The sequence below is a fragment of the Oryzias latipes genome, chromosome 19, assembly GCF_002234675.1.
Source record: "Oryzias latipes chromosome 19, ASM223467v1".
Taxonomy (NCBI): Eukaryota; Metazoa; Chordata; class Actinopteri; order Beloniformes; family Adrianichthyidae; genus Oryzias; species Oryzias latipes.
In genome coordinates this window covers 3,575,734-3,639,318 of record NC_019877.2, presented here as the reverse complement: position 1 = coordinate 3,639,318, position 63,585 = coordinate 3,575,734, and the positions used below count along the sequence as shown (strand labels likewise).

At 39.9% G+C, this 63,585-nt stretch overlaps 3 protein-coding genes and 1 non-coding gene across 10 annotated transcripts; 2 read left to right on the top strand and 2 right to left on the bottom strand.

Moving 5' to 3' along the window:
- Positions 1 to 5,995: 5,995 nt before the first annotated feature.
- On the top strand, positions 5,996 to 6,097 carry mir338-2 (microRNA 338-2). The gene has a single exon (NR_107195.1). It is a non-coding gene; the product is annotated as a microRNA 338-2 (primary transcript).
- An 830-nt stretch (positions 6,098 to 6,927) lies between these two features.
- On the top strand, positions 6,928 to 20,340 carry LOC105356519 (class A basic helix-loop-helix protein 15). Of its 6 annotated transcripts, none has more exons than XM_011487881.3 (6): positions 6,928 to 7,439; positions 7,584 to 7,668; positions 9,932 to 10,583; positions 11,040 to 11,130; positions 12,505 to 12,697; positions 12,861 to 13,771. In XM_011487881.3, the coding sequence occupies exons 1-5, from the start codon at positions 7,412 to 7,414 to the stop codon at positions 12,687 to 12,689; spliced, it is 1,041 nt and encodes a 346-aa protein (XP_011486183.1). In that variant the 5' UTR covers positions 6,928 to 7,411; the 3' UTR covers positions 12,690 to 12,697; positions 12,861 to 13,771. The 6 variants fall into 6 exon arrangements, with proteins under 6 accessions (XP_011486183.1, XP_020567923.1, XP_020567926.1 ...); XM_020712264.2 differs by lacking the exon at positions 12,861 to 13,771 and adding an exon at positions 19,261 to 20,340 and having other exon boundaries at positions 6,995 to 7,439; XM_020712267.2 differs by lacking the exons at positions 9,932 to 10,583; positions 12,861 to 13,771 and adding an exon at positions 19,261 to 20,340 and having other exon boundaries at positions 6,995 to 7,439.
- Positions 20,341 to 21,632: 1,292 nt separating this feature from the next.
- tecpr1 (tectonin beta-propeller repeat containing 1) lies at positions 21,633 to 37,350 on the bottom strand. 2 transcript variants are annotated; one of them, XM_004080210.4, is made up of 24 exons: positions 37,217 to 37,350; positions 35,584 to 35,834; positions 33,978 to 34,160; positions 33,767 to 33,889; positions 33,572 to 33,691; positions 33,317 to 33,491; positions 33,141 to 33,241; positions 32,262 to 32,363; positions 32,034 to 32,176; positions 31,388 to 31,959; positions 29,018 to 29,163; positions 28,791 to 28,946; positions 28,407 to 28,556; positions 27,692 to 27,849; positions 26,821 to 27,051; positions 26,049 to 26,145; positions 25,807 to 25,886; positions 25,675 to 25,731; positions 25,414 to 25,588; positions 24,802 to 24,937; positions 24,300 to 24,392; positions 24,097 to 24,203; positions 22,711 to 22,830; positions 21,633 to 22,036 (listed from the first exon to the last, which is right to left on the bottom strand). In XM_004080210.4, the coding sequence occupies exons 2-24, from the start codon at positions 35,806 to 35,808 to the stop codon at positions 21,890 to 21,892; spliced, it is 3,597 nt and encodes a 1,198-aa protein (XP_004080258.1). In that variant the 5' UTR covers positions 35,809 to 35,834; positions 37,217 to 37,350; the 3' UTR covers positions 21,633 to 21,889. The 2 variants fall into 2 exon arrangements, with proteins under 2 accessions (XP_004080258.1, XP_020567735.1); XM_020712076.2 differs by having other exon boundaries at positions 35,584 to 35,816.
- Positions 37,351 to 38,414: 1,064 nt separating this feature from the next.
- Positions 38,415 to 62,918, bottom strand: baiap2l1 (BAI1 associated protein 2 like 1). The gene is made up of 14 exons (XM_004080209.4): positions 62,680 to 62,918; positions 61,974 to 62,049; positions 61,795 to 61,881; positions 54,803 to 54,864; positions 53,341 to 53,412; positions 53,117 to 53,251; positions 49,334 to 49,486; positions 49,114 to 49,257; positions 48,635 to 48,746; positions 47,699 to 47,912; positions 45,618 to 45,677; positions 45,366 to 45,522; positions 39,664 to 39,704; positions 38,415 to 39,564 (listed from the first exon to the last, which is right to left on the bottom strand). The coding sequence occupies exons 1-14, from the start codon at positions 62,728 to 62,730 to the stop codon at positions 39,492 to 39,494; spliced, it is 1,437 nt and encodes a 478-aa protein (XP_004080257.1). The 5' UTR covers positions 62,731 to 62,918; the 3' UTR covers positions 38,415 to 39,491.
- Between the last annotated feature and the right edge of the window lie 667 nt (positions 62,919 to 63,585).

Sequence of the window (63,585 nt, the reverse complement as noted above, 5' to 3'; positions counted from 1 at the left end):
AAAGCACTTTAAGGTGCTCTTCAGCAGGAAAAGATCGATAAAAAAAAGTTAAATTTGAATATCATTTGCAATCCTAAAAGAACAAAGAAGACTCCTAACTGATCTTTGTGGAACACCTCGTTCAATATTGCTGTTGAATTTTCTAGAGGCACAAACTGCAGCGATTTTGCTCTTTAGAAAAATACTTTTAGCCTATGCAGGTTTTGAAGAGGATGCTGCAGGTCTTCGGGTTGTGGAGACAGATGGGTCTTGTAATTCATCATGCAGGCACCTTAAGGGAAGTCCTGAAAATGGAGCGTACCATTGTTATGCGTGTGGTAAGTGTATCGTGAAGTATTCGTAAGGATAATGGAGGTTATCCGCACTCATGACGAATGGATGGTGCTGTCATATGGTGCACGTCCGCCGCACTCAGGGAACTCCCGGCCTCGGGGACCGAATTCCTGCATGTTTTCCAACATACCCGCCTCTTGCATGTTCTAATTGGTTGGACGAACCTCAACCAGGTAATCAGTCATGAGTAGGGCTTGGATATCTGGAAATCATGAAGACACACCGGCCCTCGAGGCCTGGAGTTGCCCACCCCTGCCAGTCATCAGTGGAGAACTGGGCATTTACTGCCCATTCGTACACGGGGTGTGCACGTCATATGGAAGTGCTAGTGGACACCCACACAAACTACTCTCAGATAGTCTAATTTCCTCATTTCTAATAGTCTGGCTACAGTAGGGAGAGGACACTTATCACGTGAACAGCACTAAAGGGCTCCTTGTGCAATTGCAAAGAATTTAGGGTAGTTGAAAAGCAAAAAAAAACGTACAACACGCCTACGTCTCACCTACTCCCCCCCTACATGTTGCATGACGGTAGAAATAAAAGTGTATGAACATTTTGGCTCTTTGGGTTGACACTTCCTCTGGGCTGCCTATATTTTGCTCATTTTTCCGCATGCCGGTATCCGCCCGCACGGACAGTTGTGACAAAGGCTTAAGATTCTGAAAGTCGAAGCCAATTTTCCAAACTGCCATGTTTTGGTCAGCTCTATCAAACCAGATAAAACTGTTTACATTATTTGTGATGAACGGACGTATTTGACGACAGCAGTATTCGATTCAATTCAACGCAAATAACTTTATTTATCCCAGAGGGACAATTTTTTTCAAGGTACAGACAGTAGCTTTTGAAAAAATAAACATTACGTAGACAATTGAAAATAATCAATACTATAAATCTCTGATTATTTGCCACCCCTATACTAAAAAACATAAATACAAATGTAAAGAAGTAAAGAGAAAAATTAAATAATGCAGATAAGCTGTATTTGTGCTGTGATGTCAACAAAAGTATTAGCTTGAAAACATCAGATCAACATTAGTCATATAATTAGATTTGTCAACATGACTGTTAGCTAAATAGTTACCTGAGGATTTTTAGAGAAATGTTTACATCTTTGCATTAGTTTAATTTGACAATTGATTAAAAATTAGGGCTATTTTTAACCTCGAAAAGTGAAAAAAAAAAAAGTTTCTGAATTGATTTTAATGATCACAAATAAATCCACCTTTATGAGCCTTAAACCTGTGTATTTGTCATTTAAGAGTCACAAACCCAACAAGTTTAATCAGAAACCATTTGCCTCTAAATGATATTCCTAAAGAAGGAGAGGAAACCTTTACGGTCATGAATAGAACAGCTATTTTAATTGCCTGCTTGCTGCAGGAGGTTTTATTTTAACATTTTACAACAAATATCAGATGCACAGAGGTGCTCCAGCTTTTTTTTTTTTTTGGGTAACACATCAGCAACTATTTGTCTTGGAAGCTGATACATAATAATGTCATCAGTTTAAACTTTACGCCTCTCTGGATGCTACACTAAATCTATTAAATCCCCTGCTAATGTCTGAAATGTTTGGCTCAGTGAGTCAGAGTCAAATCGAGGATCTCCGAGGAAACTCTCTGCTCCTCCTTTACGCTCAGGCACGGCTGCTTTGACAGCTGTTTTAGTCGGACCGACTGCGCTGCAGGCACGCTCTCAAATTCAGCAGAGACCCCCACTGCCTGGACGGCAGGGACTCGATTTTTTTTGCAATTCTTTTTTCTTACTGCACCTTTGAAGAAGGAAAAATGGTGCCCCTGCCACAAACTCCTCCTTAGGGATCCATCGCCTCCTAACTCTTTGAACATCAATGGGAAGCAACTTGGGGGAAAAACGTTGGCTCTAAAGTTTACAGATTTTAAACGGCGTTGGCATGGCGTGCTCGCAAAAGTGGCGTTCCCTTGTTGCTAACAAGTTGTTACCAGGATGTTATGAAAATTCAAGACATGAATCCGTTGCTCAAGCAAAACAAAACGATATGACATACAATATAAGGAATGCGGGCGTGCACCAAAAACCCCTGTTGCCAAGGAAATCAAAAAATTTACTTTTGCCGATTCTACTAAAAATGACATGCAACCAAAGAAAGTTTTTAAAAAGTGTTCCATAAATTTGTCACGTGCAGCTCTGACCAGAGTGGATGAACGGAGGGGCGTGTAGCATCTGCTCAGCCAGTTAGAGGAGGTTAAATGAGGGCCGCAGACGAGGGGACAAGCAGTGCCTGCACGCCACACAACGCCGCTCTGGGCTTTAATATGACTTTTTATTCTTTTTGCCGGTCAGTACAAGTTTGAATTATCTCTACTCTTCACCATGCTTGCTTCATAACCAAACTCCAACTCTGAGTCATTATAGTTTTGACGTAAAAGTAGCTGCATTTAATGAATACCAGGGACCTTCACAAGCCAGCGATGGGATCAGGAGGTTGATGGGGTTCCCACGCTTTTGCAGTAGTTTCAGCAAACACAAATGACAAAACTAATGCTTTTTAAAAATAACAAATTCAGAGCAGCATTTAGAAATTGTTCATCTTACTGAGATTTTTAAATGAAGTTTTCTTTGAGCAGTAGACAAAAAAGACGTGCCTGATTTCCCATGCAGATATATTTGTGCGCTGCGTATATTCTGAGAGCACAGAACTCTTCTCTCCTACTGAAACAGATCTGTGCATACGTCTGCTCTGGACCGTGCATGATCCTTCAAGATAAGCTCCCAACACCCGAGACCTCTGGAGGAGTCCCTCAGCTGCCTCAGCCTCTGAACATCAAGCACATGTATGCCCATGTCATTATGTCTGCACAGGTCAGAGGTCACGGTCATGCTTTCTGACTGTGAGCCAAACTCCCATGTAAAGCACATACCCTCTCACACATGCCCATGTGTCTGGTGGTTTGTTAGGCTTGTATTACTCTTGAAATTTCATTTCATCCTGCTTAGCTGCTCGTTGAGCTGCGGTCTGATTACAAGCAGGCTAAGGAAGGTGTGTTAACATAAAAGGCTCCTTGTGCAGTGACAGACGGGCGCAGGCCTTTCGTCACTGCTTTTAGGACCATAATTGTTAAAAAAAAGTGCTCTGAAATTGTTAGGTTAGGAACACAATTAATGACAGTGAAAGAAAAGAAATTAAAAGTTGTTCATTCGCTCCGATTTTTCTACTTTTGGCAACGAAAAACTTGTGGCCAGTCCTTCACCTGCCCTCTGCTGCCATCATGTGGTGAAAATGTCCTTTGAGTCAGTAGACTAGAAAAGAAATCATTTTAAAAATATGGTTAAAGTAACAAATCATTTTAAAAAAATGATTTGTATATATATATATATATATATATATATATATATATATATATATATATATATATGTGTGTGTGTGATTAGTTATGCAGTCTTTTTTCAGATTTTTTGATGCTTTATCAAAAAATATTTACTTACTTAGTCGATTATGTCATTTTTGTTTTCCTCCTTTTTTAAATAAAAAAACAAAAAGATAATAAATTCAAAAAATCTAATATATTTGCTTATTTATTCTACAAAAACACACATATTTGTACTTTAAAAGCTCGGATATTACACCTAATCCCATGTTTGACATTGACAATTTTACTTGATCTGGTAATTTTCTTTGGACACATTTCTTAATCCTGAAGAACCCAACAATTTTCTCCAGGGCTTTTAAAGTTAATTAAACTTTAGAGAGCAGCAATAAACAGCAGTAAAAAAATAAAGAAAGAAAAACTTTTTAAAAAATTGAATAAACAAAAAGAAAAAAGAAAAGGCCATATTCGACCCTATGGGTTCTCTAGGTTTCATACAGAAAAACTGGTTTTAATTGAAATTTTACTAATATTGTGCTTCAGAAACGTATTTAAACAATAAAAAAAAATCATAAAAAGAATAAAGACAACAATCAAAGGACTTTGCTTTGGGAAGGCATTGTACAGATTAAAAGACAAAGAGGGTCACAAATGTGAAATGATGAACCATAAAAGCCATAAAACACTTAAAAGCCAAATAAATGAGTCAATTACACCAGGTCCGCTTTGCCAAAAAGGCATTATTTTCAGTTCCACACAATAACGAACCAAAAAATCTTGAAATTTATCTTAAAACAAAATAACATATATTTCCCTACATGGCTCCTCCCACTGTCCTGCTCCATACATGCTCAGATTTAACCTCTTGTTTGAATCATTTTTATCGACAGTTGGACTTTTTACAGTGCACTTGTTTTATGGACATCTGTGAAAACTTCAATCCTTTTTTTTCAAATCTAGTTTTAGGATTTTTTTTAACAAAATTCTTTCTGCATGATAAATTAATGAATTTAAGCCTCCAGTTTAACTTTAAATAGGATGTTTTGGCTGCCACCAGTGTGTTACGTCTTCTTTCTAACACACATCCACTTCTCCCAATAAGGCAGCAGCCCTGCTCCATCAGACAGGCCCTCTTCCTCAGTCGGAGCTCGGGCGGAGCAGGTGGGCCGCTGTCAACAGACGCTCAAATATACTTGGCTGGTGATTTGAGAGAGATTATTCATTTATGTCACCAGGCACATCCAAGACTTCTGAAATTTACTGCTGCTGTTCTGGGTCATCCCTCCTTCCTTTGGAGAAAAGTTTAAATGGATGTGTTGGTGACACTTTGCAAGACTTAGCATGCTTATGAAACAAAACCCTGCAGATTTTTTGAGGGTTCATTGAAGCTGAGGCCACACACTTGCTGTTATCTCAGCCCTTCTTCTCTGCAGTGCCGTGTCCAAATAAAGGCTGCAGATATTGCTGCCATCGCCCTGACTGGAAGCTGCCCCATTCCACTGGCTTCAGAGTTTAAAGGCTACAGCTCCATTCCTCTTCAAGGCTGCACGCCGTGTATTTGGCATGCTCAGAATAAGCCCAATCATCTCCTATTACCCTCCTCTCGTGGATTGTTTGGTGTCACTTGCTCTTTGCCGGCTGGATTTGATGATTCTGCGCCTGCACTGGAAATGGATACAGTACTTTTGGCATGTGGTGTGTATGTTTCAACTCAATAGAGCTGGAACATCCAGTCATGAAGGTTGAGCTGTTTAGTCAGCTCTATCTTATTTATTGTGCTCTGGCGGTGAGGATTCTGTGGAGAAATTACACCAGCTCAGTGAATAATCGCTCCCCTACAGTTAAAATTCTAGCAGTGATGGAGGTAAACTGTCAGGGTTTCAGCTGGTCAGGCAAGACGGCATCAAATCCAAGTGACATTAGTCATTCATCTGACATTTGGATGCAGAAGTTGCCTCCGTATCAGATTATAGGGACGTCCGGACAGATTCATCCATCAGTTCCAGTGAAAGAAACTGCACAAGTCTCTCATGTTGAGACAGAAGCTCGGCTCATCCTCTTCAGTACTGGAAAGTTACCTGTCATTAAACATTGCTCCATAAGGGGTCACGACCTGCTAAACCTTATGGATCCAAAGATGCTCAAGAGGACAGCTCTACGCAAAGAACATGAGTGGAGGCACCATCTGTCCATCTCTTCTTTTTTTTTTTACTCAGCACAGAATGTGTTTTTTATTCCATTCACCTCTCCTCCTCCTCCTTCTCCTACGTTTCCTTGACCCGACTGAGAGCCAGAGATGGACTGAATGGTGGTGTTGTTGTCTCCTGGAAACAACATCCTGATGCTGTCTGGGTGTGGAAAAGCAGAACTCCAGCATCAGTGATTTTGTTGCTGGGGGAGAGCAAAATCTGCAAGAAAAGTACAAAATGAAACAGTTTTTTTTTTAAAGAATCAGCGAAACAAATATCTCAAAGATGTTTTTTTAGGTATTGTATATCATAGAAAACACCCAATTACTATAACTTAAATCCGAAAGACTAAAAACAGTTGCTATTTGTCGTTTAACCAATAGAGGGAAGCACTGTTCCCTCACCTGGCAAAGCAGAAGGCAGGACTCAAAAAAAGAGAAATTCAATCTTAAAACTCATCACATTCAGATGTCTTCTTTTGTAATGTAAAACTACACATTCAACTTTGTTGTCTGGATGTGTCGCATCTGCTGTATGAGTAATTAACCCTTATTTTGTTAAACAGTAAGATGTTTTGGCAGCTTTATGAAGTGTTTTTGGTGGATTGAGTGCTGACTGAATTGTATTCGGGGTTTCTTTTTCTTTTTTTTAATCTTATGCCCTGCACCCATAGACATAAGGTGAATAAGAGGCGACCCCTGAAGGGACATGCCGAAAGGTGAACCTGGGTGTGACAGTAACTACATCAAAGACTTTCTACATTTGGGCAGAGCCATCAGCTTCTGTTTGTTGTCTAGATTTATTCCAGACACTCTATCATTTAATCTTAAAAATCCCTGTCTGAACATCTTTTGATCTATTTTCAAAATGTTTCCAGTTTTCATTTAATTAAGATGCCATTTTTTGCCCAAAAAACCTCCAAACAAAACTTGTTTTCTAGGGACATGGTTTCTGTGGAGTGGCAGCAGTATATTCCAAAGTTCACCTCTGAGTTGTGGGTTGGGACTAATGCGTGGAGCAACTCCATCCCCTCTTCCCCTCCCCGACGCTGAGAGCTCGGAGCAGGGAGCGTGTGACGCATTTTCTTTGTCCTTTTCCAGATTGTGTTTGTTCGTCTCCTCCTGATTCACAACAATTATCAGACATTCTCCGAAGTTTCAAGCTTAATATGTCCTCCTTCGTCAGAAAAATGCAACCAAGAACACCATTTACATCAGAGTGGGTCTTCAAGATTTATGTCAATGAAATCTAAAGATGGATAAACAGTAACGACAGCGGGGGTGTCGATGAGTTTGGCCGCTGTGTTACATTAGACGGGTGGTTATCGATCGCGCTCTGCTGCAGGAAGGCCACCAGCTTTCCGGGAGAGAGCTGGAAATGTGAGCTCTTCGTCCTTTCTTTGCCCTCACATCCTTTTCATCCTGGCTTTTGCTCCTGCACTTTTTGCACCCCCCCACCCCACCCTATCCCATTTGCAATGTGTCCCCTCTCTCCATGTGCATCCTGCCTTCAGAAAGCTGGCCCGTGTAGAGGAGCATGGCTGCAGCAGAGAGAAGAATGCACGGTGAGTAGATGAATTTGCTGCTGTATCTTGTTGTGGTTGCAGAGACGTTGTGCTGCAACACATCTTACAGCACTAGTCGTGATGCAGCAGAATTTACAGGCAGTGTCTGCTAGTTTAGATGCATGCTCTTCTCTATTTTTACAGAGCTGAAAAATATTAACGTTGGAGCCACGCTGGTCATTAGAAAAGATGGTTTGAGCTGGTTTTCCGGACACAAAATCGCCAGAAGGTATGGTGCAAATTACAGCTGTGAGTGTCTGCCTTTCCGTTGTGGAACCTTTTTGGTTGTTTGCTTAAGTCTTAGAACCTGTTTTTTCCCCTGAGCCCCTCCACCTGTTACACAATAAGGTGTAAATGTACCCAAACGGAGCAGATTACAAGCTTTACGGCCTACAGCATGCATGTGTTTGTGTGTCTTTTTACATCCTTTACGTCACGATGGCTGTGACTCAGCTCCTATCTTCCTTTCCTGAGTCACTCGCCCAGCGGTTGCTTGGTTACCACAGACCGGAGAAAGTTTCCTCTTGCGTCTTTGTCCCTGCAGATGGACAGGCTCTTATATTTATTCAGGCGCAGGAGTGAGTGGCCGGTATTGGTGTGCACGGCTGCATTTGTGTTTCATCAGGGTTAGTGCACCCTGTTGTGGAAAATGGACGGCATACTTTGGCTCATCCAACCATTCCAAGTGTGGCCAAAAAAATCCGGAAGCTTGAGCTTGGAGAGGACATGTCTTCACTCAGTCCTTTAACAGCATGTTGCTTGTTGTGTTTCTTTTTACTCTACATTTTTAAGTATTTGAGCTTCCTTAAGTGTTTTAAATTATGATACACCTGCTTTTACGACACAGTGGAGCTTCTCCCAAAGACTTTCCAGTGTCTTAGAAGCACACAGAGGTCAAGAAATCCTTTTATTTTCAAAACACACAGGCTAAATGTGGCTTTTTTGCAAATTTTCAGACCAGCAGGTTAAAATAAAGAGCTGCACAGATACTTTTCAGACATCTTAACACAGAAAGATTGAAATCTTTCAATTTTAAAAGTTAACCTGGTTTGTCTTAACTAACCACTCCGATTATCTTTTGATTAATGTTTGATCTATTTTCAAAGTGTTTCTAAGAAGTGTAATTTCTTGGCTAATTTATATTTTATTTATATACGTCCTCCATCATCAGACAAATGCCACAAGAACATGTTAAAAACACTAAAAACACAAGCCTGTGTTACACAGCCACCATAAACATTTTGCGCATTTTGCACAGATGAAATTGGGTCATACATGAATATACGGGCAAAAAATGAGAAAAGTTGTGGTCACAAATGTGTCACGAATAAACCACGGAAGAAGTACGAATAAACCACGCAAAGACCACGTAAATTAACATAGAAAATGAACCGTACGTGATTATTCCATATGCGGTTCATTAGTGACTCGTGCATCAATTATGTCATTTGAACGTGCACCATCACATGTGTAATATAAATGTTATACATCTGTGGTACATGCGTCTGTTAGATATACGTAAAAAGGTGGTGGAAAGCCAAAAATTTGCGTATGCATCTTGCAAAAATCAGGCACAGTTGCTCAAGATTTACATAATCATTGCGTCTAAACTAAGTAAAATATGCATAAACTGCAAATTTTCAATCAACCAAAAAATTTTAAACAGCTCAAAACCGAATTTCACGTCGGCAGAAACCTTCGACGGACATCTGCGCACATCGACGAATCACGAACGCCAGAAATACGAAAGATCTAATGTGGAAACTGGGCAAAACACCGCCTTTATGCCAGAAAATGTGGCATATGAATGAAAAAATCCTCAAAGACACTGAGCCACTTCAGGCGGGTGAAAACCCTTCTCTTTCTTGAAATATTGCCACCCGCTGGTCATGAATGAGATTATGGTAAAAAAAAAAAAAACGAACATGGACAAAAAAACACTGCTCGCCTCAAGCAAAATTAGACCATTTCCAGATGGTGCAGTTTATTTTTTTTTGTTCAGGCAGAAGCCTTTTGCTTTGATTTAATGTGCAAACCCTTCAAAATACTGCTGATGGTGCTAGTTATCTCTAGGGGAATCAATTTAGGTAAATTAACAGCAAATGGTTATTTTTATCGTGCTCAGAAAGTCTTTATTGGTCGGGATCTTAGTCAGTCATGCCCAATAATTTAAAAACAAAAACCAAAAACCTACAGTTGGAGTCTGTTTTTAGCAGAGTTGTACTTAATAATTTGCAGTTAAAGAATAAAATGTCAACTTTTGATCTTTTTAATTTGCTTTGAGAAGCATGTTGGCCCAGTTTTTGTGTTAAGTTGTATTGCTAAGTTGTGGCAATACAAGGTTTTGAAATCAAGACTGATGCATGAAGCTGCTGCCTCATGCCCCCCCCAGTCATCCATATTGCATGACGTATCAGACTTATAGTGGTAATTAAGCTGATCATTAGCGTGTTTGAAGGATCTGACTGAGTTGTTGTGAATCCCACATGCAGGGAGGCGGAGCCTTGTTGGTTGAAGTCCTCAGGTGAGACGGTGCAAACCGAAGAGGGGGAGCAACAAACACTCAGCTGCGCCCTCATTCTTCATCCCGACAAAAGAAACGTAAATAGGAGGCCGTGGAGACATACGGATCAAACACAGTGCTCCTGCTTTCCGTCATCTTCTCACCGTGGTTCTCAGAAAAAGCAGATCCAAGAATCAGTGTTTGCTTTTCCAGATCCAGTTCTCCCAGAATCCCCAGAAACTCAGAAAGGACACTTTTTAAGTGTTAAAAACGTTTCCAGTGTGGTTCCCAACAACTTGAATGTGTCAAACACACAAAACTCCATGAATAAGAATATAATTAATGGGTGCATCATTTTATGTGATGACTGGGAAGTTTTTCAGGATTGGAGGAAATTCACTGGACACCAATGGACCATGGATAACATGTTTGTATCAACTCTAAAGCCCTCCATCATCCAAAAGTCTTTAAGCCCTATTACTGAAGATGCTGCCAATGGAAATTTAATAAACCTTAGAAGTCATCTGCAAATCTGTCCAAATTCCAATGATCCAGACGAGTCAGTAGAGCAAGATGGAAACATAAAACGGAAGAAAAGCGTGTCCTTCGATGAAGACGTCACTGTGTACCTGTTTGATCAGGTACTTCTAATCCTTCTGCACTATGAAATCCTTGTCAAAAAAATTGTTATTTACCCCTGTTGGAGGACTTTTAAAAGTTTCTTTTAGATAAAAGTATGAAAGGTTAACTCAAAAACCAAAATAACAATCAGCAGAAGTCAGAGTTGCTTTGTAGTTTGAATCCAATCTTTCCTCCAAGGTCCCTCCTGTTGTTTTTATCTAATGTCCAACATTTAATATTGGGATTCCTCCAAGAAAACTTCAGTTTTACTTAACCAGGTTTCCTATGAATTAATTTGGATTGAGCTTCTTAAACTGACCGCTATTTTCTAAACTTTTTGGGTTTTTCTCATCTGTAAGTGTTTATAAACCTTTCAAGCTTTCCGTCATATTTAACTGTTTAAGGGTGGAAATAACTCTTGACCAGTATTGGATTATTCAAGCATAACAGTCTGTTGTGTTTTTGTTTAATGTTAGGAGACTCCAACAGTGGAGCTTCACTCTGGGTCCGACCCGTTTCTGCCATGCAGCTGTTTTCATCAGATGCAGACAGTTGAGGAAGACTCTGGTAGGATACTCACCACTCGCCGTTTCCGTCTCATCACCAGCAATCTACTGTCCAAAATCCAGGACAACAAAACAGTTTTAACACCAATTGTCCCCAAACATCACCAGGAAGTTTTCACACTTAACCCATTAAGATATATTTTATGAATCAAGCAGAAATTCACAGTTAAATTTTCACTAAATAAAACTGTCTTGTAAATAGAAATTGAAAAATAGAATACAGATATCAATTTAAAGAAGAAAAACACTCAGCTGCTAAAAAGCTGTAATAAAAAATGTTAAATATGTTTTCCGCGCTGACGGTTCCTTTCACGATACATTTTACTCTTCAATTATCAGTTTTGTCTCAAAAATTACTATCACAAGTGGAATTGAGTCACAAATATTGATTTCAAAGTAAATCTTGTCTGTTATTTGATAATAACTCCATATATAGTCCCATTATTCATCACATCTAGATGTGTGAAGTTTGTTCTCTGCAGCTGGTGGTATTATGTAGTGTAGTGCCTTGATCAGTTCATGGTAAATGGTAAATGGTAAATGGTAAATGGTAAATGGCGTATACTTATTTAGCGCTTTCTATCTTCTTTCGAAGGCCCAAAGCGCTTTACAGTCACAGTCCCATTCACCCATAGACACACACATTCACACACTGACAGCGGCTCCGCTGCCGAACACTGGCGCCAACCTCCCACCAGAGGCAAGATGGGGTTCAGTGTCTTGGGCGTGCAAGGCGGGAATTGAACCTGCATTCTTACGATCATGGGTCGACCGCCCACATAATCATACTCATAGGGTTGGGGTGTCTGGTCCAAAGTCTGAGCAAGTTTTTCTTTTTTTTCCGGAATCCATTTTTTTAAGGATTTTTTTTTTTACCAAGAAGGAGGGTCTAAGGGAAGGGATGTCCAGTTTAGTTTAGTTTAGTTTAGTTTAGTTTAGTTTAGTTTAGTTTAGTTTAGTTTAGTTTAGTTTAGTTTAGTTTAGTTTAGTTTAGTTTAGTTTAGTTTAGTTTAGTTTAGTTTAGTTTAGTTTTGTTTTGTTTTGTTTTGTTTAGTTTAAAATTTACTTATTGAATTATATGAATTCATGATCCTTATGATTTTATGTTTACTATACAATTACTGGTATGTAGCCCATTGAGATGACTGTTGTTGCAATATTGGGTTATATAAAGAAAATTGAATTGAATTGGATCGAATTGCAGAACGAATCTGCCAACAGCACACATCAAAAATTACGAGGAACAGACACAGTGCAGCGTAAAAACAAATCAAACAGCATCTTTCGGCAAGTGTCACAACAAATTAGGTCCACTAGACAATAAAACCGGTGAAGAAAACTCCTGATATTTCATTGATGTGCTCATTTCCTGCAGGTTGGGAGTGGGAAGATGACTTTCAGGCGTTGGAGAACACCCCTTATTTTCAGACTGCTATGGACCCTCACTCTGTCTCCCTGCCATCCCTGGATTGGACTTCCCCGTCCAGGCCGAAGAACCGGTCTGTGTCCCACACCTGCCTGGTCCTGACCTATGTCACTGAGTCAGACCTTGAGCTGTGAGGCAAAAGGTGGGTGACACACACACACACACACACACACACGTGCATGTGGCATATTTTGTGACAGGGCAGTGGTCAAAGCAACTTCCCTGTCATGACGCCTTCCTCCAGCCAAAGGCCACCTCACTGTCACCATGGCCTCGTGTGACATCCACGCTTGTTTTTCTTGCAGGCAGCCAGCCTTGATCTCATGGAAAAACTGACTAATCGTCCAGATCTTCAGCTCTAGCTCACCTCCCTCTCTTTTTATGAGTCAGGGATTTTAATGCCCTTTCTTCCGCCGCTCTGTGCTACAGATGGATTCATGACATCACAGTTGAGCAGCTCCGTGTAACGGAGGACTGAGCTTTTGCAGTTGTTGGCATGACACAGTCTGTGTTTGACGCGAGCTGCTGTGATGTGACAAAGCAGCCAGTTGCATAACAGAGTTGGTATCTTTCCAGCTGCAAGCAAAGCTCTTCAGAAAGTAAGTGACATAGTAAGTGGAACTATTATCTGAATCCATCTCTGTAATTTAAAAGCCGATAGTTTTGTTAAAAACCAGCCTGCTGGTGAACATATCTCTTTGTTGAAGTGGATTCAACTCTGAATTTATCTGCAGCTGTGACAAAATAAACAGTGCTGGTCTGAGGGCCAAAGCAGGCAGAAATTGAGTAAACTAAAGGAAAAGATAATGTTTCCAGTGACCGCTTTGGATGATTAGATACCTGAGAGGGGATAGAAACTTGGCAGGACAAGTGGGGATTTGTATGGATATGGGTACCCACACATGGTGGCCATCATTTATGTAAGCACTACCATCTGATCTCAGTATTTAAGGCACAAGTGAACAATTTTGTGGTGCTTCTGGGCTTAGTTTCGTGGGTCCTCACAATGCACTAAATGTTAGTACTTCTTCCAAAAGGATAAAGTCCCCGACTGTAAAATCTTGAGGACCAGACTGGATGTCCTCACGGTCCCCACGCTCCTTCCCGGAAACCTTGACCTAAATCTAATAGTAAAAAATTGATGCTTGATCTTGAGTTTTATCCCAAACTTACTCTAAAATTAACCCAAGTTGTAACTTTTAACCTTTGAAGTTGCAAGAACTGTTTAACTATAAATGTTGTACACTTGTATCACGTTTTCCCACCCTCCTTGAAGGCCTAAAGCGCTTTACAGTCGCGCAAATTCCCACACTGATGGCGAACCGAACACTGGCGCCAACCTATAACCACTAGAGGCAATGTGGGGTTCAGTGTCTTGCCCAAGGGCACTTTAACATATGGCCAGGCAAGGTTGGAATCAAACCTAGTCGCCCGCCATAACGCTTCACCACGGCCGCCCCACGTAATATTTTATCACCAAATGTTGTAGTCAACTGACACCTTTGCTGATCTTAAAAGCGTCTACATTTTGTAAAAACTTGTCCGAACATCCACTTTTCTTATTATCTTTTTGTGGTCCATTGCCATTTGGGATTTTCTTTACTTTATCTCAAATGACTGCCTAATCCTTGCTTTCTGGTGATAACTCTATGAATTGAACAGTAATCTAGCAATTGGTTGGTTGTGTCCAACTTTCCTATGTGCCAATAATAGTAATCTGTCAGTTTGGACAAGCTCATCCAGTAAATGCAACATAATGTGGAAACTGTTAACGGTAGAAACAGTCGTCATAACTATAAATGTGCCCTGTTATCTGTCAACAGTTGATTATCAGACATATTTAAATGCATCTCCACATGTTAGGGGTGTGTGCATCTTTTCCTGGGGTACATCCGGGAAGGCGCTATGACAACACTGAGCGATAGAGCAGCTGCTCTTTGCAACTCAGTTTACTGCGTAAATATTACTTAAAGCAATTCCTGATCATGCCCCCAGAAAAAAAACTCCCAGTGATGGACAAATCTGATGATATCAAGAAGTTGCTTGATTTCCTGCTGGAAGAAGTTAGAACCTTTCATATGATTTGATTTGCATCTCCATTCATAAACCACGAATCGATACATAAAAAAATTAGTGGCCGTATAATGCAGTCCATTTTTGTTACCTAAATGGATACAATCTATATTTTCATTTCTTTTTTGGCGTTCAAAACTGTAAATAAAAATGCTTTTTAACAGAGGAAATCTTTATTGGCGCTTTTTTATTTTAATCGCAAAAATACAATGTCTTTAATATAAAAATATAAAAGCTGCAAACAAACAAACAAAAAAAATCCCCTTGGGGTTTTTTGTGTTTAAAAGGTGTATGTTCAGGTATCGATTAAAGTGCTGGGAAAAAAAAGCTCTCATATGTTTCGTACACAACACACATCCCTAGCTGTGGTTCACCTTTAATCAATTGTAATTGACCCGACTTGGTAGAAGCCAGCTTGTGATTGGATGTCTTTATGTTTGCATTACATGTACTTAAAAAGACAGCAGCAAAGAAAGTAGCGACACAACAGAAGGAGAAACTGACAAAGTTTGCCAGAAACTGATTACTGTATTTTCTGTTGTATAAGTCGCACCAGAGTATAAGTCACAGGAGCTGAAAAATCCATAAGAAAAAACATCTATAAGTCACTATGTAGTAAAAATAGCACCAGACTATAAGTCGCAGGAGCCAAAAATGCACAAAAAATGAGAGAAAAACATCTATAAGTTACTCTGGAGTATAAGTTGTACCAGAGTATAAGTCATGGTATCTGAAAAGTGCATAATAAAGAAGAAAAAAGCATATATAAGTCAGTTTTTTAAAATGTTTTTTAAAATCACATCTGCATTCTCTCAGTACTAGATCGATTTTCTTTTACTCAAATCTGTTACCCTTATACATCTCCAGTACATGTAGAATCACATGTCTATCTTCTCACAGGTCCTCAAAGCTTCAGCATGAAGCTCAATCTTTGACCAGAAATCTTCTCTGTAAGTTGCCACAGTGCGACTGTGCAAATAGATTCATGTTCCCACAACATTAGTAAGCACACACACACACACACACACCAGCACCCCCCTCAATCCACCCAGCACACAAACACACACAGGAGCTGATCAAGGACATCAAAACCAAAAGTCAGCAGCTGTTTGCCTTAAAAAGCTGGGAGATCTGCAGCTGCACCACCAAGTCCCTGTGATTCCACAAACACAGACTCGTCTTATTTGACTCAGTTTATTTCATTTGAAGTTTTATTTTCACTTTTGAGTACTTTTTGGTTTATTTTGTCTTATTTCTGTTTAGAGGGTTACTGCTGGACCAAATTCCCTCAGAGTAAAAGGTCACAAACATTAACTTAATGTTTTCTGCTATTTTTTTTCCATTAAAATGATGTTTATTTTTGTAATTATTCAACTTCCAACCCAGCTTTTGGCTGCCCTGACTCCAATTTTTAGAGTAACTCTGCAGCATTTGGGTCTGAAAAAGATTTGGAAGCTAAGCTGTCACTCAGAATCACTTGTCACTCACTGGGAAGCTCCACCCACAAGCCAAATTTAAAATAAATGTTTTAAAAGAACAACTACTAGACTGAATTCCTTTTGTTTTGTGTTTTAAGCATTTTAAGATGTTATCAACATGTCAAAATGATTGTAAAGCGTTACGGTGGAGAAGCCTTTTTTCAATTTCATTTTCTAAAGAAGAACCACTTGAGGTTCTGGTGACTTTCTTGCTGTTTCAGTTCATTGTGACACATTGTGGTGCATGCTCAGTACGCATCACTGAGTGGACACCTCCCTGCTTCTGCTCTATCTACATCAAGAAGAGGTAATCCCAACTGCCAACAGCTGCCTGCGGGTCAAACTGACAAAGTGGGATTATTCCAGATCACACATCCATGTTTGGCCGGGGCGTATTTGAGCAATGTTTTACCACTTGGCCTGTGATGTTTATTCAGACCTTTTGTGGTTTGAGGGTGTGCATCAGTTTGCTTTGCTGTCTCATTACAGAAGAGACAGACTGCAAAAAACGTTTAGCAGCAAGTAAACAAAGGGGATCTACCTCTCTGCTGTCAGAAAAGTCGACTGTATTCAAATCAGGCAGGGCCGATGGAAATGAGGTTGGCTTTTTACTGAGCCTTCAAAATGACAATGAGCAGCAACGTCTCCAGCCGTCCTTTTCCACCCGAAAAACTGAGTAGATTTCCAAAATGGAAAATAATATGATGACAATTTAACTTGACTCCACCGGCTTTGTTTGAAATTTATACTTGCTTAAGTGAAATGTGATCCAGGAAACATTAAAGTTTCCACAAAAGAAAATTATCTATAAGGAGAAAAGCAAAATGAAATGACACTTGGCAGTTTTCAGTTTTATTGACTATTATTGTTGTAAGACATTGTGCCCAAAGTTAAAAAAGCAAAATATCTTTTTATTTTTCTTATTTTGATAAATTATAACATCTCTGTTTATATTCGCTTCTTTTTAAAATAGTTACCGGTACTTATGCTAAAATTAGGTGCTTGGAGATTTGAAAAAATAAAAAACAGAATTTTTGGTCTTTGGAACTAAAGAGAAAAACGGTAGGAGGTCACAACAGAGCTTCAATCAATTTATAAAAAACATCCAACCAGGCAGGAACTAGGGTGTAGTTTTGGACACAGATCTAAATATTTGGAAACACATAAAGGCACAAAATCAGATAACATCATCTTTGAGGTTTAAAGATCTGATGTCTAAGCAGGACCAGGAAAAACCAGACTTTAAAGTTCGGTTGCTGGTTTATCAAGCTTTGAATGGTTTAGCACCAAAAATACATGATTGATGACCCAGTATGTACCAGCCAGACCTCACAGTCATCTGAAACCGGTCTGTTGTCAGTTCCTAGGGTCAAACCTAAAAACATGGATAAGTTGCATTCAGCTGCTCCACAGATCTGGAATATCTATCCGTCTTCTTCCGCTCATCCAGGATCAGGTCATGGGGGCAACAGTCTAAGCTAACATACCCAGACTTCCTTCTCCCTGGCCACTTCCTCCAGCTCATCTAGGGGGACCCCAAAACATTCCCGGCCAGCCGCGAGATGTATGGTCTCTCCAGCGTGTTCTGGGTCTTCCCCGGGGCTTCTGCTCAGTGGGACATGCATCCAGACTAGATGCCTCACTCTCTGATCTTTCCTCTGGGTGAACAAGTTTCAAAGACATTTAAACTCCTCCACTTGAGGCAAGACCACTCCACCCACCCAGGGAGGGCAAACTACCTTTCTCCGGTCAAGAACCATGGCCTCAGACTTAGCAGTGCTGACCCTCATCCCAGCCGCTTCACTCTGTGCTGCAAACCGCCCCGATGGACGCTGGAGGTCTTGGAATAGAATTCCAAAACAGCCTTAAGCTACAGACACACTGTGACGCGCATTCAAATCGCGTAAGGTTCTTGAATGCGCATTCAGTCCCCAGTGTTCACACTGAACAAGCAGAGAGGGACTTCATCTTCTTTTTCTAGTGTTTACTAGCGCATGTCCATCATTTCAATCCAGGTTTACACCTGTTCTCTGCTACATTTGAGTAGTTTTTTGTCAGAAGGTTACATCCGGACTTTAACTTTAAGCTTACCTAAAATGTCTCCACATTTTCTTTTAATTTAATGATCTCTTCTTTAATACTTTTTGTAAATGTTTACATTAATGCATAAAGCGCCAAAGTGTATTTCTACACAAAATGTGCTATACAAATAAACTTGCCTTGCCTTAATTTAGTCATAATTTCTTTTGCTTTGGTAATAAAAACAGTGAAATATAAACATTTTATGGTTTTAAACGTCCTGATTTTTAATTTTTTTTCAATCTGCAAATGTTTGAGCGTATTTCGAATATTGATAAATGAATCTATGGTGAGCCGTTTTAATGTAAACTGTTGCTTTTGGCTGCTGCCGTTGGCCTGCCTCTGTCTGTGTGAGTTGAGGGTGTGAATCCTGCCTGTGTGGACTCTCCCGGTGAGGGCACAGTGGGCTGGCTCTGTGATTGGCCGAGCAGCGCGACGTGTCCATCAGTCGGCCGCGAGTTGCGCACATGTGACAGTTATCTGCGTGCGTCCGCGGTGCGCTGACGCTCCACCGCCGTCTCCTTCCACTCTCTCTGCGCGCCGACTTTTACGCACTTTCGTGGCCGGATGCGTTTTTCCACGAACACTCAGAGGCAAGACGGGCAGTCTACCTTCCACAGTAAGAGTCCTCTTCCCTCTGCGTGTTGCTTTTATGTCTGCTGCTTTGTGCGCCTTCTTTCTGAGGTGTCAGGTCCAACTCTGTTGTAAACTAGGGAAAAAGAATGATATAGACAGTCCTAGTCAGTCTTTCCTCCCTAATCTATGCAAAACCACTTTTTCTATCAATCCTTGGGTTTGCATAGCTCGTAAAAGCACATTTGAATCTAGAGTAACTTCTTTTCTTGTTCCATTATTGAGAATAAATTAGGTCTGGTTAATTTGTAGGGTCTGCTGTGGCTGTATCCTGGCTGTTCTCGCTTTTTGTGAGTGTAACTTGAAATTATTATCTCAGCTGATCGAAAAAGACAAGCAAAGACTAACAGAGTTTTCTCACTGCAGGTTTAGGATGCAAAACTGGAGAAAAGTCTTCTTTTAGACTATAAAGACCTACGTGTTCTGTCTCTCTGCCCTCCAGGTTAATTCAAGCTGAGGTCCTTCAAAGGGAGCAGCAGGATGAAATGCAAAAGAAAGGCAGGGAAACCCTCCAGGAGGCCCTGGTCCGACCCGGAGCCAGAACTTGAACCAGACACAGAGCCAGGCTCCAGTGAACAGGAAGGCTCCGAAGCCTCGGTCCGGATCGGTGACTCCTGGAGGGGATCTTTGAGGAGCAGGGAGGGGAGACGTCAGGGTGGAGTGGGTGGAGGCCGCCGGCGCAGACAACACGGCTCCAGCACCAAAGAGCGCAGCATCAGACGGCTGGAGAGTAACGAGCGGGAGCGCCAGCGCATGCACAAACTCAACAACGCCTTCCAGGCCCTGCGGGAGGCCATCCCACACGTCAAGACGGACAAGAAGCTGTCCAAGATCGAGACTCTGACCTTGGCTAAGAATTACATCAAAGCTCTAACCACCATCATCCTGGACATGTCGGGGGCCTGCCTGCCTGCAGGCGGGGTCCCCTCAGAGGCCAGCACTGCCAAACTGCTTCAGTGCTACCAACAGCACCTGGAGGAGGAGGGCGAGGATGGTCTCACCCAGTACCTCACACAGATGCACAGCTTCAGCCAGGAGAAGTAGGATGAAAACTGTCAGACGGAGGTCAGAAGAATCCCTGTCTCTGGATTTGGACTGGATTCTGTTCCCCTCCTGGATACGGGACAAAATGCTTGAATGTAAGTGTGGTTTTGATGATCGTTGGCCTAAAGACTGCAGTGAAGTGGACCAGCATTAAGTGCATTCAGAACCGAAAAGGCTCATCTTCAGTGACGTTTCTCTGTGGGTTCAGGCGAGCAGTGGCCTTCTTCCCTTTTGTGTTTACTTCTGATTTAAATTTTTTTGGTAAAGTGGCAGTTTGAAAGACAAGCAGCTAATACTAATGTGAATATAATTGGCGATTGCTTTAGCTCCTAATCTATAAAATTGAAATTTGCGTTTAAAGACCAAAGACGGCTTTTGAAGTGTGTGCCATTCCTTTTGTTGTGTGGGCTCATCTTGAAGCAGGAAAGTCGAGGAAAAAACACTTGATTTAATGTCAATAAACACTTTTAGTTATTAAGATGTGATCATTTTTGGGATGCGGATGAAGAACAATATTTCACACTTAACACTAAACTTTTGCATGGAATGAGTCGCTTTTCAATAGAAACAGCTCTCCATTTAAGTCACTGCAACAATAACTTGAAAATTGACAAAAAAAATAATTTTTTTTCTCTTGCTGCTCAGTCATTGTACCATCATCTGACCAAAGGAAGAAGAGTTCAAACATTCTCCTGAGAAAGAGGAAGGTTCAGTTAAAAAACACCACAAGACTTTTACAAGTAATCCACTCTTTTCCACTTTAAACTAAAAAACACAAATCTGAATCTTAATAAAACTTAAGCCAGAAAGTGAGCATCAAAAGTTTTGTTGTTATGTTCAGTAAATAATTGTAATTTTTTGAACAAAAATTACTTTTTTTTTTTAAGACTGCCTTCTTTCACCTCCAAACTGATAGAATCTTCACCTATTTCACAACCAGGTTCCTGCAGACGTAAAAAAATACTTAAAAAATAATATTTAAAGACAATTTAGGAGGAAAAAAAATCAGTTTTCACTCTTTTTATCTTTTTCCTAAACGACTTATCTTTCAAAAAGGGGTGACACTTTCCTCGGCAAACACTGTAATGGTGTCAAAATGGGATCAAACGGAGCAGCTTTGGTCGTGAGCCGGAACTGAAACCATCTTTGCAGAGAGGATCGAATTACTGAAGCGGCCAAACCTCCTTCACCTGTTCTGAAGTCATTATTTCCTTTTCACAGGCAGGTTACGGAGCACAAAATACACGGCGAGCCAACAAGAAGGCTGAATCTTTTCCTCTACAAAAATAAACAGAGTTTTTAGAAAATAAAACTCATCTTCATTTAACTTTTAGGTGAGGTCTGAAAGAAACCACATCATTTGAATACATTTAACTTAAAACTATCATTGTTATAACTACAGCAGTGATAAGATCCACAGTAAAAGTGCACCATTAAAGACAGAAAAATAAATACATTTATGAGCATAAAGTTGTAAAGTTATGGAAAAGAATAGAGTCATAAATGTAGAATTTAAAATGTTGCTATTTTCTAATGTCACTGTGGAAACATTTTAAGGCTAAATGTGACGTTTTAATTTAGAAAAAGCGTCACTTTTTCCTTAAAAATAGCGACATTTTAAATTCTACATTCATGCTTTTTTTTTATAAATTTACAACTTAAAATTAGTAAAAATTGAGACTTTTTTTCTCATAATTGTACATCTGTATTTTTGTAACATTTAAACTATTTTATTTTATTTACAAGTTTGCTTTCTCATAATTGTACAACTTTATTTTTGTAAAATTCTGACTTTTTTTTCTCATAAATGTATGACTTTATTTTCATATATTATCAAGTTTTTTTCTTTCAAGGTGGCCCTAATACTCCATCTAACAGTAGAAATGCAGATAAACTGGTAAAAAGGATGGCTAGTGCCTTGATAAAAGACAGTTTGTCGAATAAAACAGGAAGTTTAACAAGCCCACGTCATAGTTTCACAGACTAAACATCACCAAAAAAAAAAATAATAAAGTTTTCAGCCCCTATCAACACACAGCGGTGCCGTTGGGCTCTGCGATCCCAATAGGGAGCGGGCTGGAGGAGGTCGGAGGAGCCGTGTCCTTCTGGGAGAGGAGACCGATTCGGGGCGGCTCCATGGCGTTTCCTCTCACAGTGATGTGATCCCATCCACCCTAAACAGTCACCATGGAGACAGAGAAGAGCTTAGAATAAACTCTAAACCCAAACATTCTCACTATAGGGGAACACATCGAATCGCAAAATATGACAAGAACAAGAATTACTTACTTTAATGAATACACTACAATGACTGCCAAAAATATGTGTCATGGCTAAAAGCAGGAAAACTCGACATGAATAATAATTATGTATTTGTTGACAGAAAAAGAAGAGGCCATCTTTTAAATCCCATCCTGTAGTTTCCTTTGGTGCAAAAAGGTTCAGCAATTTGTGCCCGAAAAGATTTTAAATGAAGAACTTGTTCAGACAGGAAAGAAAACTGCATGAAAAGATACGTTTCTTCAGAAAAACGATGAGCACAAGATCAGTCCATTTATCTGCAGACGGTTTGCAAGGTTTCTGGTATTTTTTCGAAAGAAAATGTTGCAGCTTTAACTATTTTTACTAACTAGTTACTAAGAAAATGTATGTTTTTGTAAATGCTAATCTGGTTCTCCTTTAAGATTTTAGAACATTTTATATGTTATGCATTTCTCAATTCCTTCCATTAGTTATTAATCACAAACTCAGCTGTTGGTATTCATGTTGGCTCATTAATTCTGACCAAAAAGATATAGAAAAGAGTTGGACACAGTTTTCTTAAGAGACGGTTCCTCTGTGTTCTCACCCCGATGCCGTAGTCCCATTGCTGTCCTTTAGGGTCTACGGGCTGGACTCCCAGTCGGTGACACACTGTCCCACAGCTCAGACTTTGGCTTCCCTGAACCTTGTCGGCTATGATCCAAATCTACAACACAAACCAACAAGGAAGATTAGCAGTTATGTAGAAAAACAAATCAATGCTGAAGACTTGGATGGCTGTAAAAAAAAAAATTAATTTAGATACATTTATTATTCACAGGATAAATCGTTCAAACGCAATGCATTGTGGTCTGTGTTCGTCAATCTAGTTAAAATCAATAAACACAGGGGGTGCGGGACGAATGCCCTGGAATTTAACAGCAGTTTGGACACCATGTTCTCCAAATTTATTTTTCATGGCAAATATGACATCACTAATTTCACAACATGTGAAAAAACAATTTTACTGCAACTATTTATGAATCCACTGTGTTCTGATGATGAAAACTTTGACGTTTTTAAAAAAACAACATCTAAATACATTTTATTTCACAAAAATTTAATGCACTGTGGTCTATAGTCGATAATGCAGTGAGCATCAATGCACACTGGTTTTTTGCAGAGACTTCTGGGAGATTTCTAGGGCGCTCAATTTTAGAAGTGTTGATTCGGACAGCACTACAAAATGCACTAGTGAGTAATGAAGCAATTCGGACACAACTTTGTTTTTTTTTTTGCGGGGACTTCTGGGAAATTTCCAGGGCAATGAATTATGGCTGTGTCTGAATCCCCCCCCCCCATCCCTAACTACTAAAAAACTATATAGTGCGGGTTATGTGGCGCCCTGGATTTTACAAGCAATTCAGACACCATGATCACTTCTTTCACTTCAGTCCACCGTGTTCTGAAGACAAAACATTGATGGTTTATTAAAAAAATACATTTTTGGGCTAAAATTGTTCAGACACAATGCATTGTGGTCTACATTCGCCAGTCTAGTGAGCGTCGATACACTCTGGTTTTTTGCAGAGAATTCTGGGAAATTTCTAGGCCACTCGATTTTGGAATTGTAGATTTGGACAGCGAGGAAACACTACTATCGAGTGCACTACATGCACTCATAGTGTCTATGCTGCACCATTGAACCAAAGCGTGGAGAATGTGAATTATTTGATCCCTGATATCTACGTCATTTCTGTCATTTTTGTCTTTACGTTGAATCCAAAGTGGATCGACAGCTTTTTTTTTTTACATTTGGAGACACATTTATAAGTATTTTTTAGGCAGCTTAAAGTCAAAATGTATTAATCTGAATAGTACCGTAAAGGAAAAGTGGATTTAAAGCAAATAATAAAGTTGATAATGTTCGTAGAAGAAATATACATTTTTAGAAAACATCTTAAGACAAAATCTAGATCTTTAGAAGTCCTACCTGATCCAGGGGCCCCATGGAGACTTTGCGAACATTGTTGGAAACGTGGTCCCAAGAAGAACCCTGAGGGTAGCTGGGGGTCACACCCTGCCGGTACCACAGATTACCTGGACAGAAAACAGCCAGGAACACCCCAAAACAGACAGGTACGTTCAGAAAACCCCTATGGACTACTCGTCTGCTTGGACTGGGGATGTTTGTACCGTTTTCATCAACAGTGCAAATTGAAGTCCTTCCAACTGACACCTGCTTTAGCTTTTGTTTGGCTGGAGAAGGGATGTGGTACCAACAGTCTCCTGTAGAGGGAGACAAAGATCAGCACTCCCCTCACTCAAGCTCTTAAAATATGTTTAAAAAAAGTGATATTTACCAACAACATTGACATTTAATAAAATTATAATAGTATGAAGCAACAGTTAAATGTCAAAAAATGCAAACCAATAAGAATAGTAAAACAGTTGTTCTTAAAATAAAAATACAAAATATAGATTTTTATTTCAAAAACAGAAAACAGGAAGAAAATTAAAGCCGGTTTTACTGAAGAGGAGATTAAAAAGATTTTAAAAATTTGTTTTTTAGCAGAAATTATTTGAAAAGAAACTAAAATAGTTGATCATCTGGATAAACTCCAGAAAATAACTAACTCAGCAGTGCATAAAGATTTCAACAGAGCTATTGATGTTTATGAGAGTTTATGCGTTGGACCTGCTGGGTTCTGAGGGGAAACCGATCCCCTGTGGAAGGCGGAGCCATCCCTGGCGATTGCCCAGACTTGACCGGCTGCTCCGATGGAGATGGACTTGAAGGGTTGGTCTGTTCCCACGTGGAGCCATGACGATCCCTGGAAACACAAGTGGGGGATCTGAGACATGATGAGACTGGTATGCAAGAATGACAATTTTAATTCTTAAAGCATTAAACCTCTCACTTCTAATCTTTAATGAGATATGTTGGAAAAAAACAATTTTTTTCCAGCTTTGACTTATCTATGATTTCCTGCAAACTGCAATGATTCTGCTAAATTTATGTTTCACACAAAATGCAGCATAAATATTATAACTGTGTCCTTGAGACGGTTGTTGTTTGGACTGAAAGTTAGTCAAAAGGACACTTGGGATGCTTGTCATCTCAAAATTGCTCATGTTTTGTTTTTGGAGTCATTTTTGTCCAATAAATGTAAAACTATAGCATCAGATTCAGCAACATTCCCATCCATTGATATACATTAGCCACGCCCAAATAGTAACAGTGTTATGAAAGCTTCAACTTAGAAATATTAGACTTTAAATCAAACAGTTTCAAAAGCTGATAACGTACGGCGGGAGTCTTTGCGGAAACTCCTAGTCGACAGAGGACGTCTCCTTTGCTGCTGATCGCCCACAGCGGAATTGTGTCAACGCTGCTCTGCGCTCCACACGGCAGCACGGTCACGTCAATCAAAGGGATGGGCGGGATTTCTTGCCAGGGTCCTGTAGTGGTCAATTTACACTTCCTGTAGAAAAATGATGGGATTTTTATTTCTTTCAGAAATGGCTCTTTTAGAAAAGGGTTTGAAGTTTTGCCAGCTTTTGGCAGCACCTGGCCCATCTTCTTCGACGTACAAAGTCCTTCATCGTTTTATAGCCGTGGAATGACCTGAAATGGGAAGAATAATGTAGAAAGAGGAAACCAATGGAGGCTGAAACAAAAAGGAGAAGGAATAAAACCTACGCTGGGAAGTCGGCGGCATATTGCCAGCCTTCCCTGTCTGTGCCGCCGGAGACGCTGTAGTCCACAGCCCAGTCAGAAATCTGAGATGAGAGAAGTGAAACACACCTGGGTTTTCAAGCTGCCCTTTTCTATAGACATTTATTTTAAAATGTTTTGTTTTAGAGCTAAGGATTAGAATAGAAAGCTCCAGAGGAAGCACAAGGGGAACCGCGAGGCCCCTTTCAGATCACTGTTCTGCTCACCCACGTCCAGTGAGGAGACGGAGGCCTCGTGCCCGTCTTCGTGCACTCACGCAGTCCGGACGCATTACTCCACATGTAGCGGTCGGTTGGAAGACCCCTAAACCGAGAGGGCAACACAAAAGTAAATGAAAGCTGCAACCCAACCTCAGCAACCCCCCAATTACCCTCGTTTGACCCGCATTCACTGGCTGAGCTGCGGCTACACGCCCCTCATCCATTAAAAAAAGAAAAAAACACTTTTCTGTTGGTTTAATCTCCATAGCAACCATTTCATTTCTTGGTCACCTGGGGTTGACGAACACGTCTACATAATTTTTAGAAGAATCGACAAAAGTAATTTTTGGGATATCCTTGGCAACACGCCAACATTCCTAATATTTTCATATCGCATGTCGTAAAGTCTTGTTCAACTTGAGCCAATGATTTATGCATTACACGTTCACAATATTGCGGTAAAAAGTCACAGGTGAACACAACTTTTATGAGCTCGCTATAACAACGCCGTACAAAATCTGCAAACTTTAAAACAAACATTTTTTTCTCAAAGTAGCTTCCAAATGATGCTCGAGGAGTTGGGAGACGATGGATCGAAATCTCTTGGAAGGAGTTTAAATTTGTACCTGGAAGTAAATGTGATTTTTTTTTTTTTTTAGTTAAAAGATGGCAACCTCTCCCCGGGGTCAAAGGTCAACTAAACTTTGGCTGTGGTTTTAGACATACGCTGCTGGCACGTGCGTGAATAAACTCTTTTGTTGAACAAAGATCTTGGTACCTGCTGGTGTAGCCGCTAACGGGGTTCCACCTTTGGTTCTCGTAGATATAAACACTCTTGACATCAGTCTGTGTGTAGATGTTGTCTGTGCTGCTGGCCAGACCCTGGAAGAAGCCTCCCCCGTAGCCACCAGTGTAGACCCAGGCAGTGTGGTCATACCCGATCCCCCACACTATCCCGGCGCTGTTACACTCCCCCATCCGCAAGTGTCCTCCCACCTGTCGCCAGAACCTGGCAGAGAGAACAGGCGCTCGTGACTGAGCGTGAGACTATGGCTGTGTCCAAACTGGAGGGCTGCGTTCTTCCTGGGCTGCGTTTGACGGCTGCTTACGTCACAACAAGTGCTGTTCAAATTCAACGACTCCTTCAAAATTCATCTGGTGTTTCCTTCTATGCTGCCCATATCCCAAGATGCACTGCGGCCGAACCCGGAGATTTTCTGACATTTTAATGGCGCACTTTGAAGCGGAACTCGGAGTTGGAGATGATTACACCTTTTTATAATCACACCTCCAATATTAAAAGTTGGATCAAATAAGCCAGAAAAACTTTGAGCTTCACTTTGTTCACCACTCCTCTCTGGTTGGGACTCATGGTTGCTAGGCAACAGGACATTCGCCGATGTAACGGCTGGAATTATTTAAAGGCTAGACTCGTCCAAATTCACAGCAATAACATCTGGCCTACCCGCTCGACGAAGGACCCCGCTAGCATTGACCGCATTGACCGCTAGCATTGACCATTGAAGCTGCAGCCCTTGAATTTGGACACACCCAAAGTTTCTCCCAATGAGGTGATTCTTTAAGTGAACTTTATTTTATATAGCCCAATATTAGCCCAGTTGTCTTAACGGGCTTCACAATATTCTTACATCTGGTCACAGGGCGTTGGGTAAGGCACGGCCTCCAGAGCGGGAGAGGGCTCGCTGACAAAGATGTCCCCTTTACAAGTGATGGACCAGATGGCCTGTTTGGATGGAGGACCCTGGATACCCCTGGATTCACAGCATGAGACACTCAGCAGAGCCAGCTGGACAGAGGACAATAAAGATCAAGTCAGAGAGGACAGGAGCTTAAAAAAGTCAGAATCAGCAATTAGTATGTACATTTGGCAGCTAAAAATCTCAGGAATCCTTCAAAAATCAAGAATTATTTAAACCCCAGGGTTACTGGAGGCTACCTGAGTCCCTACCTATTGTTTCACAATTGACACAAACCAGGAAGGATCAGTCCGGTCTTCATGCCCGTGTTCATTGTGTATGAATGGGGGGTTGGGTTGGTTGTAATTTGAATTTCTGCCTATGTCTTGCTTGTAACTGCAAAGCGCTTTAGGCTGCTCAAAGCAGGAGAAGAGCTTTTAGTAAATAAAGTTTGGTTTGATTCAATTTGGTTATTAGGAGTCCATCTTTTAACTGGACTCCTAATAATAATTGGGTACGACGTGGGTAGACACTGCGTCGTACCCAACAGAGCTTCAATTTGGACTCTTCTTTTGACACGCCCGATTGCCGTTTTCACACCACACCTCAGGCTTCATCCTCCAATGGATTCTGTGTCTGTGATGCAAACGCAGGCAAGCATACACACCCAGTCGTACATTTCCAGCTCGGTGGCAGCAGCCACCCTGATTGGCCACCTCTGCTTGGTCCGCTCGTCCGTGTAGATGGCAAATGTGTGTTTGGAGTCGTTCAGCACAGGAACCAAAATGGTCACTTCATTGATGAAGGCGTGCAGGTACTGTATCCAGGCAGATGAAAAACAGAAAAATTATACAAGTGTAAAAAAATTGTTCCACTTCTATTATCTTTTGATCTTTTTTCAAATAGTTTCCAGTTTTGTTTTAATTATGATTATGACGATTTTTGGCTAAAATAAAAAAAAACTTGTTGCTTTCTAGGATAGTTTCTGCAGAGCGGAAGGAGTTTAAATCCCAAATTCTGGTATTTCTATGCATCGATAATCATCTCTCACCTTTTTCTCCTCATTATAATTGTAATAAATGAATAAAATGCCGTCCTTGTTGCCGTCTGGGCCAGAGAACTGCTCAAAGGCAAACTGGACATCAATCCACTTGTGTGGCTTCCAGTCTCTCCACCACTGCATGGCTCCTTTCTTCACCCACACAGACTGGAAGTTCAGAGGAGGTCAATTAGAGGACATTGAAGGGAGCGCTCCTCTGTTCTTCTCTGTTCACACACCTGTTCTATGGCTTGTTCGTAGTGCTTGAAGTCGTCCATCTCCCTCCTGCTCCTCTCGCTGAGTTGCTCAAAGATCTGTCTCCGCCACGCCGCCGTTTGGGCCGGACTGATTGACAGACTCATGGACTGGACCGACTGAGTCACAGCTGCGAAAACACATTCAGGGTAAATCCCTTTAGAAAATGTTTCGCTTCAACAGTTAAGGCCTTGTCACACAGCCACTACGTACATATTGCACATTTTCCACGTATAAAACCTATGTCTTTCGTGATACATGCGTGATGTACATAATTCGTAAGTGTCCATGTGCGCAGAAGTACGTAGAAAGTTTCGGCCGACGGGTCTTTACGTGAATTCAGTTTTGAACTGTTCAAACTTTTTGGTCGGTTGAGAATTAAACAATTTACACATACAATACAGACCAAAAGTTGTGACACACCTTCTCATTCAAAGAATTTTCTTTATTTTCACGACTATGACAATTGTAGATTCACACTGAAGGCATCAAAACTGTGAATTAACACATGTGGAATTATAAACATAACAAAAAAGTAAGAAACAACTGAAAATATGTCATAATGTAGGTTCTTCAAAGTAGCCACCTTTTGCTTTGATTACTGCTTTGTACACTCTTCAAGTCACCTGAAATGGTCTTCCAACAGTCTTGAAGGAGTTCCCAGAATGCTTAGCACTTGTTGGCCCTTTTGCCTTCACTCTGCGGTCCAGCTCACCCCAAACCATCTGGATTGGGTTCAGGTGACTGTGGAGGCCAGGTCATCTGGCGCAGCCCCCCATCACTCTCCTTCTTGGTCAAATAGCCCTTACTCAGCCTGGAGGTGTGTTTGGGGTCATTGTCCTGTAGAAAAATTAATGATGGTCCAACTAAACGCAAACCAGACGCAAACCAGCTGGTTCAGTATGCCTTCAATTTGGAATAAATCCCCAACAGTGTCACCAGCAAAGCTCCCCCACACCATCACACCTCCTCCTCCATGCTTCACAGTGGGAACCAGGCATGTAGAGTCCATCCGTTCACCTTTCTGCGTCGCACAAAGACACGGTGGTTGGAACCAAAAATCTCCAATTTGGACTCATCAGACCAAAGCCCAGATGTCCACTGGTCTGATGTCCATTCCTTGTGTTCTTTAGTCCAAACAAGTCTCTTCTGCTTGTTGCCTTTCTTTAGCAGTGGTTTCCTAGCAGATATTCTAGCATGAAGGCCTGATTCACACAGTCTCCTTTGAACAGTAGTTGTAGGGATGTGTCTGCTGCTAGAACTCTGTGTGCCATTGACCTGCTCTCTAATCTGAGCTGCTGTTAAGCTGCCATTTCTGAGGCTGGATGAACTTATCCTCTGCAGCAGAGGTGACTCTTGGTCTTCCTTTCCTGGGGGGGTCCTCATGTGAGCCAGTTTCTTTGTGGCACTTGATGGTTTTGTGACTGCACTTGGGGACACTTTCAAAGTTTTCCCAATTTTTCAGACTGACCGACCTTCATTTCTTAAAGTAATGATGGCCGCTCGTTTTTCTGTACTTAGCTGCTTTTTTCTTGCCATAATCCAAATTCTAACAGTCTGTTCAGTAGGACCATCAGTTGTGTGTCCACCTGACTTCTGCACAAGACAACTGATGGTCCCAACCCCATTTATAAAGTAAGAAATGACACTGGCACACCTGTGAAGTGAAAAAACATTTCAGGTGACTACCTCTAGAAGCTCATCAAGACAATGCCAAGAGTGTGCAAAGCAGTAATCAAAGCAAAAGGTGGATACTATGAAGAACCTACAATATGACATATTTTCAGTTGTTTCAGACTTTTTTTTATGTACATAATTCCACGTGTGTTAATTCACAGTTTTGATGCCTTCAGTGTGAATCTACAATTTTCATACTGTAGTCATGAAAATAAAGAAAACTCTGAATGAGGTGTATCCAAACTTTTGGTCTGTACTGTATTTTACATAGTTTATATGCCGTAATTACGTAAAATGCACATAATTGTACGTGATTTTTGCAAAATTTGTGGCTTTCCTGGATCGCTCCACATATGTCTAACAGACTTTTCACGCACGTACCACCGATGTATATCTTCTGTGTTGTGCAAACGGGGCACATATCACATTAAAAGTTACATAATTGACACAAGAATCACTAATGAATTGCACACAGACAGCACAATAACCATGCATGGTTTGTGTTCTGCGTGGATTTTTTGTGGTTTTAACGTGGTTTCCTTTTTAAAAATTTCAGTTAAAGACCACGACTTTTCTCACTTTTCCCACATGTATTCACGTATGAATTTTCATCCCTGCAATATGCGTAAGATGTACGTAGTGGCTGTGTGGCACGGCCTTTAAGCGTCTTTACTCACAGGTGGTGTTGGCAGAGGAGCTGAACCAATTGAGTTGGGAGGAACTGTCCACCGAACAGCCCTCTCCGCTGACCCACGCCCACATGGGGTGCTCCTCAGCCCCGTCCTCCAGAGTCAGGGTGAAGGTCGTCACAGATGACAAGCTGCATGTTTCGGCTAAGTCCAGCACAGCTCCGGTCTGAGCCTCTTCCAGATCCACGTTGCTCCACTGAGGACCGCCACGTGACTCGGTGGAGAGGAGTGCCTCCTCAGCACAGAGCTGAATCTCCTCTCCGTCTGCGGGGATCACCTCCTCTTCCAGGACTGCAGGAGTGACTGACGGTACATCTTTCAAGGGCTTTCCTTGATCTCTGTCAGAGACGAGTTCAGAGATGAAGCTGTCGCTGGTGACCTTTGGGATGCGGGCTTTTGGGGCGTCTACAGCAGGGTTAGACGGGGGTTCTGTGGGGGAACCAAGGGAAGGTTCTGGGGTGGTAAAGATGGCTCCGTCTGCCGATCCTTTCTCCACGTCTGAGTCGGCATCACTGACCACAGACTGGGCTTGCACATCCCCAGAGAAAAAACGTCCAGCGCTGTGGAGCAGAGACAGATGGTCATCACGTGTTTAAAACAGCCGCAGCATAAACACCTTCAAGCCCAGGTCCACCTCTGCTGGCTGCTGGCGCTGGAGTGGGACCGCTCTCCGTCTCTGGGAGCACTGATGGCCCTCCAGGTTTTACCGCTTAGCTCACTGGAGGTGACGCCCTGCCTGAAGTACACAGCCCGATCCTCACAGCCGATGGCCCACACCTGAGCACAACGGTGGGAGCTCAGCACAGGTCGAACGTGCGCAACGCGCCCCCCCCCCCCCCCCCCCCCCATGCAGCCCATTCACCTGGTCGTGCAGTCCGACGCTGATCATGATCATTTCTCCAACCATGCTGATCCAGCCAGAGCCACAGGGGTTATGGGAGTTCACGCCACGTCTGAACCACACCTAAGAAGCAGAAGGGGGGTTCACACATTTAAACTATTTCTGCACAGAAATGTCCTGGACCAATAGACCAGATTGTTTTTGCAATTCTTCCTACTTAATGCATGTTTTACCACTCAAAAACTCGCCAAAATCTGCACCCCCCCTGGTACCCGGTGAAAATAAATTTTGGGCAAGATGACATCACAGCGGGCGAAACCGTCAAAAATTTCAAAATCCACTAATGACACAAAACCATAGGGGTTGGGGGCAGCAAAAGAGAGTTTTTAAATCACTATGGGACCAAAGTTACATTGACCTTTGACCCCGAGAAGAGGCAGCGATCTTGAATTTAAAAAACAAAACAAAAAACACATTATTGTGAAGCTACTTGGGGAAAAATTGGTTGCAATTAGAAGTTTGTAGATTTTGTACGGCGTTAGCATGGCGAGTTTGCAAAAGTGGCGTTCCCCTGTTGCTCTTACATTTACCTTAGTATTGTTTAACACATAATTCCCTGGCTCAAGTTAAACAAAACCATATGTGCGATATGAACATGTTAGGAATGTGAGTGTGGGTACTCCGTTACCATGGAAATTCAAAAGTTTAGCTAATTCTTGTAAGTATCACATAGACAACCTCAAAATAAAATGGTTGAAAAGTCTCTATTTTGAAAAACGTGTTTTTTTTATGTTTGTTGTCTGTGTTTGACGCAGCACTACAGCCCTCTGCATGCTATTATAATTCTTAAAATGTGGCACAAACACACATCAAGACCACTATTATCTGCCATGTTCTCACCTTATTGTCCTTGGTCACAGCCCAGACTACACCGTTTCCCACAGAAACATGTATAGCCCCCACCTCAGGGCTCGGACACTCCACCACTGCCCACGACAAACCTGGACGTGAAGACAACTTAAAATCAGAATCTAAAGCCCAGACTTCCTCCTTCCATTAGATGGGCATGGGGGTACCTCTGGGGCAGTCCCGTGTGATGCCCTCCCTAACGATCAGCTTCCCCTCCCATAACACGGCCCAGACCAGGTCTCCCGGGCCACAGCTGATCTGGACAACCTCTCCAGGCAGAGGCACCTCCTCCCATGAGGAGCCCTCTGGATTGTGGTGGCAAATTCCTTCTCTGAACCACACCTGAAGGACACAAAGCATCAGATAACCGGGGCAGTGAACCTCCTGAGCTCTGTGAGCGCGTTTCTGTGTCGGAGCCGTACCTTCCCTTGCAGGGACACAACCCACAGCGACAGCCGGTCCCCGGGCTCCTCGCTGATCTCCCAGCCTCCACAGCTGATGTCGCTGAAGGGATCTGGTAGAGACATCGGCTGAGATGGAATCTGTCGAGTCCCAACGAGATCGGTGACGCAACAAGCACTCACATCTAGGCAAGCTACGAGGATGCTACTACACACCTTTGCCCAGGTGTCCATGGCTTTATACCTCCTGTAGCGAATCCATCGCCTGCGACGGACACAAGAGTTCCACTTTTTGTCTTTAGTGTAGGTGGAGGGGAAATCGATGGAATATGTCCACCCCTGCAAAAACACATGATTATTTAATATCGTGGGGAAAAAGGGTGTATGCTACAGTAGAAAAACATTTTTTTTAAAAACCATCCATCACCTCTTTCTCTGTGGGCTCCCCCTCAAAGTTTTCATCCACGTACCAGTCCCCCTCCCACTCCCAGCTGCTGGAAGGCAGCTGGAAGCTGTGCAAAGGTTGTTGCTGCAGACCTGTGACGTCGCTCCACTGCCAGCGGTCGCTCGGAAGCAGACGCTCAGAAAAACCATCGACGGGATTCCAGCGCTGGCAGAAAAAAAACAAGCAGATGTCTCATCAAAGCAGCGACATCTTTGTTACATTACTGCTATGGCTTATGCCTTTATAGAGCTCTGATAAAATGATTAACAGCTATTCCATAAAAGAAGAAGAAGAAATACAACAAATCAAAATGAAATTTGAAGAATCTGCAATTATTCTGCCATTTAGGCTCAGAAAAGTATAATAATTTCTGAGTTTTCTTTCTCTTGTTGCAAGTTTAAAGCACAAAAAAAGCCCTCCACAATAAGCTAAATGAATTCCTTCATGTCTGATTTTATTTTCAATTAGGTCAAAATAAAATCATTTAGTGTTTTTTTTCTCTTTCAAGATAATGCTAAATTAGGTGGACTCCTTGATTTATGGTATGTTGTGAATTAGCAACACACAGCAACAAACATTAGCAACAAACAGGTCATTAGGTATAACTACTCAATAAATACATTATTCAGTCATTTGACTATACAGTGGGGCAAAACAGTATTTAGTCAGCCACCAATTGTGCAAGTTCTCCCACTTAAACAGATGAGAGAGGCCTGTGATTTTCGTCATAGGTTTATCTATGACAGACAAAATGAGAAAAACAATCCGGAAAATCCCATTACCGATAACTGATTTTTAAAGAATTTATTTGTAAATTATGGTGGATAATAAGTATTTTGTCAATAACAAAAGTTCCTCTCAATACTTTGTTAGAATCCCTTTGTTGACAAAAGCAGAAGTCAAATGTTTTCTATAATTCTGTAAGTTGCAGGTATTTTGGCCCATTCCTCCATGAAGCTCTCCTCTAGAGCAGTGATGTTTTGGGGCGGTCAATGGGCAACAAGGACTTTCATGCAAAGGTTTTCTATAGGGTTCAGATCTAGAGACGCGGCCACTTCAGGACCTTGAAATGCTTCTTTTGAAGCCCCTCCTTCGTTACCCGGGCAACAGTGTGTTTGGGATCGTCCTCAAGCTGAAACACCCAGAAACGTTTTAGTGTCAATGCTGATGGAAGGAGGTTTTCACTCCTTGTCTGACGATACATGGCCCCCATTCATTCTTTCCTTAACATGGATCAGTTGTACTGGTCCCTTTGGTGGAAAACCGCCCCAAAGCATGATGCTTCCACCCCCATGCTCTACAGTAGGGATGGTGTTCTTTGGATGCAACTCAGCATTCTCTCTCCTCCAAACACAACGAGTAGAGGTCTTACCAAAAGTTCAATTTTTGGTTAAAAATATGGTAAATATTACGACCATGATCAACAAATGATCATATAAAATAAATTAAATACATAGAGGTAAATGCTTTAGTTAAAATACTTATTTAGGATTCCTGTAATTTAGTGAATAGTTTGTCAGAGGAACTTTAGAAACTGCTGTTCCGTTTCATAACAGGAACTTATAGTGCAGCTTTTTATAAAACGCACCTGATTCTCATACGTCTCCTCTTTGTAGCGGACGGGCAGGTCGGAAGCAAAGACGTTCAGGTAGATGCTGCTGTCACAGCCCAGGCTCCAGCAACACTGCTGAGCCGCCGTCACCCTCTTGAACTCCATCGGAGCATCCCGCCCCAACTCCCACTGCTGTCCCGCTGAGGACAGGCTGTAGACCCGTCCATGAACGTCCACCGCCCACAGCAGGGAGGCGGGCATGGCCGCACCTGCAAGCAGACAAACAGCTGAGAGGGCAAACAGGTCAAAAGATGTCGTTTATTACATAGTTAAAACACATTTAGCTCAGTTTGTCAAGAAAACGTTAAAATAACCTGCTATTACTATGATGGCCAATAGTTTTTAAACACCATGGCAAAAAAAAAAATGTGGTTGAAAATGTAAAACATAAGAAAATTAGGGCAGACTTCCATATGAGGTGCTGAAATCCTGCAGCCAGAATAGCTTAAAAAACTCTGAAGGACTTATTGATAAAAGAGTATTTTTAAAACTGGACTCGCCACAATTCTTGTTTAAAAACTCAACGGAATTGTGGGAAAAGAGAATTGTTGCATCGCTACTGCAGTAGGTTTAGGTTGAAGGTTTGTGGGGGTTTATCATTTATTGTTCATCACATCACACCAGGCATAGTGTGAGCCAACTGAAAGGGTTTTTCTTTATTTTTAATTGCCTATTAGCGAATTTAAATCCTTATTTTTTCAGAATTTTTAGAGTTTTATTGTTGATTTGTAATACATAAATCACTTATCCAACAAAAACAACACTGTGACCCAAAAATTGAGGTTTTAATTAACTAAATTCAAGAAAAAATTTAATCATTGCAACCCTACAACAAACTAAACTTTATTTCATCTTTCACATTTTTTTTTCTGCCTCAAATCAATTTCATTGTATTTGAGTTTTTGCTTTGAAAATGCCCCCCCAAAAAATAATAAATACATTTTTAAAACTTGCACATAAGTGTTACTTTCTGAGATTAATACAATTACATTTGTCACATTTGTATGTACTTATATTTCTATGTGCATTTGAACAATTTATAGATATTTTATATACATAAAATATTTAAGATGAACAATAAATGATTGAAAAGCAGTTTAATGCCTTATAATAATAATCAGTTTTGATATTTAAAACATATTTAAGCCACAAGATAAATGTACTGAAATTTCAAAATAAAGTTACCCTCAAACTAAAAAAGGTTTATTGATTAAAATTGATAGGAAAGTGTTATAGTGAAACTGATCATTACCATTTTACTTTTTTTAAAACAAAATTGTATTCTGTATCTTTAATATAGAAATCCTGTATACTTCCAAAGGCCTACTCTCAATTTAGAGTCCCAAACCACAGGAACGGCGTTTAAAGATTCTGATTTAACCACGCGCGTGACTCGACACTATCTTCAAAACGAGAAAACTTTATTGACATTCACGTTTGAATAACTTTATTGATTAAATTAATAGACACAAAATTAAAGCTTCACTGGTTTCAAAGAGCCTACGTGCATTCAGCAGCCCGCTCGCCCTCAGCTTGTTTTTGAAGAAGCCTTCAGAGGCTAAAGCTAGTAAATCACGCAGAAAAATGAGTTTTTTTTTCCCCCACCAACCTTCAGCAGCTCAGAAATTGTCTGTCAGTGCTGGTGGGCCGTCACTGCTCCTCACTCAGAGGTTAGAATCGAACCGACACCTGCCGCGACCATGATGTTTACGTCAGCTGTTGACGTTTACGCTGACAGTTAACTCCCAGATTGAAACAGGAAGCGCCGCGGTGTCTCTATTCTTATTGGCTGTTACCGGGGCAACGAGTGTTGTTGTCTGGATGGCCAGCAGAGGTGTTACCGGGGCAACGAGTGTTGTTGTCTGGATGGCCAGCAGAGGGCGCTAAAAGTTTGTTTTTAATGTTTTTCTAAATTACGAAAGGGTGCAACTCTGTGAAAAAGGTTGTAAAGTAGACACTAATGATTAAAAATAAATATCAATAGTTAAAGTTTAAATCTTTGGATCAACATTTCTTACACAAACGTTTATGTTTTTTCCCCATTTAAAATAATAACAAAAATTAAACAAAGTGATATTGCATTTTTTCAGTTAAAAAATCAGTTTAAGTTGAATTAAATTATTTTAAATGATCCATAATTACTCTTCTTTATTTATGAGGCAGGAGAAATATAATTCAGTATTGTAACAAAGCTGCCGTGCAGTATTTTGCTGACAGACCATAATGGTAATGGTTTTAAATATAGTTATTATTAAAAGCATCTTCAATTGACAGCATTGACCTACAGTTTGAAACCTTAAATTCTCTCATTGGATTTGGGCTGTATGTAGAAATGCATATGTAAAAATGATCCTGTAGGGTCAGACCCCACAGGAGTGTTCAGAATTTATTCAAACATTTTTCGCTAGATTTTAACACAAATTTGACTTCATATATATTTTTTCATGGATATTACAGCTTTTACATTGGAGTAGATGATATAAATATGTTTTTTTAACAGTTTGTTGAGCAAAAACAGGATCAACTGACATTGTCAACATGGAAAAAAAGAAAACTTTTATGTCAGACATCTTTTTCTGTGCTCATTTCATTAAATGACCACATCAATTTAAATCCTAAATGAAAAATTAAAGCTGAATGGGATATTTATTCATAATGAGAACAAAGAAATGTTTACTTCTTTCTAGAAATCCATCAAATGTTTAAAGAATTAAAAGATAAGTCAACGTGTTTTCTTCTCTCTTTTTTTCTTTTTAAAGGTATTTTTATGTTTCTTTTATGATTGATGCTTCAAACACAAACTCATATTGACTTTATATAGACTTTATTGTGTTTTGACTGGCAGGTAAACACAGTGGCAAGGCGCTTTAGCAACATCAGCACGACGGCTTACATTAATTTGTGTGATCAACAAGCAGTTTGATTAATCAGCTTTATCATATAGGAAAACATTGCAAAAAAAAGCATTTTCATACTGCTAGCCACATTATTCGCAAACACATGTCTACCGATAAACTGCAATTGATGCCTTAATTTGTTTTTTGCACAAAAAACGCAATGAAAAAGTGAAAAGCGTAATAACTTCCTTACAATAAAAGGTCATTTTTACCAATAAGTGAATACTCAATCTCGGTGTTGTGTATGGCTCAAGGTGGGGTGAAGAGCTTTGTCCATAAAAACTTCCTCAATATAAATAGTTCTTATCTACAACCCTTTCCAACAACACACTCTCCCTTCATTTTAACCACCTTCGTGTATCACAATGTCTTTTAAAATATACAAAAAAGAACAAAATAAACTGAACGTTGTTTTCTTTTTACAATTCCCTTCATGATTTTTTTTTTTTACCATAAAACTTTCTTTTATTTGCAAATAAATAAGAATCATGAGCCCAAAGCTACTTGAATGTTCTGTTCCTGTGCTTGACTTTTAGAAAGCTGTTAAGCTCATGCACATTGTGTGTGCACATTGTGTTTATTCACAATGCGCATGACGTGAACATTTGACAACCAAATGATGCACTTGTGCAAGGCAAAATATTTTTTTCTTCCTTTTACTGCTGGTTGTTGGCTGACAGGAACGCTTTGGCATGGCGTTATCTTTTTCCATCTTTTTATTGTGGTCCAAAAGTCCAAAACGTCATTCTGGAGTGACTTTTATAACACAAACCTGGCAACTGTCAACAAACTTTTTGTTTTTTACTTAAAGCTTCTCACTGTTTCTACATAAGATTGAGCAACATTTTGTTTTAAGGGGGTAATGGCAATTCTTTGAATGAAAGACTAACAATCAGGTGTTGATTCTGAGGAGGTTTTCAGAGCATAGCTCAGAGTTTCAGTCCTCCGAAGGCCCAAAAGCGGTGAAAGATCCTCCCCGGCTCTGCTTCAGATGGCTGGAGCTGATCTGTCATTGGTGACAGTCGGCCTCAGCTTGACTGTGGCGAATGGATTCCCTTCTCTGCAAGAAGAAAGTGGGAAAAAATGTTCAAACCTAAGAGCAATCAGCAGATTATTATCAGAAAACTGGACTTCTTCAGAGGCGGGTCACATTTCTTACCCGAGAAAAGTGACTTTTGCGGTTCCGTTCGTCATAGAAACCTGTTAAGTACAAGAAAACAAATCCTTTATGATGGAATGACGACAAATCCTTCAACAAAATACTAATAAAGCGAGGTTGCCGGACTCGTTCTGGAAGATTGCTCATTGACAGTTGGGCCCCTCCCTCTCTGCCTCCCGAGCTCTGCAGCTGAGCTTTAGCATGACATTTTTTACCCTCAAACCACAAACCTGGCATCTGGAGAATCTAGACAAGCTAGAACCAGAGCTGTACCGTTCTCTGTCGCTGTTGCTGCGAGGACACCGTATGGACGACAAAGTGAAGGAAATGTAGAAAAAAAAAATCTATGGGGCCTGAAGTGGGTTTTATAAACTCTGAAAATATGGTTTGTGGAAAGGCTTGTTCATCCTGAAAGTATGTCAAAGCAACTTTTTACTTTGCTCCTCAGTAGTTTTTATTTCAGACAACATTAAATGCACTTGAGGTTTAAGAGGAAGGGATTCCAATATGGCTAAAATGCCTTTTGATGCTTTGAATACACCATAGAAAGCAAATAGTTTCATGAAAAAGTAAAACCTTTCCCACAATTTCAGGCAAAAATAGAGAAAAAAACAAAATATCTCTCTCCACTAGAGGGCAGACAACGCCAGGACCTGAACTGACATGACCTCAAACCAGAATGCAGCTTTTTTCATACCTGAACACATGTGCACTTAAAATATCAACCAATCTCAAGCAAAACAATTCATTTACACAATTGATTCAACAGTTAAAACGCTTGAAACACCAGTTTTGTATAATTAATTCCAGTTTATGGTCAGAATAAAAACAACCAGATATGAGAAACATTTCATCTGGACATTTTTTTCTTACTTTAACTCCATATTTTTGTTAAGATTGTCACATACTACTACATATTTGTGTAGTAAATGCTATACTATGTCTCATCTTAAAATATATTTCATATTTCACATAATAAGGGTTTATTTGGCCAGTTAAAAGTACACATTTTAAACCCAAACTTTGGGTTTCTGACGTTATTTCCCAAATTTAAACTCAACTGTTTTTTAACCTACAGCTTTTTAGTCACATTTTAGGTACAGAAATGGTTCTCTCCTTTCGTCAAAACATTTTTTTTGTCTGAAAAAAATGTGACTGATTTCTATCCATTCAAATAAAAGGGTGATGCTGACCTTAAAGATAGTAAACTAATAAAAACAGGTCATTTTTCTAAAAGAAAAAAAAGAGCCCAAATTTAGGAGACTGTGAGGGTGAGAGATAAAACATAAAGTAATGTTCCTCTTAGGAGTTTCTGCTTTGGTGAAATCCTGAGGCAGCAGATACACAGAGGTCAGTGCAGACAGCAGGGGAAGCATGGAGGATGATGAAGGAGTGAAGAGGCCGTTTCTGTCGGCTTGGCTAATAATTCAACAGACTGCACCAAAAAAATTCTCTCTGCACCTTTTTGATCCTCTACAGGATGAAATTCTAAAATACTTTTAATAAATCTGTCAAAAAGAAATTCGAAAATATTTTTTAACAGTAAATTATTAGAGCAACTTTTGTTGATAGATGATTTGAAAACGCTTCAGGCCCAACAGTCAAGAAATCTGAAATTTACATTTAAGATGAAATTGTCATATCTTGTATTTACGACACATGCAATAGTGGATTATAGGGTGACATTTATAAATCACAACTTCAAAACAAAACCTTAAAAGGGTTTTAAAGTAAGAATGTATAAAAAGTGAGGATCTGGTTTTAGTAAAAAAATTAAAAAATTAAATAAAAATTAACTCAAAGCCCCCATGAGTTAATGTTAGGAGTCTATATGAGGTACAAGCAACCCAAACACCATTGCAAAGGTTTTAAGCAGCATTTAAGAAGCAATTAAAGACTAGTTTAACTTATATTCATCAAAAAATAACAAACTAATAACTAATTTGTTGATTTAAGTAATAGTTTTGTACACTGGCATTAGTCTGGGAGTTCCACAGGGTTCACTGCTTGGCCTGATAGCATTTTCTATAAGAAGCTCAGACTATTTGGCCATTTTTAAGTAAATTTTGTTCTATACCTTTATGAATTTCTAATGGAGAAATTTTCTGCCGTAAATAAAGTTTCACGCATTCTGGAATACAGACGCAGACTTTGAGCCATTTCGTCATCAACGCCTGTCTTCCGAAAACTAAACTATACTCTTTTGATCAAATCTATGGTAAATAAACTGTTGTGATTTGCTAGCAGGACTAACCTGAACTGACATCTTTGGTGAAATTGTTCTGTATCGGCTTCAACATTCTTTCAAACTAAAAAAGGGAGTGTCCCTTCACGGTTTTCAGAGTGAAAGCATATCTCTTCCATCTGATAAAACATAATTAGCCTGACTGGGAGTTCAGGCTTTGTGAGAACTTCGTATAGGACAGCTGTGCCTTTCGTGACATACTATGGTCTAAAAGGAAGTGATGACTAAAGCGTTCCAGACAATAGCTTCTTTTTAAACAGAAACTTGGAGATTTCCTGGTATTTCTTGAATCACCTTAAGACACAAGAACTACTCCTTACTATTATTTCTGGCTCTGAGACAGCTCCAATGAATCGGATATCTTTATAGAAGATTGCAGATTGGTGCGACACTCAAGACATTTGAATGAGAAACAAACTCCCAGCTCTGTTTTGTATTCAGAAAATACAAAGCTGCAGAGAAATTAGAGCCTTGAATAGGAAAAAAAAAAAAAAAAACTACAAATGAAAAAAGATTTTAGAGCCGGACTTCTCCTAAAAGAATGCTTGTAAAATGTCTTCTGGGGAAAAAAAAAAAGTCATTGGTGTTTTTTGGGAAGAGATCAGTTCATGTTAGGGATGAGGCCCGACGAGGTATTCATTGTCAGAAATTATACCACAGTCTAGGTGAATCCTCGATTCTGATTGGCTGCTGGGTGTGGATTAAAGTGATCATGGACAGTGACAATGCACACCTCAAAAACAAGTTCCGGTCACATGGCCCAAATGTTCAATATCACTGCGCTGGCTTCTTTAAAACAAACTTTTGTTTCATCAACTGGACAAAAACAAGCAGTAAGAGGGGAATTTTCTTTGTGAACTTTATTTAACCTATAGTGATCATCAGCATATCGCTTTTCTGTGCCGCTGCAGTCGAGGCCGTTACCATGACAAAGCATTGCACTTTGTATAAAATAAATTGCTTTTTGTGTAAAAGCGATTTAAACCAAAAAAAAATTTTTTAAAAAGTAATAACATTCGATTAAATATGTATTTCTTTTGTAAGTGACCACGGCGTAAGCGGGATAATGCCCGACGAGGTGTCTATTATCCGAGATGAATCAACTTCACGCGTCATCTTCTTATTACTTGAATCTAGTTATTTTTAACGTTTAAACAGATAGACAGAACATTCAGGCTATGTGGCGGGAACTTCTTTTTTAGGTGTCCATTATCCCATTTTAATGGACACCCTGCAGCCGATCAGAAGGTAGTGTTCACCCACACCGTGGTATAAAAAGGGTTAATGCATCTTTTTAGCTGACTAAGTTTTCCGGCAGAAACTCCAGCTCTGCATAGGAGGTCATGTGTGGGATTAGATGTCTCACGGGTCACAGATAACTCAGATGTATCTGTAATAAATGAAGAACGCTGGAGACACCTTCACCCAACAGATGATAACAGTGTGTGCATCTCCTTCAATCTCTCATTTTAACGTTGAGGACATTCACACACGTGTGTCTCATGGATTCCGTGTCTCTTGAGCTAATTAGTTGGTTTTCTTAATTAACAATTAATATAACTAGTACCCTGTTTATTTGCAGCTGGATCCTGTATTTCTTCCCTTAAATGTTAGAAACTCCAGCCCCAGGCACGAGCCAGGGCCCCCCAAGGGAGACCCACCCTTGGTCATGGTTTTGATATTTGAATTTTACTAAACAACAAGAAATAATTTGAGAAAAAAAGAATTATTTTATTTTCTTATAAGCAAGTAACGACGATGAACCGTTCAGACTAAGCCTAGTGAAACACAACACGCGTGTTTGACACTTTCCATGTAAACATGCTGGTGTGCAGCAGGGATGCAACCATTCACTTTCCCACAATGCAGTTCAATAGTGCAGCATGCAGTCAGGTTTTAAACTGAGATTTTGCTGTGTCCCTCCAGAAAACCAGTTGGTCTTGGTTTCTAATGAACTTTCATTTCTTAGTTTGTTGCTTTCACAGCTTCTTTGTCTGAGTTGTGGTGCCATGGTTTCTATTTTATACTTTCATTTTGTTCTATTTTATTTTAAATTGAAGCTGGTGGGACCTTCTGACTCATCAGAGACACTAGTAAACCAGCTGTTTCAAATTAGTTTATCTGATAATCCCAGTCTCCACTTCCCTTTCACTGATAAGAATCATTTTATTTTATTTTATTTGTAGACTGTAAGAGTCTACTTTATGGGAGCCAGTTTAGCTCGTGCTGGTTTGCGGCGCCTTCCGTCCGTGAAACCAGGATTCGACTCCGGGCTGCTCCCTGTTCCCTTCTCTACCCCTGTGCCGGTTCCAAGCCCGGTTTGAGAAGGTTGCGTCAGGAAGGGCATCCGGCGTAAAACATTGCCAAATTTACCATGCGACTTGTTTGCTGTGGCGACCCCTGATGGGAGAAGCCGAAAGTGGAAGAAGAAGAGTCTACTTTATAATTTCATTTGGATTCTTCAAGAACGAAAAAGGGTGTGAGGCTCTTTTCAACCAGGACGTCAATATAAACCCTCCCAAAAATGCTTGATATGGTGTAAGGGTTTATGAATTTGCTTTCTGGTGGTCAAGAACAACTATTCTGGCCTCCCAAGATACTGAAGAAAATGAATTAATGAAAATACAAATAACCTATTAACTACAAAAAGGTCAATTAAAAAAGGAAGAGACAGGAGCACAAATCACCGTAGCAGTAGCGCAAAAAAATGAAACATATTTCAACTCTATTTCATCTTCCATAAAAATTTACCTCATGGTTGCTAAAAAAAATCTGCCCACAAAAATGCCATAGCAGAAAGAGCAGCTTCTTTTACCCACAACTCTCAAGGCAGAACTTCAGCAAACATGAATCCAGAATTATTTACTACAAATAGATTAAACTCAAAATTGTTTTTATGTCGTCAAACCCTATAACCATTCATATCATTTTTGATCCACACATTTCTATGACCCCCATGGTCTGAACTTTCCAAAAACCATTGGATACAACTCGCTCCATGTTTTCTACCCTGTAGTTCATCATTAATCCACTGGGGGCAGTAGAATGGCTTTTCCTACTCATTCCAAAATGGCTGCTTCCGTTCTCAGAAACCCTTTTGGAGGAAAAAGTTTAGCGGATTTTTAAAACTTTATGGTTATTTATTTTTTTCAAATGTATTCATATCGTGGGGGAAAAGGAAAGTCTTTATTATACAGTTACACCATTTTAAAATGTGTGAATCCAATTTGAGACAGTGGGTAAATCAGGTGATTCTTTTTTTTATTTTGCATCTCAAGTTAACATTGTTGTGAACAAAACAAATCACCAACACGTCATAGTACTATCTATATCGCATAAAAACTGTGATACATCCTTTTTTTGTGGGGATTTCATCAAGGGGTTTATAAAAACATCTCAATTTTTTGATGGCTTTACAGAGTTAAAGGAAATAAAAATGTGGTACAGTTATACTGACTTTGTTGTTCGATGGGGGGTTCATGGGGACCACCGGGCTGAAGGGGACGTCGTCGCTGTAGTCTGGCGGAGGCAGCAGCACAGCGTCATATACATCGTCGTCCTCCTCCTCTGGCAGACTGCATTCGCTCAGACTCCGCACCGGCGTGCTCAGATTGCTGATGAGATGAAAAGCCCCAACTTGAAAAAAAACAAAACAAAAAAAGATGCCACAAACCCCCTGATGGATGCAGTCCCTGCGATGGTTCCTCACCTGTTAGATGTTAGCTGCTCCTGGTAGGGTCTGCAGTAAGATGATGGAAACCACCCTCGACTGATAAGAGAAACAGGAAAAATTAAGTCAAAGACAAAAAAACAGGGACACGGAAAATGCAAAAACTGAAAGCTGTTTATTTGATTAAGGGTATAAGAAGAAATGTAGACATGTAGTTACTGAATTAAAAAGTCTTGCAGACATAAATCTTCCTGAATGAGGAAGACAGAAACATTGAGAACGTGTTTCCAAGTCACCTATCAAGAAAAAGGTTGCCTATCATCACATAAGTTCAATAGATTTGTTGCTAGGAAACAGAAAGTGCTGCGATTTATTCAAGCATGTTCCATCTCCTGGCTGCATTAACGCCACTGCGACACAAAGAGGGACGCCGACGGTAAAAAGAAAAGGCAAGTTTATGTCGGGGTTCTTAAGGAACCCCAATAAGATTTCCATTTGTGCTGATTATACAGTACATCATGTCCTCTACGACATACTCTGCTTTTAGGGATGATGCATTAACTCAAAAAATAGAATAAGACTCTGTAAAAACTAGAACTGCCACTTGAGTTATGCGAACAACGCCTGTGCACATTCCTCCTTCAACCAAGGAGTGTTTCCTCCTTGTGGGTGTGTCACAAACCTTTAAGAAAGGGAATGAATTTTGAGTCTATCTAAAGTAGATACGGTCTAATCTCTGTAAAAGTCACAACCTTTGGTAAACAAATTTTGATTATACTCCAAAATAGTGGTGTTTCACTGTCCAAGCAGGGAAACACTCAGACTGATAGAAGAAGGTGGATTGTTTTCCTTTCAGAGACTATTTTTAATAGTTTAAACCAACAATGTCAATATATTCAACCCTAAAAGCTTCATCCAGTGTCAACATTTGACATTATATAATCTAGACGGGAATTCTTTCAAGCATACTTTGAATTACTTGTGCTTTACTGATAACTGGCTGTTTTTCTCATGCATTAGATGATTTATTTTTCTCATGAAAATGCCTGCGAACACTTTCTAACTAGAGTTTGACTCAATGATTGTAGGGCAACCAAACACCTGCAAACTTTGATTGCTGCTCCACCATGCTTCATAGTACATTGGGTTTTGTCATCCTGCCTAAAAGACTGAATGTTGGAACCAATCTGGTGGTTTTAATACATTTTTTATCTTTTCTAAAATGTAGATTTATTTCCAAAATGCAGAGGTAAATGTTTACATTTGAAACAGAAACATGATGCAAAATAAAGTAAAATAAAATAATGCTACTTTTGATTGTTAATAAAAAAATTTTTACTCAGATACTTTACAGGCTCATTGACAGCAAATAAGAACTGGACTGAGTAAGTGTGATGTCATCCATAGAAAATGGTTTACTTTTAGCTCCAACCAAATAAAGTCCATTCAGTCGCCATTTATTTCCCAATATGGATGCCGCCGTGTTGGAACCAGTGAACAGTGATTGGTCCGAATCGTCTGAGTCAAGGTTTCTATGGCAATGACTATGGCCAATCTGAGTGAGGTTGTTGGAAGTCCACACCCCTACCACTTGAAAGCGTGCTTGGGAGAATCTGTCAATCAAACGTTTCGAACGTAGGATGTGGGGGGTCAGAGGGCTCCACCTGCTTTTATTGAGGCATCTGATTGATCAGTTTATAGCTTAAATAACTTGCCCTACAGAATAAATTTCATTAAAAAAATAGGGATTTGCAAGAAAATGTAAAACAAAAGGCATCAGAGTGAGAAAGTATCAACTGTTTATTTCTCAATAGAAAACTTTGGGATTTTGGCTTCTTGGAGCCAGCAGTCACTTCCTACTCTGAATGCCATGGAGGGATGGATCACTCTGTCTGGTACCCCAATTTCCCCACTGGGGTGCTCATAAAGGACTTCTCATACTTGTATTTTCATTCTAATTGGCTAAACACACCTGATCCAGGTAATCAGCAGCAGTTTCAGCTGCTGGCTCTAAAAATCACAGCGGGGTGTCAGCTTTTGAGGCCCGTAGTCTCACACCTTTACAGGTACAGAATAGGTTTTGTTCTGTCAGTACTTGAGTATTAAATGTTCAAACTTACTGCTGAGTCCTCTCCAGCTCTCCGTACAGCCAGCCGTCCTGCTCGTCGTGCATGAGCAAAGATATTATTTCTCCTTGGTCAAAGCTGAGCAGCGTGTCGCTGTTTCCCGCTGTGTGGGGAAAGATGGTTCTGACTCTGACTTTTTGGCTAACACTGAGTCCAGATGACTGGGATGTGGACCTGGACAAAGAGCCCTCACCAATGCTACCCAGATCTGAAAGCAAAGAAAGTGCGCAGACATAAAATTCCAAATCTCGGACAACAACAACAATAATAATAATAACATATTTAATTAGAAAAGCATGTTTTTCTAAACTCAAGGACACTTTACAGGTAAAAGACAGTAAAACAAGAATTTAAAATTGAATTATTCAGGTATGGTGGAGGCAAAGCTAGGTACTATAATATTTCGAACGGATGAGGTCTGAGTTGTGATTTGAAAGTGGATGAACACTCTTTGTTCGTTATATCAGGTGGGAAAAGGTTATAAAGTTTAGGGGCATAGCATGCCACACCATCCCGAGGCAATCTTGATTCTTTATTCTAGAGAGAATTGATTTTTCCCCAACGAGAAGAACTTCAGTTTTATTGGTGTTAAGTTTCGGGAAAACCAAGATCTAAGTTCTGTCAGACATAATGTGAGGGAAGTAGGTGGAAGAGTGAAGTTGGGATGGGTTGACAGATAGAGCAGGGTGTCATCAGCATATCAGTGGAATTGCATATTAAATTCTCTTAAAAAATTGCCAAGAGGAAGAAGGAAGATGATGAAGAGGAGTGGGCCTAGGATGCAGCCTTGAGGTACACCAGAAGTGACTGTGGAAGGTTGGGACTGCAAGGAGTTGAGTTAGATGAACCGAGTGCTGCAACATTTGAACCAGTTGACTCATGGATACAGTCATGCATGTAAAGAAGAGTATTTCTGGACAGGCGACGTACCTGAGTTGAGGTCTGAGGAGGACATGCGCTGCGGGTAAAACATGTTGGCCAGTGGACTGACGTGAGCCTTCAAAGGCGGCGCTGGGGGAGGTGACATGGGCCTCACATGATTCTGAGGAGAAGTGGTGAACAACAAGAGGTGAAACAACAAAACTAATTGGGCCTACAAATGTTATCGACTTGGTTCTGACAACTTTTTAAGGATCTTATCAGATTAAAATGGAGGTAATCTTGAATCATAAATGAATGCTGCTAAAGCAACTCTGGACTTTAACATAGAACATCTCATACGGGATTTATCTTTGCATACAATCAGATTGTGATGCAACTAAAATAAACTGCCTCCACAAAAAGGAGTAACAACATTTTAGCATGTTTCACTGTCATAAAAACACCTTCTATGTAAAGGAATATGACTGTTTGGAAGAATAGCAAAAATGTGTACTTCCCAAAAGTACAGTATAGTGATAAAAACTCACCCTTGTGGGGTGGTCAGCCTTGGGTGTTTGCTCCGGAATAACAGAAAGCCCGTTTATCATTGTTGCCAGACCTTCTGGTACTTTGTTGATGTCGGTGCATTTCTCCTGCCACCTCGGAATGTTTTCTGATAGAACCTCCTTGGCCTGTAAATCAGAAAAAGGGTTGAAGTCCATGCATGAGGTGAGCCGTAGCTCTGTCAGAAGCCTGCCCTCTGCTTACTTTGTCGTGGAAGTTGCCAATCTGGTAGGAAAACACGCAGTGCTTGTCTGCAAGGAAACAGAAACGTCTCTTCTCTTCCAGTAGGGCCTCTCGACAACCATCTGCAATGAACTTCTGCATTTCCATTTGTCGGGATGAAATGGTCTCCAAATACTGAAGACAAGTAAAAACAAAAGCAAAGACGCCACAGAATTAAACTAAGAAGGATCAAATTTAAGCAGGTTGAAAGTCTCGCCCACAACTCAGAGGCAAAATTCTGATGAACTCTTGCCGCTCTGCAGAAACTACATCCTACAAAACGACAGAGTTTGGCAAAAAAACAGTATAATCATAACTAAAAAAGCACTGGGAATGCTTTGAAAATGGATCAAAAGATGATCACAGTGTGAGTTAAGAACCATAATTAGGAGGATTAACCTTTTAAAGATTAAAAAGATTGATTCGCACCATGATTGGAGACTGATAAATTAACAATAAAACCCCATTACAAGTTATTTTTGCTAAAGGTAGATTTCGGATGCTTTTCATTATTGTCAAAAACAGTAAAGTTACAAAAATGTGATGTTTGATGCCTTCAATTTAGTCCAAACATTTACACTTTACCTCTTTTTTAAATGTAATCTGTTCTTTCTTTCCTAAGATCACCTGATTTAGTTAATGTCTGCTTGTTGCTTCAATCTTTTAAGTCCATAAAACCACCTCGCTGACCTCTGATTTTAATGTCTTCTGCTGCTGCAAACATGTGATTTAATCTGGTTCATAATCTCAATCCTCTATCTGTTTAGGTGTTTGAACCATCCAGACATTAAGACACAGTTGAGCCTTGTAATCAGAGTCCGGGCTTAACTGTCTTTGGGCCTCCATCTGCTCTTCGATCAATCTCATCCATACTGGAGATCAAATCAGCCAACGGGGCCCCAGAATGGAATTAGAACTGTCTCCATGTGCAGATGGGTGGATGAACCTGCCATAATGAGCAGCAAACTCCTGAAAGTTACATCTAAACATCCCTTCGCTCTCTCCTCCCTCAACAACCCAGTCTCCCCTGTTTGCTACAGGTCGTCATGGTGATGGAAAAATCAACCCGTCTCTGAGGGTTTCATGAAAGACCATCTCCAACTGGCAGCTCTAATTTTCTTAGAAGCTATTTAAGGCCCTTCGCTTCCCACTTTCCCTGCAAACAATTGGCCAGGCTGCCGGCGACAGGTGGGAGAGGAGGCAGACGGGACTGAGATCATTACTGGCAGCTTACACAAACCCTGACACACGATTATCACAGAGCAGGTAGTTTTCAGCCCACAGGTGCTATTGTAATCAAATAATGCAAAACCCAAGCTTGCAGACGGAGGGTCCCCACAGGTTCCAGCCAAACTTGAAGAAAAAAGCTCAGGCTATTAGGCTCCATCCAGAAAAACAAACCACTTTGTCTGGGTACAATAAAATACTTACAAGAAAAATATTTTAAGTTCCAATCAATCATTGTTTGATGTATTTTTAAAAGCGTTCCCAGTGGGCTTTTTTTTATTAGGATTGTGCTGTTTTTAGCCAAAACCAAAAAAACTATGACGTTACAGGACATAGTTTCTGCAAAGCGACAGTAGTTTATTAGAAATTCCCCTCTGAGTTTGGGCAAGAACGCTGGTAAGAAGCAACCCCACCCCCTCTTCCCCTCCTCATTGCTGAGAGCTCCCTGTTCCCACGCCCACCTGCTAGTTTACAGCCCATCACAACCCCAACCTAACATTGATGGTGCAACAAAAGTGGCGAACAATATTGGAGGCCTGCCGTTGTAGGTTCCACAAGCTTTTTCAGATGTAAATACGATCTTTTTCCAACTGTGTTTTTTGGTCTGCTCCTGATTCACAGTGATTTGAATAAAAAAATAATAAGGAATGCACAGCTCAATTTTCTTGCCCTCCATCATCAGAAAAATGCCACAAAAACATGTTAAAAAGACCAAAAATACAATTATCATCAAATTGGGTCTTTAAGAGAATATTTAGGAGTTTTCTGTGAAAAAATCAATACATTTTTTATGGTTTATTTACAGAATTAATGAAAATCTACCAACACAAAAAAAGCTTTACTCATTGTCCATCATCAGGGCGATGCAAAGAAACCTTTTAAGAATTAAAGAAGCCGTTTCTATCAGTCAACTGCATTAATTTCACCAATTTAAATAAATAAATGTGTCTTAAAGGACCAGAGAATCTAAAAAGTACATAAGAAACGACCAAAGAAATCTTTCAAGGAAGAACAAGTATGGATAGAACTTGAAAGTTGTGTTTGCATGCTTTAGTGTAACAAGTGTGTCGTTGTGAGAGCACATGTTTTGTCAGTAAATCAGCTTTGCATGTCATGTGTGTGAAAGCACAGAGTTATCTTCGCAAAGTCTGCTGCATTGTGGGAATTTCTGTACATGTTTTTGCATGTATTTAAACAGTTTCAGGACAAACTAATATACAATGCAAAGTTTCCCTTTCAGTTCTGAATAAATACGCAACTATAGATGAATATTTGTTATTAATGAGTGAGACTGCAACTTCATTTGTTGAATTAAAGAGAAACTAAGATTAGAAAATTAAAGAAACAGGAATGAAAGTAGCATAGAAGTATGAAACATTAGTAATTTAAGGATAAATGGTCATAAAATTAGCACAAAAAAAAGGATCTTTGTGCTAGAATCTAGACAGAAGCCAATTATGAGAAACAATGTTACAGTTACTTAGGTATATTTTACTATAGGTATAATATAGGTATGTGTATACTACAAAGTAGATAAATACTTTATTTTCATCGTCATGTGTACAACGAATTTTAAAAAGTGCTCTTTGGTCAGTGTATAAATAATTTAAAAAACTGAATTTATAGCTAGGGTTATTGTTTCATTAAATAGCAACCATTATAACTACCGGTAATACATAAAATGCATCACATAGCCAATTTAAAATGTATTTTTAGGACTGCGGTATAATTCTGTCATTTTTAAGGCGGGATTTCACCTTATTCAATTCCCAATTCCAGAGCATCATATAAGGATTTTAATAGAGAATCTCCATGAACGGAATTGAGAAAAACTGAACTTTGGTGTCAGAAAAGCTGAATCAAAGTGTTGTCATCTCAAACATCCACTTCCTGTTTCCTCAGAGTGTACCAGCTGTGCTTAGATCAGCCTTGCAATCAGATAAGACCATAACCAACAGATAAGATAATAACAAAGAAGATCTGTGATTACAAGAAATGGAAAAAAAAAAGATTTGAGGCGTCTGTTGATCAAAATCTGAGCAAATAAAGGTTTTTTCTCATAGATAATCTGCTGCACAAATCGCGTTCGGTGTGAACGCAGCGTTACGTTAGCGGTGCAACAAAAATGGCGAGCAATATCGGAGTTATCCAGGAAAACAAAGACATTTATGGATCTACTTGTCTGCAAGTGGATGATCGGAATGGAGCAGAGCTGGGCTTGTGGCCACGCCCATCTTATTTTCTACGTCACAGATATGATCTTTCTCCAACTGCATGTTTTCGTTTGCTCCTGATTCACATCAGATATTAATCAATTCTTTTATTCAAAGTAAAATCAACATCAATACCCCAACGCTAACCTCGTGTAGTTTCCAAGTGTCTGTCATCAGCGTTATGTCAAAACTCAACCAGGACATTTAGGCCTCATAAAAAGCCTGGTGGCATTCTGATGGTGTGAGATGACGTCTCATGTGTTAAAAGGCACCAGAGCCTTCAGCAGCTCTGTGTTTTAGGAGCTCCGCCCCCACCGCGACTCACCTCATTCTCCTTATGGTCGTACTTGGAGGAGTGCTTGGACTGGGTCTTCCTCCTCAGCTTCTTCAGTTCGGTCTGAGAGCGGTCCAGGGAGTCCTGCTTCAGTTTGTGCTCCGTCTGGTAGCGCTTGAAGGTGGCCTGTCGACGAGCGCAAAGAGGTTCCAGACGTTTATTGACACTGTTTGAAGCCGGGGAGTGGAGCCATGAAACACGGAGGGAAAACTCACCGTCATGTACTTCGTGTCGGCCTCCGTTTTCTTCTCCAGTTCTGAAAGAACCTCTTTATGGAACCGCTTGAACTGCAGACAGAAAACAAAAGTTTTCAGCAACTCTTTCTGCTTCTAACACAACATTACTGTTAAGTCAGCTAAAGTAGAGGGGGATCCTAGCCAAGGATAATGTAATTTGTTTTTGAAAGGTTGAATTCCACTCATCAATGCCTGCTTATCAGCTCGTTAAGGTTAAACATTTACAACTGTCACCTTGTGCAGATAAATAACACTCAGACGATGAAAAGCCTGTTCTGAGCATGCTCCTGCATGTTATGAGCTTAAATTCCACTGCGAGATGTTTCACCTCAAAACAAAAATATCATGACATCATTTTTAATCTTGAGAAACGCTTTTTAAATCACTTCTCGCAATGATGCCAAGCTAAAATGGTAGAAATTACCTCAAAAAAGTAACTTTTTGCTTGTTCTGAAAGACATTTGATGAGTAGAAGTTGTTGGTGAAGCAGATCAATGTTTGATCAGGATTTTTTGTTGGTGTTTTTGTATCCTAACCACACAAAAAATAAAAAATGTTAATGTATTTTCACCTTCTAAAACATATATGCTTAAAAAAATCTAAACTGAAATTGTCATTTTTACTGCCAAATACAAGGAAAAGATGATGTAGCTGCTGGAAAAATGTGAATAAATTAACAAAACATGATCAAATTGCAGTGATATGATAATTTTCTTTTTTGAAATACCTTAAACCTGCATCTAAAACTTAACAACGTCCCAATGTTTTGCAGGGTTGCTTTTAAATTGTTATATTTGGAGCACATAAGTATACTAATGATGAAAAACACCATCATGAAACCCCATTTCAATAAAATCAAGTTTTTGGTGTTATAACATGTTCTTGTGGCATTTTTCTGATGATGGAGGACATATATTAAGAAGAATTCAGCTTAAAGTTGCATTTCAGATTATGTTTTTTCTTAAATCATTGTAAATCTGGAGCAGTCAAAAAAAAATGAGTTTGAAAAAGAGCTTTGTAGAGATGTAGAAAAACACGACTTCCCTCCTCTGCCTTGCAATGGCGAGGGGAAGAGGGGACGGGGTTGCTCCCCGCCAACACTCCCCCCCACAACTCAGAAGTGAATTTCTAATAAATTACTGTTGCTCTAAAGAAACTGTGTCCTAGAAAACGACACAAGTTTTTGATTTTAGCATAAGACGTCCTAATCCTAATTAAACGACCACTGAGAAAATTTCTTAAAAAAAATAGATTAAAAGACGATCGAAGTGGGACTTAAAGCTGCAACAGCCACAGGAGATCAATCTGAAATGTGTCTTTTTCTTCATAAAAGATCATTTTCTTTTAAAATAAGTCAAATGAAAAAAAAAATTTTGTGCTGTAACATTAATATCATTTATTTTTAAGCACTTGTTTAAAGTTTTTCAGCCAGAATACTTACGTTCTCATCAAGTTCATTGTGGATCATCAAATGGGCTTCAGCAATTTCCATAAGAACAACCCCTAGAAGAAATGAATGAATCAATCAATAATGGGCATGCAAAAACTGAACTTGCAATCACATTTTAATTCTTTGTGGTCAATTTTAATGGTTACATTAAAAACCAGGAAATATAATGTTTTGTAAAATAAAAGTGACACAGCTTTTATATGCCTCAGTAACAGTCTCACAAAAGTAACAAAACTCAAAAGACTAAAAACAGCCAGAATTATTTTCTAAAATGCAGCAACAAACCATTTAATAGCAGCTAAAATGTATAAATAAACCATAGTTAAATTGACTTTTTTAATCCTCACTTACTACAGACTTTTAAATTGTTACTGTTTCTTTCAGATTTTTCCACATTGTGTTAATCTGTTGGGTGTTTTGGAGGATTCATGTGCATCTGCATGAGTTTGTAGGAAAAAAAAAACATCTGTCTGGAACAGAAATCCTGAACAGAGAAGCACAAAATCCAGCTGCAGCTTAACTCTCTATGAGTTTGAACATATGTGAACCAAACCTTAACCATCTGAATTGAATTTTTAGAATTATCTTATTGTTTTGAATTTGTTTTGGTACCATTAAAGATGTAATTGAGAGGTCCTGACTTGTAAACATTGCACAATAATGCATAAATGCATGCAGGGAGTACAAAATAAAAGCTTTACTTCCTGCATTAACATTGTTTTTGTATGCTTTTTTTTACAATCCATACTTCCAGATGCTTATCTGCATAGACTATTTGAACAGATAAGTAATGAAACGGTGCGGTATTGTGTGGCGACACGCAGAACAGTCCACATTGACAGACGGGCTGCAGCGCAGACGTGAAACAAAGGGAGCGATTCGCCACTGTAAACAGCCATGGCTGCCCGCCTGCAGCAGAGCAGCTTCTGACCGCATCTCCACTACAATAGAGTTCCATCCAGAGAGGAGGTTTACTGCAGGACACAACGTTCTGCTGGAGCGTACCACGCCGTTTATTGGAAAAGGGCAGCAGATGCATGCATTTCTGGCGCGTGTGTCAGCACACCCAACACCTGACATTCCACTGCTGGGCCTTTCGGCACAAACTACATGTAACCTCGATGGGGAGGTGGCACCCGGTTATGACAACATTTGCCCTCTGAAGGTCACCAGAACGTACTGGTAAATGCTGCCTTTGTGTTTGGATGATGGGGGCGGGGGGTGGATGATGAGCTGCATCAGCAACAGACTGCACGGAGTGCAATGGGGGGGGGGGGCAGCTGAGAAAACTCAGGAGGGGGCTACAAAGAAGCTATTGTGCGCTTGAAGGTTTCACCTTTGAGGTGAACAAGGTGTGAAAACCCACCTGAGAGAAGGGGGGGGGGTCGAAGGCTACAGAAAGTCATCACAAGTTTTACAAATATCTGACTTTGTGAAGGTTTGATAAAAGAATGTTTTAAAAAAGTGTTTTTTGTTTCCTAAAACAGTGATCCCCAACCCCCGGGCTACTGACAGAGAATCAAAAAACATTAGCTACATTTTCTCCGATTTATTTCTAATCTGATTCCGAAGGGCGTTTTACTTTGGCGCCGGCCGCGAAACCAACAAAAACCAAAGGGAATTGGAAAGTTTCTATTTGCAGAAAAAAGTCAGTGAGGAGGCAGAACTTCGCCTTTAAAATAACAGAAATCTGCATTTTACAAACTGAAACCAGGACCATGGGTGCAGAGCAACCCCGCTCCCGTTCCCCTCTCCCATTGCTTAGAGCTCAGAGCAGGGAACTTGAGGTCTGTCCAGCGTATTTTCTACGTCACAATTATTGTCTTTTTTTTTTAACCTGCATTTTTTCATCTGCTCCTGATTCACAAAAAAGAAACCTTAAATTTCTATATATTTTACAAGAAAAATGTTACAAGAACATGTTAATTACCCAGAGTGGGTCTTTAAAAACTTATTTCTTGAAGTTATTAAAAAAAAAGGACAACAACATAAAAAACACAGGTCAAAAAAAATACTGATATTAGAGAAAAGATATGAATTCAGAGCAACATTTTGGGATTATTAGTGAAAAGACTGTTAACCCACTAGTATACAAAATAACTAGAAGCTCTGGTACTTCTTTGCAGTACCTCCAGGTGAATATTACTTATTCCTAAACTGTGTATATAATTTAATGTTTAGAAAATAGTAATATTTTAATGAAAGTAAGTGAGTTTATAAAGGTTAACTTCTGCTTTGAAAGAGGTTTTTGTGGTGCTGTTATGATCACTCTTGTCACACTCCACTCCCTTTTATGGTCTCTACCGGGAGACCTTGATCTTCTCCACTACACCTGGAGCCTCCCCAGGAGGAGCTCTTAACAGAAGATAAAAGACGCTTAAAGCTCAATAAAACCCAACGCAGTCGAAAGCGCTGCTCCCGTTTGCTCAGTCGCAGAAATGTAATGTATCCGTTCCACAGTCGTGACCTTAAGACACCTGAAGACAAAAACTAAAGTCCTCAGCTGTTTCAATTATTTTATAACCTATTTAGAAGCAGGTGTGACAACAATAAAATATATTACAGCTTTAATTTAAAGATCTCTTCTTTCTTTGTAGGTCCGCTTGGTTTTATTTGTTTCTACTGATGTCGGTTTTGATTGATGTGCATTTGAATTCATCTTTTTTGAGAATAGAGCTTTAACCCTCAACTACTTTCTTGGGTCTTTACATGTTACCTAAAAATGTATCCGAACATGGATGAAGAGCAGCTCACGCCCAACGCCTTCCTGCTCTGAGATGAATACAACAGACAATCATCTCGACTTCCACAGCAGGAGGAGAAGGAGGAGACCATAGATGCTGGGAGACACGGCAAACAGGGAGAATAAACAAAGCAGTATTTAAGTAAAGAAACGACGCAGGAGTACACTGACCAGAGAACAAGTTCAAAGGTTTGTTATGATAGGAGAGGAGGAAACGATGGGGAGAGACGCCTGAACCTGCAAGAAACTGTGCCAACAGGACACCTATCGGGGTCAATTAGGGGGATTTTTGGTCCGAGCTCGGTAAAATAAAAGATTTAAAATAAAAAGATTTAAAACTGAATTGATCCATCCCATATGCATCCATCCACATCCAACCATCCATTATATAAGCATCCATTCACATCCAACCATCCCATATTCATCCATTGAGTTTAGTTTCAGTTTAGTTTATTTCAAACACAAATGAAAAATCAACACAGTGGTGGGTTGGAGTGGGTTGCGTGATTGAATGAAATATCTCACACTAGTTGTTTTGAAGGCATAAGTGTGCATGTGTGAACACTATCTGTATCGTGTACATGTTGACATGTGGACATTTTTCATCTAAGAAGAAGCTTAGTGACTTCTTTTAGGTTTTTTTGAATACATGTAAACTTTTGGTTTGTTTTAAACCTTCATCCAATCCATTCCACAAATCCACACCACAATTTGATAGAAACGTTTTCTTTTTTGTTGTTGGAATGCACTGCTTTTTGAAATTCAGTTGTTTGTAACTCCCGTCTCTGTCTTTGAACATTTGCTGTAAGTTTATTGGAAGTAAGTTGTATCTGGCTTTATACATGATGAGAGCCATTTTCAGTTTCACTAGTTCCCATAGTTTCAATAAACCCGACTTTAAAAATAGAGTAGTTGTATGGGTCCCATAATCCACTCCATGGACAATTCGGACAGCTTTTTTTTGTAAGATATGTAAACACTGTAGCTTTGTTTTATAAGTATTTCCCCAATTTCCCCATTCACATATAACATTCTTTCCATCCGTATCCATCCATCGATCCATCCACATCCAACCATCTGCCCATCCCATATACATCCCGGCATCCCTCCCACATCCATCCAACTATCTATCACCTTTCAATCCATCCATCCACCCACCCATCGCATATCCATCCATCAATCCATTCCATACCCATCTATCCATCCAATGTACATGCAACCATTCATCCAATCCAACCATCCATCCATCCATCCATCCCTTAACCATCTATCCATCCATGTATTCATCTATTAATCCCATATTCATCCATCCATCCATCCATCCGTCCATCCATCCCTCCCAAATCAATCCATCCCATAAACATCTATCAATCTATCCAAACCATATGATTGGTTTTGAGATGGACATTTGATTTAAAAAAAAGATTTAATCAACTTTATAAAGTATATTGGAAGAGAGGTTTAATTTGCCTTGATTAGCATAATAAAGCTTTTTAAATCGCATATCTAATTTCTTATCACAAATGATCTGCTCTTTGTCGTTTTGTTATCTTTAGATGTCATTTCATTGACTGAACGTTTGCTTTTTTTACTGAAGGGAAACTGAGCGTTGCATTGCCTTTCCTGCCAGTAAATAACGTTTTATTTTTTTGCCTGAGCTAAGGCACACTGTAACTCCTCAACACATCATTGATTTGGGTTTTCCTGCTAAAAGTTTTTCTGGCTAATGCACTCCTGGAAAAAAGAAGCAGGGCCAAAGTAAAGGCCTCAGGTAGCTTCCTGCACACAGCCAGTCTTTCAGCTCCACAGCATGCATGAGGAAAGAATGAAAAAAAAACTGTCACTGGGGAGAATTAGACATTAAAGCACCTGAAATGTCATTGTTGGAGTTGAAAACATGATTCTGCTCTGAGAGTTTAAAAAAACAGTTTTTTAAGAAATTGGAATCAGGGGCCCCAGATGTGAGACGGTCCTCTTGTTGAACCTGTTTGCTATTTTCCCGCCGTGCCGCCTCTCAGAATTTGCACCTTCGTGTCATCTGTTCATGGCAGACGAGCAATCACAATACAGTCTTGAATTCAAGACCCAACACGTCCTCTGGAGACTGTTGGATATTGCAACAGCTTATATGATCAAATAAAATGACAAATAAAATGCTGTGCATAAACGATGCATGCAGTGGGAAATCAAAACCAGGAGTCAGAGCATGTTTGTTTCTAAGTTCACAGCAAAAATGTTACGTTTAACGCTTTAGTTTGCAGTAGCTGACAAAAATAGCAACAGTTTTACACTTTTTTTTCTTTAATATTACATTAAATGTTCAAGGAAACCTTTCCTCTGTTTGTAAAAGCAGCTTAAACACCAAATGTTATTTATCTAAGCCATGAAGCCCTGCTTTTGTTCACTGATGGGTGTGGCTGAAGAAAATGATTGTCCTTTTGGATTAGCTCGGTATGGAAAGTCTTTTATTTCATTGTGTTTGGGTGATAAACAGAATAAAGACAGTACAATACTCTAAGTAAACTGAAGAATATAAAACAGAAATCTCCAATAACTGCATAAAAAAAGCATTTATATCCTTTTAGAGTCATCTTGACAAAGAGGTTTGACTAAAATCCTGTCTTTGATTTTTAATTTGTTCAAATATGTTGAACAAAATTGTGTTTTTTACGAAAACACCTGAAGCTTTGAAAATAAAGACCACTTCTTTCATCTAAACTGCTGTGAACAAGAAAAATCAGCCTCCCAGCCACCGAACGATAATAGACAGGCGTTTAATCATAGCGACACGTCATTCCTGTCCTCAAAAAGCACAGAACCTGCTTTAAATTTCAGCGCAGAATGAGTGGAGATGACTCACGGCTTCAAAACAACCTGTTCTTGCTAAACAGCAGCCTTAGAGGACAGGAAGTGGCAGATCCACGCCACAATAATGGTCATATTTGTGTTGCCTTCAGGTTTGTGTTTTTTCCAGATGCTTGCTTCGGACATTTGCTTTTGCAAGGCAAATAGCAGCGTGTGGATGTGGGAGACAAAACTAGCCCGTCATGTCGGACAGCTTCCACGCTGCAAATTATTTTACCAGGTGGATTTTACTTCTCTTTACCTTCCAAGCTTTTCTTAAAATCAGCACAGCCGAGGATTTTTTATCAACAGGATCTAGAAATATTATTGTTCAATTGAGTCCAAATCCTTTTGTTCTAAACTATTGACAATAGAAAGCTTGATTTAAGACTAATTTGTGTATGCATCTCGCAAAAATCACACACAATTTCCTAAGATTTACGTACTAATTGCGTCTAAACTACGTAAAATACATGTAAACTGTGTTTTCTCAACCGACCAAAAATTTTAAATGGCTCAAAACGGAATAAAGAACCTCGACGGACATGTGCGCACATCGACAAATGATGAAAACAAGAAACATTTATGAATTATGCCCAAACCTTTTACATGTAAAATGGGCAAAATGTACATAGTGACTGTGTGACACCGCCTTTAAACTGACGTACATTGTCACTATTTTGGAAACAAAAATGTGGCTTTGTGCTCTAAAAATAAGCTCTAGATTCAGATTTGTGAGGATTTATTGAGACAGACCCATTTGTATCTCATTTTGTTCAACTTTTGTTCATAAACTAAATATTTATCACACTAGATTTTTGGTCAATGTAATCAAAATGAACTACAATAATGTTCATAAAAACTCCCAAAAACTATAAATTATTTGCTTAGAACTAGCAAAAACGTCTTATTATTGGCTGTCAAACATTTAATTTTAAATAATTCTATCCAGCAGTTAACTTTTTTAGCTTCTTTTTCCCTTTTGGAACTTTTTTATTTTCTAGATTTTAGTATCTTATTATAAGATTTCTTGTTACGCACAATTTTTTAGTGATTTTCTTCCTCAGATGAGTGTTTTTTTCCCTCTATTCTGATCATTTCATGGTGATGCTTGCTATCTGCCTTTGAAAGAATTCAAACCTTGTGCACAGATCAGTGAATTTTTCCAAAGTTTGTTGTGTAATCATAAAGATATGAGGATTAGTCAAAGGAATCCAGGTTTAATCTAACCAAACATTTCGCCAGATCCTCAAGGAGTCACCTCACTGCTGCACAGACAACAGGATTAGAGGGCATGGAAGGAATGCCACACTATTCACCGTGGTTCCTTCAGGACACTGACTGAGGTATTAATCTAAGACTTCCTACAGATCTTCTGCAAACACTGGAAACTCACCGAGCTCTCTGGAGGCTGGAGAGACGATGGCGACTTCTCCCAGCCTCGAAACGGCGTCAAAATACGCCCGTCCGGCGAGAGTCATGGCTGCGAGGAGAAAGAAAAAGAGGAGGCAAGTCAAACCATCGAAGGGTCGCACTCATGTACTTTCAAAAATATAACGTCTGTTTGTTTTTTACCTGCAACCGATTTCTCATAGGTCTTTCCCAGGTTGACCAGGTTCCTCAGACCTGGGTTGAACTGCTCCATCACATTCTGGGATGAACAACAAATACCATTTTTTGTGGTTAACTTAGTCATAGGGGTGGAGAACACATGAAGGAGTGGGGGGGGGGGACCTGCTATTGCTCTGTAAGTATCAGCACGTGAGAACAATAAAACAACTCTTAATGTTTAACTTCTCAAATATGCAGCACTGCTTCCCCTTAGGAAAAACTGCAGCTATTCATTTAAAGGCCTCTATTGCATGGCACACCCTCAATGAGACGATGGTGGGAGGGGGGGAAGGGGGGGTGGAAACAAACTGTTTCTTCCAGCTTTAGGGACTTTTTGGTTCACTGCTTTCACATAAATGTGAATTTAAATGGTTTAAAGATACCAAAAAATAGCCTCCTACTGATAACATGGCAAAGAAAATCCCTTATTCTTGCTTATAAGTGACGTGGATCAGCTCAGCCATCACCTGTGACGTATGCATATTGCAGGTAATAAATGACAAAACGGCATGTGAATTGCTTTGGCTGCTTTTCCTTGTAAAACGCAGCACCTGAGCTGTCTGAAATATTTAAATATAAATAGATTCACAAATAAAACTCCAATTTTCAGTAGAAATATAGTTGATTCAAAATCATAATTCATTGAAACTTATCTATAGAGATGACTCACCTTATATGCACTTTCTGTGATCTTGTTCACACCTTCAGGAATCCGAGACATGATGGCAGCTTGTTGTTGTTTTTATAGACAGATGTTAGAAAAAAAAATTACAAACAAACAAGCGTAAAAGTCAAAAATCCTGCGGTTTCCGGAGAATCCGGAGGGACGCGGCTCAGCTTCGTGTCTGCACTTTGGCTCCGTGCATGCGCACAGACACGCTCAGCGGCGGCGGACGCTCTGGCTGAGAGCTGGCGGTGCGTTCAGGGACCACAGGAGGAGGGCGGGACGGCATGGGGTGGTGACGTCACGAGGCTCATTAACCAACATTTAAAATAAAAAATAAATACTAATCAGCGGACGTTGTGAAAAGGGACAAAGAATAAGAGTCATATTTACAACTAGCATGAGATTTTATTTTTTTTAAAGTTACCATTTCTGTTTAAACTTAATACCCAATCTACCCGACAGAGGGCGCTTTAACACAATTTCCACACAGAAATGCCACTAAATTAAAAAAATGTCATTAATTGATGTGATTTTTCAGTGCAATAATGGAACATCAACTGCAAATTAATGAAAGCAATAAAAACTTGCATCTTTCCCTTTGATTCTATGTTAAATACTGTATGAATTTTGCTGTACAAATATCATTCATGGATTAAAAGCTCAATAACACACACAGGGCTTTCAGGGAGTCTTTCTAATTCCTGATTGCAATGCACTGGCCTTTTTTTTAAACTATTAATTGATCATGTGTTTTTAATTTGTGCTTTTATCCCTTTTTGGCAACCTTGAGCTCCAACAAGGTTTCCTAAAAACACGAAATGTTTTATTTTTATTAAAGAAATGCTAAGGAAAGATCTGGAATTGGAAAAAGTGGTGAGCATCACAACGAAAGGCAGGTAAACAGGTGCA

Coding starts and splice junctions, on each gene's coding strand:
- LOC105356519 (XM_011487881.3), top strand. CDS start 7,412: ATGGCTGCAGCAGAGAGAAGAATGCACG. Junction 7,669..9,931: donor GGACACAAAATCGCCAGAAG/GTATGGTGCAAA, acceptor TCCCACATGCAG/GGAGGCGGAGCCTTGTTGGT. Junction 10,584..11,039: donor CTGTGTACCTGTTTGATCAG/GTACTTCTAATC, acceptor GTTTAATGTTAG/GAGACTCCAACAGTGGAGCT.
- tecpr1 (XM_004080210.4), bottom strand. CDS start 35,808: ATGCCCGCCTCCCTGCTGTGGGCGGTGGACGTTCATGGACGGGTCTAC. Junction 32,364..33,140: donor CTGTGACCAAGGACAATAAG/GTGAGAACATGG, acceptor TCTGCTTCTTAG/GTGTGGTTCAGACGTGGCGT. Junction 26,146..26,820: donor GTTAGCGGCTACACCAGCAG/GTACCAAGATCT, acceptor CTCTCGGTTTAG/GGGTCTTCCAACCGACCGCT.
- baiap2l1 (XM_004080209.4), bottom strand. CDS start 62,730: ATGTCTCGGATTCCTGAAGGTGTGAACAAGATCACAGAAAGTGCATAT. Junction 54,865..61,794: donor TCCAGCCTCCAGAGAGCTCG/GTGAGTTTCCAG, acceptor CATTTCTTCTAG/GGGTTGTTCTTATGGAAATT. Junction 45,523..45,617: donor GAGCAGCTAACATCTAACAG/GTGAGGAACCAT, acceptor TCATCTCATCAG/CAATCTGAGCACGCCGGTGC.